The following is a 60,948-nucleotide window of genomic DNA, read 5'->3' as shown; positions in this document are numbered from 1 at the left end:
TAGCTGACCTTCAACTTGTAACAAAAACATATACCGTAATCACACAAAAAATTGTTCTGGTTTTCTAAAGTGGGGTCAACTGAATCTCTAGCATGTGATTGAAAACTAGCAAAGAAAACAATAGCCTATATGTCTGAATTAACAATCTTGTCTCATAATTACACATTGTATTATTAATTAATTGGTTAATTGTACACTAATATAAATTGGGCCAATAAATTGGCCAGTCTCTGAAAAACACTATCAGAGTCATCAGATGTTACAACTCCATTATCTGATGTGCAGTTTCCTGTTAAAGCAGACCACATAGTAACACACAAAAACAACACACAAAGTAACCCTTTACATTGTATCAGTTTTAATGAAAAGCCAACAGCAGTGTAGAGGAGTGTGGTTCCACTTTAATTTAATGCAAATATACAATGCAAACAGACCTACAAAGCCCAAAACTTACTTCATCTATACACGTCAAACCACTAAGGAGTTCTATATACACATACACATTAGTTAGATACAAACACAAGAGTTAAAAAAAAAAAAGTCTAACAGGGCTGTCAAACAACACTGTGTCTCTCCAGCACAGGAGTACCTATACAGTGTGCATCAGCACATGCAAATGGGAGAACGAATCATGCAAAAAGGTGAAAAATCAAAACAGGAGTTACAGAATTAAAAAATGTTCACGTTAAATATGTATTTCAAGTTGTGTGATTGTGTGTAGTAATGTTTTGGCTTCCAGTGTGTATCGAATCCTACTTCCTGTTTGACTTTTTACTTCATGCCTCCAGCATTTTATGGTTCCCCAAATACGTCTTTGTAAATTTGAGTCTGAGTTTATTTTCCTCAACACCAGCTTTTCACAACTTCCAAGCAACCCTGCATTCACGTCAAGGTTAATAAACTGAGGTTAGGAGTACATCGTCCTTCAAGTTTGATTTCCATCTACTTCATATTAGCTTAGTCTTCAGATTAGATGAAGTTCTGAAATCTGGAGCACTTGGTTAAAAAAAGGTCAGAAATGCCAATACTTCATTTTCATTTTCACATTAGTTGTAACAAGAAAAAATAAATACAGCCCTAAAATGCCACTTCACGTTGATGACCACACAAAAGGAGATCAATGAAGACGATAAAAGACGGAAAAAATAAAATAAAACCAAAGAAGGTAAGGAAACGTCTTTGCTTTGGGATCATACAAATAATTTCAGAACAAAAATTTTCTTCCTTTTGAAAAGATATCACATAAGAATATATAGTTCATAAATATTAATTTATGTTCATCATATTTGTTATACACATCCAACGCTGATCTTCATCCTTACGCCACTGAAAGATTTTAATTACTGTACCGGGTCAGCAGAGTTCTGTTATCAGAGCACGTTTTTCCCACAAGGCAGCACATTCATATGAATCAACCCAGAATGCCCATCGGTGGCAGCGGGAGATTGGCATCATATACATGGATACATTGAACTATTTACAGCTGTGACAAGCAAGCTAGAGGTATACCCCTGGTAGTTCTAGAGAATTGTAACACATCTTTAGTTGTGTTTCCAATGTTGCCATGCAGATTTACTTTAACCAGAAGTTTGAAAAGGGAGCGATACATTTGGGGAAACAGACAGAGGGGAAAATTCCTCGCACTAACTTCTTCGCTTCAGGCAAAGCTGGTTTGCATCATTATTAAGTGCCACAGATAGCTTCCTCACCGCTCTTTTCCTGATTAATCTCTGCAGCAAGGCGAGGCAGAGCGCCAAGCACTCACAGGATCACACGTTTGTATGTGCCATGCACACAGTATGTGTCGTGCCAAAGTGGAAATTGGGAGGTGGGTAACGTCGACATAATGTAGCGTCTGTGTGAGTAGAAGCAGAGGACAGTTAGAGCAAGCAGAGCAGTCGAAATGAGGAAAAGACAGATCATCGCATTCTGTCAATAATGGCAACAACTGTATTCGATAAAGTGTCCCTCTCAGCTGAATATTATGACCGGCTCTAACTCCTCCACAGCCTTCTACCTGTTAAAAAAACACTTTGCATATGGTTTGAGAGGATGTAAAGAGTAAAAGCATGGGAAAAGTAAAAGGAGTGAGCGATCAAGGGAATGTTAGCAACATTTCACAATAGGGGGAGGTCGTCTCTGGCTCCCTGCTGTTCTCTTTTAGGTGCAGCCTCATTCGCGGGAGCGGCCCACAATAGCCAGGATGTAGAGGAAGATGTTGATGATGTCAGTGTAGAGGTTGAGGGCAGCGAAAATGTACTCTTCTGGACTCAGGGCCAGCTTCTTGTTACCCAGGAGAAGCTGAGTGTCCACAGCCAAAAACTGCAGAGAAGAACAAGAACGGCATAAGTCATTTGAAAGATATGTTTACAATTACAACGTAAACAATGTGACTATATATATGTAGATACTACAGGAGGAGGCAGAGACCAGTGGTTAGTTTTGGTTTCTGTTTAAATCTAATGGCTGATTGAATAAATTAGTTTTGAAATGATTCAGTGATTTCTGGCAACATGTCAGAGTCCGTGGACCAGATGGTTTTTGGGGAGGTGGTACAGATCATTGTCGAGTCCTTCTGACCTCAGTTTGTTTTGATATTACATGTTTTACCTGGTTTCGCTGTGTCCACTGCTATCCTTCGCCACACTGAGGGAGGTTTGTTTTGCCACACAGGCCGAATGAAAGGGGTGTGTCCCAGGGGAACGTGACGTACATGCATACCCTCTATTTGTACTTTGATTATTTTAATTTTACACTGTTTTTTTTAATTTCTACTCCACTACATCTCTGGCATATCTGACAGCTATAGTTAAAGATAAGACACACACATAATGTGTATAACAGATACTGTATTTTCAGAGACTTGACCAGTTGTTTCAAACCTTTTACTGGGTTGTTTTGTCATGTTTTAAATGTCTAAGTTGTTAGAAACATTGCCCTCATAAAAATCTCAGAGGTTTTTATACAAAAACTGTTTAAGGCCAAAGAGGATCCAGAAAGATTAGGGACATATTCACAAACTGAAATTAGATTTTTAGATTTTTTATAATTTTAACATCTAAGGTCTGAGTTCTTCTTGTTGACATTGATTTAACAGATGTTTTTGGCTGAGTTTGGCTCTCACAATGCATGATCATAAATGCAGAATTTAATAACAAAGTTTGTGTGCCACTTTCCTCTTGCTAAGCATGAATCCTTTTCTAGTTCAGTTTCTGCTTTCCTCCTCTAACATTCTGCAGATGTAATTATCCCTTATGAGCAGAATAAACTTCACTAGAAGGTGGAAAACTATCATTATGCCAATGATGACTGTCTACTAACTGTATCCAGACGACTGGATGCCATTACCACACAAATATCAAGTTACTGGAGACCGGAGGATCAGCTCATAGGTTACAAGTTTAAGGAACTCATCTGCCCTCGCTCAAGTAATGACGACTAAATGGTCACTACGGTGGTGCTAAAACACATTTACCAATATTTCAGGTTGACACTATGAATGTGAAACTTACGCAGGTGAAGAGCAGAGCCCCCAGTGAGGCGTAGACGATGTGCAGGATCCTGTGGCGGATGAAGATGCAGAGGATGGAGAAGAGCAACAGCACGATCAGGCAAACGAACAGCACGCCCCGACAGGAGGTGAAGTCATATTTGCTCTGTGGTAGAAAAAACAAAACAAGAGAAAAACACCTGTGATTAAACACTCCACTTTACATGACTAACAGCAATATTCAAATGCAGCCTTGATTATTCATGACGCTTAAAACTTGAGGTTTGAATATTTAATGTTTGACACCATTAACAAGCAGCAAGAGTTAGATACGCAAGATAAAGATACGCTTGGGTGTGTTCACACTTCGAACTGAACTTGTGATCAGATCAGCTGACACACATCTGAACAGAGCCTGTGGACAGTGTGTGTGATTGACAAGGTTGAGCATCGCCCTTACAACTCAAATAACGTACGACCAGAGGGGTTTGTTTGTGTGTGTGTGTGTACTGACCTGTAGTGAGAAGAGGACAACAGTGAAGCAGACCACTGCAGTGATGCCCACAGCCATGATGACGGTCTCTGTGTCGTAGAAGCTGGCGATCATTCCCACCATGTAGGAGAGGCTCAGGGTCAGGATGGACTGCAAGACACAGTAAGCACAAACAGCCAAATTAGTCATTACACACTTGCAATATCAACATTAATATCATTAAAATATGAAGGATAATATAATATGAATGTATGCATAGTGCATTAGAAATGTCACTGACTGTTGTGCAACATGGGGAAAAGACTCTTTTCTCACTTGTATAGCGTCACAGCTGCTGATTAACAACTTAATGTAGTGGGAATACAGGTTAAGAACTAACTTGATTCTGGGAGGCATCACTCCCTTATCATTGTACATTGACCCTCGCAGACTAAATGTGTGTACGTGCCACAAGTGATGACTCCCTTTATTTATCACGTAAACAAACTTTTACAACAGGTACTTTACCAGTGCGACCAAGTTCCAGGGGTGCTTGCGACGGAAGTCTCCACAGCAACTGAGGACGATTAGTGAGACGAAGAAGACTGCGTAGGACACGTAGTATGTCCACGGATTGCGTCGCACAAAGTTCTTGGCATCATCAACAAAGGTGAAGACGGCGACGAATGAAAAAGTGACCAGCAACTGCACTGTGAGAACCAAGAACACCTGACGGGAAAGAAAAACAAGGTGATTTTTAGAAATGAAGAATTTTGTTTTCTTGTTAGTCATAACTTCAAACCAGATATGCTTCTTTATTAGAAGCTATTTAATTTATTGGGCACAGTAGTGGACCTACTTTTCTGATAAAGGCTTGTCGGATGCTCTTATCTTCAAAGCCAGAGTTGGTGAACTCCTCATTATCGTAGTAAGATGGGGGCACATCACCATGGTAGCCAGGACTGCCGGCTGGCGCTGAAAACATAACAACAGCAAGGAATTCGATGTTAAAAACAATCAACTGGCAAAAAACTAGGATTGACAAATAGATGTGTGTCTGATGCACTCTGTGTGTCCTGTCGTATTGACCATCGCATTGATTGCCCTATTCATCTGTGTTAACGTTGATGTAAAGTGGAGTCAGCAATGTTGATTCTTGTTTGTTTGGATGAATTTGTGCCAGCATAGTTCCTCCAGCTTTCACATATCTTCAATGTCTAAATCCATTTACAGAGAATTTTTCCAGCCAGCCGCCCACTTTCAGATGGAAAACTGAGACGGCTCAACTGAGACGGGAGCGGAGAGGAGAAAGCTTTGGAAAAGTAATGAATGAACGCGACTTTAGCTGAGCGCATTGGATTTTTCTCCAACTAGTTAATGAAAATAAGGCACAAGGACACACAAGCCCCACTATTTGGCCAATTCACACTTTTTCACTTATGTGACACATTCAGGTGTCTATGGTGACTTAAAAAGATCAAAGTTTACTCTTTAACTGCCTAAACCTTTAGTTTAAATACTGACCTATGGGGTCTCCGGGAAAGCCTGGCTGTGGGGCTCCCTGCTGGTAAGGCCCCGGAGCATAGGCCCCCTGTGGATAGGGCATCTGAGGGTAAGGCATCTGAGGGTACGGACCAGGGGCGAAACCTTGGCCTGCTGGAGGGAAGCCCGGCTGCCCATAGCCAGCTGCAGGTGGGTACGGTCCCCCAGGGGCCTGGCTGTAGTTGGGAGGGGGCACGCCGAATCCTGGCTGAGGGGGCCCATAAACGTTGTTATGGAGTGGGTTGGTCTCACCCATACCAGGGTATCCACTCTTATCCTGGGACATGGTGTGAGGGAAGTCTCACTCTGGTGCAAGAAAAAACCTGTGAAAGGAAGAGAACCAGAATTATAAATAGTATTTTTTATATTAATGCAACATCCACATGTTTAAAAGGAAGTGGGATCTGTATTCGTATACATACAACTTCAATGTATTTATTGAGTTTCGAAAGTCTAAGAAAGAAGCAGGGCCAAAGCAATGACAGTACAACATTCAAGCCAAACTGGCACAAGACACAAACACTACATCTGCTTGATTAAAAAGGTGACAGGCAATCAAATAATGCAGCAGGAAGAGAAGACAGAGAGATGAAGTAGTGCTACATCACGTTGCCTTTCAGTTTGACAAGTTAAATTCAAGCTATATCGTAATTTTATGCTCTTCTTGATTCTGACAAAATAGGCTACATGTTTAATTCAAAGAAACACCCCAAAATGGGCAGTCTAGAAAACAAGGTGCCACCACAAGTATTCACGTCAAAAATTGTGAGAACAGAAATAAATGAACAAACCGTTCTGAGTTTTGAGTGCGTCTGATATCGACCGTCAATTTGGTTGATTATTGTGAAGTAATTGACTGTTAAATAATGTAATGTGTTGATTGAGTGAAAGACTGAGAAACAGCTGTATTGATCAACATCACAAAGCTGAGTATAGCCCTGAGCCTGCACATGTGAAAGAGAAATTCCTATTCTGATCTAATTACAAACAACCTCATTGCAACCTCAAATGGAACATTTGTGTTGTAGAAAGAAGAACAAAGAAGCTAATATCAAAACAGGAACCATAAGTTAAAGTCTAATAATGAATCTTTTGTATATCTTTTTGAAGATATGTTTTGTTTGTTTTTGAGTATCCTTGCTTTTTGGTGTCACATTGAACAAAACAATATGGTCAAACTGTGTCTATGCTACTAGAAACTTGCATCGAGGAGTCATGATGGAGAGGAAGAAATGATCCATACCATGGCTTCAATTAAAGAAAGATGATATAATGGTATAGCTGTAATGTCTTTAAATATCTTTCAACACAACATGGGTTTAAAATCTAGGAATAACATGGATTTGATACTCAAGTGCACAAGTGCCACTGCTTCCCAACACAGCAGCAGCACGTCTGTCACCAATATCAACAACATCAGGCAGGGCCACACAGGCCGGCTCAGCTGATTTTATTTTTTTCACTAAGAAAACCTAAAACAATGGTTATAAAGTGAGTTGTTTCCACACTTAAATCACATGTGTCTCTTTTTTCTTTAGAAATGATCTTATCGTTATGAAACTCTCCCAATATAAAAGGCTCAGCTCCAGGCCTCCAGGAGACATAGTGCAGTAATAATAACTGTGGATCCTTGTGAATTAGCCTGATGTCGGACTCGGAGGAAACCTACACAAGAAATCGCAGCCTACGTTCACACCGACATAAAACTGTCAGTCCCACACACCGTATGGCTGCACGGACTTAGCTAGCAGGAAACACGAAGCCGAGTCGGATGGCGCGAGAGAAACGAGGAGAGGGCAAACACACTGATGGTGCCGACAGTGTTACCATGGACGCAGGTGGTGCCTTGGTAACCGAATGTATTATTAATCTGCTTTGCTTCAGGAGGAGACCTGACATACTGGCCATTTACTGCAGTGAGTGTCCATCCCCCCTCCCGCCTCCCCCCACCACCAGGCCCCTGCAGAGCCCTGGTCAACAGGTCCCTGTGTGATTTACATTGCATTTATATCTATGATGCTAATGAGGCAGCAACATGCAAGACACAGGAGCTTCACACATGAAGACACGAATTCCTCTGCCTCAGATTTACAAGGTTGTTTACTGGGTTCAAAAGTGCCGTTTAGGTTTCAAACAAAGGCCTCCATTTCCCAGAGGAAGACTTTTGCTGAGCAGGACGGAAGCCAAAAGCCATTTCTCTAATTGCTGACTTCAGATGAAGAGATAGTGTGTGTGTGTGTGAGCATCGGAGTGGCTTTATAGTGCTGCATAGGTCTGTGCTATTCTTTTTCTACTACTAGATACAAGCAAAACACACTCTAAGGCTTCATAATGTTTCGTTCATAAAACACGGGCCGCTCAGAAAACAAACCATGTTTACATGCTCGCACTCACTCCATCCTTCTCTTTGCCTGTTTCCAGGCCACACTGAATTAACAGTGAGCGTTACGCAACACTGCTCCAGTTCTCCCTGGCAAACACATCCAGATTTCAGCATGCATTGCTCATGATCCCTGTCTATCCATCACTAGGACAGTGTAGTAGTGACGGACTGCAGACAAACATGGCGAGTGCTGGCTCTGCTCCGTACTGACAGTCTCCATTAAGATCATAACAGATTACAATCATTATCTGAGGAGCCAAATCCCTCACAGATTTCTGGATAACAATGGAGCAGGGCGGGTATACAGCGCACTCTTTTACTGAATTACTTGACAAATCCAACAATCTGTCAGTCAACCTTTGCACTGTGGCCATTATTGGTTTATCTAAAAGGAAATGATTCTCTTCAGCTGAACAGACAGTTAACACTCTCAGTCAACACTACTCAATAACTATAGGTTAGGTCAGACATGATGTCTGTCAAGAGGTGAAACTGAGTAGCCCAGCCCCCTGAACTAATCATGTGAAACACAGTCAAAGCATGTGATCCACCCCATGTCCAATGTCCAATGTCCATGTAAAGCGTTTAGGATGGAGCTCCAGCCTTGAAAGAATTAATCATCCGTGTTAGGACTGGGTGGGCTGACATCACATGTAACATGTAGGAAACAATAAACTGCTCTGGGTCAGCATGAATTCGCTGTTTGTCCATGTCCTAACCATAACCCTACAATGAAGATGAGCTCATTGCAGCTACACTCAGTTTATGATTGAAAAAAGACAGAGAGACAGAGAAAAGAAACTAATTCTGACATTTGAGAAGTTGTTGTAAGCTCATTATATATCTGAGATTTTGCTTATGAGAAATAAATAAAACAATTATAAGAATAGTAGCAGGTTATTTTTCTGCTGATTAGTCATTTCAGCTCTACTGTGCTCCCCTGTTATGTGCAAACTCTTTAAAACAAAAACTTCTTCAATAACTAATATTGTGAATTTTACATTTCAGGTTGCTCATTTTAAATTCAGTGTTTATAGCCTTTTGTTTGTGTTTCCAGTCAACAGGATGGGACACTAATGTCAGAAGTATGCATGAAATCAAACGACCACGGTTCAATTCAGTCCAGCGGTCGGGTCAGTACAGACGGCTTCTCTAGTCTGACAACACACTTCCTGGTGTGTTTTGAGACACCAACACATTTAGTTGCGAGAACTTGACTAAACTGTTGATTTGATCATGTCAGAATGAAACTGTTAAAAAAAAGAAAAAGCTTTACATAAAGACACACGGTAGAGAAAAAAAGACAGACATGTGAGAGAGGACATGTGGATGCGGTCAATTCAACAACCACAAATTTTTTTTTTTAGTGAGGAGTCAGTTTGAGGCACTCTTTGTGCAGCTTTACAAGCATTACATGGGAGATTTCAAATCCTCTTAGGAGAGACTAGGGGTGTAAGAAAATATCGATACGGCACAATATCGCGATATTTTGAACGGCGATACTGTATCGATACAAGGACGCCAAGTATCGATATTTTATTATATAAATTGAGATGAAAAAAAAAGGTGAAATTTATTTTTTTTGGTACTAAAGTTGTAGTTGCTTGTTCAGCCCAGTAGATGGCGTTGTTGGAGGCATCAGAGGAAGAGATCAGGAAAGCCCCATCATTGTTTAAATCAAACATAATGCACATGTTTTATAAAGTGTAGAATGTGCCACAGTGCGACCGACACCGACTGATACTCGTCCGTAGCAAAGCAAACCCCAGTGCAGTGTGCTGGATGAGCTCGGCTTTCTACGCCGTGGAGGACCAGGAGAGACCGGGGCTGCACCTGGTGCAACCCCGCCGAGGCATCACCTCAGGCGGCTTGTCAGATCACCTAAACGGGGCAAGCCAGGCTGCGTCTGTGCCGAGCTACATGCTAATCCACACACGCTAACAGCGCCTGCACTCATGCCACCAAGCGTCCGCTCCCTCGTCAACAACACGGATTACTGCAGACTGTTCACAGCTTCTCAGCGTAGCGGAGGAGCCGCTGTGTTCACGTTGTCACGGAAACCAGGTAGAACCGGAGCACCGCGAGGCTGCAGCCCAGCTGGAGGAGCTAATGCTACATGAGCTGACCATAGACTGTAGAGCCGACAGGCTCCGCTAGCCGCTAAGCTAACGGGAGCTGGTGTTGTTGTGGTGCGAGATGCCGCGGTAGGTTCCGCTCACTGCTCAGCACACGTGGAAATCCACAGCTGTTTGTTGTGTTTGTGTGACGGACGAGTGTCTCTCACTGCCAGTGTCTGTGTGTGACTGCAGTCTGTGTGACTGCAGCCTTTATTGCCAGACAGGACGTGGAAGCGCAGGAGTGTAAATATACAGCAGGTTATGTCAGTCTCAGATAATAAGGTTATTTCATTTTCAATTTAACATTTTTATTTAAATGTAAAACTACATATTTAATTTTATTTTTACTTGTAGGAGTGCAGCAATCTACATGTTTGTATTTAATTAATTTGAACTAGTATGAAATACAAACAATTTGTCAGATGCATATATTTGCCCATTTTGCATCAATACAAAAGATTGAAGTGAGGTAAACAGACTGAGAAGTTTGTCTTATTAGAAAACACAGATGTTAACAAAGTTTTCATTTGGTGATGAATTACTACTATCATTTAATGTAAATATAGGCCTACAACTCGAATTTTTAAAATGCATAATACATTCTTAGTTTTTCAGCGAACTATGTAATATCGCAATATATCGCACAATTTGGATATCGCAATATATCGCAATATATCGTATCGTGACCCAAGTATCGTGATACGTATCGTATCGTGAAGTCCTTGCCAATACACACCCCTAGGAGAGACGCCCCGACGCTGAGGATAAAGACAGTGCCACTATCCCCGGCTTGTGCTGATAGCTATCGCTGGGGGAATTAGGTTAAAGGGAGGGATTCAGTGGGCTCGCCAGAGAGCCACGTTAACACAATTAGGCAAGAACAATACCTCCAAAAACCCATATACAACATGCTACTTGCATGCCTGAGCAACACCAGGAAACACAGCGACAAAACAGGGAACAGCCACACAAAGCTGTGGGGCCTATAGAGAGGAGGCGGGTTACAGTACTGTATGTCTGGCAAAAACAAAAGTGAGAAATGTTGATCTTTAATGGCAGATGAAATAGAAAATCCCCACTTGTTTTGAAGATACAACTTTTTCTACAGAAAAAAACAACATCGAGCAGGACTTCACTAAGTGATATCGAAAATAAAATGCTGTTTCACAATGACGTGGACGACTCTGTTGGGCCAGATGTTTTGCATGCTTGTTGCCAGCTTCGATAACATCTTCAGTGCTTTTGTGAAGTTTTCACTCGCACCACCTGGCAGACATTAGATCCCACACTATGTTGTTGCTGTCAGCGCGGCTGCCAGCTAATGCAGCAGTCTGGAAAAGATATTTGTCACCGTGACACGGCGCATGAGTGGCAGCTCTGGCTTTGTCAAACCTGCAGACACCTAACGTTGTGACAGACGGGTGCAATTTGTGTAAGTTAGTATAGTGAGTCGACATACACCCCCCATCTGTGCAATTCTTTCCTATGCCTTACAACTACCAATACTGTATATAATGTTATTATATTCTTGTAAATAACTATATATATCTCTACAAATATTTTTAACTTCAAGAGCACCCCGCAATACCTGGAGTCACCTTTGTATCCACCACGAGCACTCGTATCCCCCCCCCCCCCTCCCCCCGCTTTTGAAAACTGTATATATTTACTGAAACATTTTGGTACATAACTATATGTTTGTCTTACATCGTTTTTATATTTATATATTTGCATATTCTTCTACTTTTTTTTTTACCGTGTATGTTACAAATGTTATTTCTCTCAGTGACAGAACAGGAGTAGTGCTTACACCAGCTTTAGTCCCTCATTAAAAGAACAAAATTAAATAAGTTTTCTCCTCCTCACCTTCTTGATCACTAGCTCAGAGATGGAATAATAGACTAATCACTCCTTATACTGTGTAAGCAGTTGGCAAATACCAAGAGATGGTGTTGGCAAGACAGCTTGGCTTTATTGCTCTTGTCTGGATAGTACAAGCCTACTGATCCTTGAAAATCCAAATCTTCCCAAACAGCACTGGTGTCAGCTAAACAGACTTATCCAAAGCGTCGTCAACTGTCGCCCCGACCCCGCTCCAATATTCCATCAACATTAAAACGTAATCAGCACACGGATGCTTTCTGCAGGATGAGGCAGTTATTTCCATGGTGGCGGTCAAGATGTGGGAGTTCTGGACTTTGATCATCAGGTCTATTTCACAGCCAGATGGTGACATAAAATTTGCTTACAATGGTTTTGCTATTACTTTCAAGATTAACAAACGATTGTTCATTCAAAAGCCCACACTCAACAAATCGATAAACTGCAACCACTAAATGTATAGGTAATCATGTCGATGTAAAGAGATACGATAAAGTGAATCACTTTGCTCCATCTGTCAGGGGAGAATATATGAATTTATGAACATCCTGCTCAGCTTTACTCCAGCCCAATTTACACCAATAACACTCAATACGTTTACATGCACAGCTTAATCCAGCTATGCTCAAAATTAATTTTGGCGTCTAATCTGACTTTTGTCATTGTCGAATAACTGACGGTGTCTTCCTCCTCAGGCGGCAATATGCGTCGGTTAATACGGCCCCCTGTCCTGTTGACTTTTTTGTCACCGAGTAAAAAACTGAATATAAACAACTTAATAAGATAATAAATTCTCAACTACAGTCCCCAAACAGACCCGCTGGTCTGGGCCAGGTTCGGGCTGAGAAAAGGATACAAATGACGGTCCACAGGCTTCCTTTCTCTCTCTCTCTCTCTCTCTCTCTCTCTTTTTTTTCATAAAATCCTCTCCCTAGTCGTGAAATCCACTGAATCAGCGATGACACCGTTTTTTCCCCTTTACTTGGCTGGGGTTGAGCATGTGCACATGCATTGTCCAGTTTCAGTCCGATTAAGGCGTATACATGCTGAAGAAAATTGATTTCCAATCGCATTATCTGGCTGTCTTAATCAGAGTTGGAGAACTCCAATATTAGTTGGACTAACGCGTTTACATGAACTTCAGTTGTCCAGTTATAGTTGGATTAAGACAATAATTCGTTTTTTCAAGTGTAATGTAAACGTACTGACTGTTGACCAGTGAATATAAACTTTTATAGGAGTGCTAAAGAAGGAGGTACGGGAATCTAGACTATAAATAGCAAGGGGCAGTTTTTGGCTAATGAAGACTGTGTGTGTGTGTGTGTGTGTGTGTGTGTGTGTGTGTGTGTGTGTGTGTGTGTGTGTGTGTGTGTGTGTGTGTGTGTGTGTGTGTGTGTGTGGATTATTCATGGAGATGCCCTCATGCTGTGATAGCAACAACACAAACATAGAAAAAGGGGTTCTGGTAATACAACTAGCATTTACATTGTTATTATACTATGATTAAAGTGTAATGATTTCCTGTGTTGTTGGCTGACAATAAACTAGTTTTGGTACTACAGAAAATTTCTGATTTTCTGATCAAATCAATATGGCTGATATGGTTTGGTGATGCAATGATTTTAAGTCTGAGTCGACAACAACTTGACCATTTGTGTCATGGTAGGTGTCACTACACCAGAGCTTTAGGCCAATGTGATGCCATATTGCAAGCAATGAGCAGTACTGCTTCAGGGCAACACTGTATGTTTATATGTCTTTTACGTCCACTTACATCTATCTGTCTAGTATGACAAAAACACGTGTTTCCTGTTTATTTTATCCACAAGCTGACAAAATAAAAACAATGTAGATTCAACTAATGATCACTTTTCTTCTGATTAGTTTCAAATGATTGGGTCGATAAAATGTTTCAGTGTTCAAACAGAGAAGCAGCAAATATCTATTCTAATACAGACACGAACAAGGTTAAAGCTATAATTAATTGTAAAATAAAATAAATAAAAATAAAATGCTATGTGCAGGATGAGGCAGTTATTAATCAATAATCTAATTTATCTTCAATCTAGTTGCAATTAAAGAAGTGAATCAATCAGATACAAGTTCGAGCTATCTTGATCAATTTCATGGGACAAGACCATGATAAAGGGTTTCACCTACATCACCAAGTTAAGAACATGAAAGTAGAAGTGAAACCAACCTACTAACTTACACCACCAAAATACACACTTCTGATATTTCCAACAGCATCCCCCCCGCTTAAATAGACCTCCCACTGAGAAAGCATCACGCGTTTTGATCATATATGTATTATTTTAATAAGATTATAGGTTATTTCACGGTTATAACAGGCGATAGGACACCAAAACAGAAGCATGAATGCACTATAATAAGTCTTTTTCAGGGCTGTACCTGCAGCGGGCGCACCTCCAGCTAGGCCTCACCACAGCGTTTATATCTATCGCTCTCTGGGCCTCAGCAGCAGCAGCAGCAGCGCAGATAAATGCGACACTGCGATGATCCGTTACATCAAACCAAACTCACAAAATATCACCCCACAAAGTCCCGAGCAAACCAAGGCCGACATTACAGCAGCATTTGGATAAAGCGGCGGTAAACAGGGCTCACATTTAAATTATAAATGTATATATATCCACAGCAGCTAGCTAGTCGCCATGATGGATCCCCCTCTGTGGGCTATTTGTTTTCTGTTTTTTTTTTTCTCTTTTTTCTTTTTGGGACGGGGACCATCACGCCGCACCCCCCAGTCCACACAGTGCTGAGCTGTCAGCTCCTTTCACAGCTCGACTACTTTCCTTTGTGCTTCACAGTGTCTGGATGTGAGCAGACGCGTGAACTCCGTCTGTTTTCTATGGTTTTCGCCCATTCATCCCTTTTATTTATTTTATTTTATAACGAGACGTGACAGTTGACTGAGACACAGGTGCTGCCGTTGGCCGTTGGCCGTTGCTAGCCAAGCGGAGCTCGTTGGCCGCGCAACCAGCTACATCTCAATTCATTGACTATAGTAAAAAAAAATATCTATACCAAGCAAAATGCACACACACACGCACGATTAACATCTTCCCAACAAGCTGTAACAGCCTTACCTGTAATATGTATTTAGAGAGAGGCTGCCGCCGACATAAAGTCTCCCTCCTCCTCCTCCGTGTGCTCAGAGCTGCTGGACAACTGGGTTGTTGCGAGCCGCTGACGTCACCACACGACGGGGGTCACGTGATTGGTGGGAATCTCCGGCCGTTACAAAATGACACAGTTCGTTGAAATAATGATGCAGTATTTTTTTTTCTCTTCTCTTTTCGTCCAACCGCTCTGAACGGGCCACGGAGGCGTGTAAGTAAATTCGCAGTGGAGATATTCAGATGAACCAGGAGAGTTCTGCGTGATGCAACTGTCACAGTCATGTGGTTTATTATCAGTGGTGTAAAGTACATTTATCTCAATGCTGTGCTAAAGAACGGTTTGAGATAGGCCTATTTACGACTTTAAGAGTTTGCTTTAACTTATTCTTTAATTTAAATATTATGCTATTGAAGACCAGCATTGTATAAATGATACAAATACCCTTCATCTCTTCTGAGTTCTGAAAAATCTTAAAAAGTTTGACAAATTAAGACACAGTGGTGAAGCAGACCTTTCCCTACCCCCAATCATCTCTCAGAGGAAGATTAGATAACTCCACCATGACAGTAAATATATAATTGCATCAGCATTAACAGTTTAAAAACATGTAATATACTATTAAAAAATACATAAACAGGATTTTTAAAATCTAATAGAAAACATTTTATTGTTGTATTAGTAGATTAAGAATCTGAGACTCTTACCCCTCTGTTTATTATTCAACTTGATGGTAGTTTGCTGCTACAGTTATCTGGTAGACATTATAAACTGGGTACACAAAACACTAATTTTTTCTTTCTGTACACATTAGAAGAACAAGTGGACTTATTGCTGCTGCAAAGACAGATCCTTGTTGCATAATAATCAATTCAAACAACTATCGGTATACTTAGTTATTCTGTGCCCACTTGAATTCCACTGGCTTAATGTACATAAATCATTAAGCCCATGGAAAATAAGTCACATGTCAATGTATGGCCACTTATGCCCCCCCCTGCCTACCCACTGTTTGTGATACTTGGGTAAACACATTTTGGAATATTTGGCATGTGGATTTTGACACATGGCCTCATTTACAGACATCTAGATAAGACAACATTTCAGTTAATGTGCTGACGTGAGGCACATTCCCAAAGAAATATGTGTCAATCAAATTATCACAAACAAAATGAAACTCAATAAAAACAGTGTCCTTCAGAGTCCTTGAACGTCTCAGGCTCCAGGGCAGCTGGCTGATGATCCAGCCTTGTTAGAAGTGAAGATAAGTAAAACTTCTTGAGTTTGACATGTGCATCTTTGCATGAATTGCTGGTACAGCTTGACAAATGTAATATGAAGTCACACTTAATTTTACAATTACATATTCACTGTCACAGACAGTGAATGAAAATCCATGTCTCCATGGTTATAGTCTACACAATACACAAGTGATGTTTGACCTAACAGCCATAACAGTTTCTTTTAACAAGCTCTCTTTCAGTGTGCCACATGCCTATGATCGTATCACAAGGCAAACCATGTTGTATATTTAAACACAGCTGACACCGAGCCCCTATGTAGCAGTTACTGGTTGGATGAACGACTTTGAAGCAGATTGTCCAGTTGAGTCTTGTTGATTGTACCATAGGCCTGGGAGTAACTGCCGAGTTTGGCCCGAGGGTCACCTGCAGCTCCTACATTACAGTTATTCTGAAATACTTTTTTGCTGAATCGTGGAGGCGGACGGGCCTCGCGGACCTGAGGGTTGGAGCGTTGGTTCTGAAGGGGATAAAAAGAAAGTTGGACATGTTAAGACAGCCAGTCCATCTATAGCTTTTAAATATTTATATGTTGTTGTTTTAAAAAAAATAAATTCTATGTTTAAAATCAATATTTCATCATGCATGTAAGGGCTGAAATGACATCCTGATACTGAGTCATATTTTCCATGCTGTGGACTGACCAGGCGTGCAGATGTGACATGTAGCCCTGAAGACAAGGATGCCTCTTCTTTGCGAACTAGTGGGTTGTTCTGCGTTTGATTTAAAGTCAGGGAGAAGGACCGGGAATAGGTTGAAGGAGCTGAGCGACCGCGCTGGAGAATGTCGTCCATGGACTAATGAATGGAAGGAAAGACGATAAAATCAAAGTGAGCGACAGAGTGAGAGCATGAGTAGCGTAGAAGGCATGTAGCAAAAAGTACCTAACAGCAAAATAAAGCAGAGAGAGGAGGGTGAGTGAGCAGCAACCTGGTTGCTTACTGTATTCGCAGCAGTGCCCTCTGTTGGTGATGTAGTTGCATTTCCATTGCTAGTCTGCCCCACTAGTTTCCTACTGCCTGCAGTAGAGTGGTAGTAATGCGGAGGACCACCTGGACTCCGAGCAAAACCATCTGAATGAAAAGAAGAAGAGTTGGAGTTTTCTATCCCAGGGACTTTGTCATTATTCATGCACCGATACGAAAACAAAACTTTTTCACTGCATTATCTGGAGAAATAAAATGTTAATAATCAAAATACACCGCAAAACTGTTGAAAAAAAGTTTTGATTCAAAGTAAGAACTATTTGATGAAAAATATATGTACATATAGTATTTATTAAGTCTAGAAAAGTCTAGAAATACCACATATGTCCAAACAATGATCACAAGCTTTTAGTATTGCCAGCTTTCGGTACACATTCAAATCCAAAAAGGTTCGATACCCAGCCCTGTGTGTGTAGAACATACTTGGGGCGTGAGTGATGGGGTTATATGTGAGTTTCTCCACACGATGGCTGGTTGACGGACTCGTCCTCTCCACAGCAGCCTCGGTGGATACATTTGCAGGCTCAGGTTTGGTGACGCCTGCATGTGAGGGCATGTGGTTTTTCTCATCAGTCTTTTCATGTTGTGGTTTCTCCTCATGGCTGACATCACCATCCCCAACCCCGGCCACTGGACCCTTCTCTCCACTATCCTTCACACCGGGCCTCTCCCTGCCACTGACACAGCCTGGGTCCTTAGACTGGATCAGTCTTAGCAGCCCCTGGTTTGTTCTCCTCTCAAGTATCATCTGTAAGTAAAGAGGAGGAAAATATACAAAGTATCAGATCAACATCCTCAATGTGTTCTGACAAACGGGTTTCACAGCAGTGCACCTTATGTAATGTAGTTGAATATTACATAATAAACATTTATGATTATTCCGTACCTCATAAAGTTTGTTGCGGTACTGAACCACAGATAATTGAACATCATCATCCACTGGCAGCACTACATCATAGTTCAGAGCTGGCTCCTTGGCCGTATTATGGAACCTCAAGGGACAGAAAACAATCATGGATTTATGACAGCACTTAATGATACTAAATACTGATCTTTATGAGTTTGACACAAGCAGCATAGCAAACAAACAATGACTAACTGCTCACAAAAGAAAATTAAAGAAGGATATCTTTACAATACTGGAAAACCTGACCACAGTCACTAATCCATGAATCAATATGACCACATGCTCCTTAATACCTGGCTACATATGGGTGTTGGAGAGCTTGCTCAGCAGTCAACCGCTTGTCTGGGTTGAACACAAGCAGACCCCTCAGCAGGTCCAGAGCATCGGGAGGCACAGACAGCTGGAGAAGATCCTCCAGAGGCACCTGTGGTCTGGTGAGCGAGAGAGAGGTGAGATTTAAACACAGAAAAACCAAGGGGAGGAAGAGGAATGTGGATGTTGAAAGAAAAAAAAAGAAGAAAATATCAGGACAAACTTGTGTTTTGCTAGAAAGATAACTAATAAAACTCTTCCTTTTAAGGCACAGGTATATATTTACAAGACTCTGCTGATTAAAATATTCCCACTTTATGCTACATTTATCAAAAATGACCCCTTGCAGCAGTGGTCTTTCTTAAGGTACTACACTGCTCGGTTTATGATTGTGCTTTGTCATTGCTACGTCACTGGATCTCCGCATTAATCATTGTTCTTGTCACCCAGGCATGTAATGAGCCTCGTCTCAACCTGCAGGCTGTGAAAATAGTCTTCCCAGCGGAGGGGAGGAAATTTGTTATCGTCACTCCTGTAACTCCCCTTGCGCCACGGGCGACAATACATGTGTAAATTATGCATGTCCTGTGCACCATGAATCAAAAAAGGAAATATTTTCTTACTTCAGTAACATTCTCTGGATGACAGAGGAGCCATATTCAGACTTGATTGCAAGAATATCTGAAAATGAAAACGTATTTAATCAATTTATAGTAAACGCAAAGTATTAAGCATTTGAATGAATTTAACCTGGACTTTAATTATTCACCTTCTGGGCTCGGGTGTGGTATGGCACTCATGATCTTCTCTATTTGGTTGATGGTGGATGTCCCAGGGAACAGGGCTTTTCCCAGCAGCATCTCTCCCAGGATACAGCCAAGGCTCCACATGTCGACACCTTTTGTGTACCTTTGGACAAGATGTACTCCTTTGACAATCTGGTATGTTCAAAACAGTTTTGTCATGTTCCCTAGTAAGCATTGTGTCCCTAAAATTAAAATACCATGCTACGATCTTCATTGTTATTAAATCAACTGTTCATGAGGCACAAGTAGAAGAAGGGTTTAGTGACAACAGATGCTCATCACAGTTGATACCTTGCAGATCCCAGCAGGATCTCAGGAGCTCGGTACCACCGCGTCGCCACATACTCCGTCAGTGCGGGATTCCCACTGTCCTCTTGGATCTGGTTGAGTGATCTGGCCAGGCCAAAATCACACAGCTTGACTACACAGTCTGTGTCCAGCAGCACGTTGGATGGCTGTGAACAGAAACATTCATCACAAGGACAATAACAGTTTGAGCAACAGCACAGTACCCAGATTGGCCAAGATGTGACAAAAGAAATAATACAAGGAGGTAAAAGAGAAGACATTTAATATGAGAGAAGGTTGGGAAAAAAATCAAGTTTCCAGGAGGAAGGTCAGAGAGGTGCTGCAGGCATGTACATGTGCCACTTAACTGAATTACACAGTACTTTGAATATAATTAGAATACACTTTTAGTATAAAGAAAAATAAAGGTTTCATTCCAATTGTTATGACATATTTTTCAGATCAAAGGGTATACAAGCATAATGCATCTATGTCTTCCACAATTCTGAATAAAAGCCTTTAGCATGGTGTGATATTTCTTATTCTACATATATTCAATATTAGCATCATTACCTTTTGGTCCCTGTGAATAACATTTCCAGAATGCAGGTATTTGATGGCTTTGAGGAGCTGGTACATCACATAGCGTTTATGGATGTCCTTCAGTAGGGTTCCTTTCTTAATCACTGCATGAAGGTCAGTATCTGGGTCAAAGCAGAGAGCAGGTGTTGTTTATAATATAGGAATCACAATAAAATCAACCAGTGATCAGACTGGAAATCATCCTCAGTGAATCATGTTTTTTTGTTTTTTTGTTTGGCACATGCTGCCCTAGAATCACATATGCAATGATTTCAACCAAAAGGGAAACTGAAAAATGAAACAGGCAGTCTGTGCTGTGATGCTGATGCACAGTCACTGATGAGACTGCAGAGAGGGAGGGAGGGAGGGAGGGAGGGGCGATATGTGGACTCAGCAGTAGGGAAAAGCAGGCAGCCAAGGGAGGCAGAAGCCTTTCCACACATAGACCTCACACCTTTTCCAGTGCCAAGTTGAACTGCAAAGAAACAATGCAGCCCGCCCAATCAATGATGATTATTTGTTGTTCAGTGTTGTTTTACTGTGTCACAGCTGAGCAGCTCTGCACCACTCACCCATATATTCAAAAATGAGGTAAATGTCCTTATCATTCTGTGCTCGGATGACATTCAGAAGTTTGACAATATTGGGATGATCTCCAAACTCCTGCATAAAGAAGAAAGATTTATTTTAGGAACCCCAAAAAAATACACCCAAATACAGAAAGCACACTGTGGCTACTGTTTGACCCGTAATAACTGGCTCGTATTGTGTCAAGGTTGTGTAAACAACAGGGGCAGTTTCAACAGAGGTTACATAATGGTCATTAAACCCCAGCTACAGCACCAGAGTTTTAGTGGAAGATGACAACAGCTGATTGGGGAGCAGTGGCACAGCAGAGGTTCACATGTATGTAGGTCAGCAGATTAAGAGTGGAACAGGAATATGCAACACAAGGATATTAATTACAGTGAGACGGCTACATTCTTGTTACTCACTGTCACCATTCATTTAGGATAAAAATAAAAGCACCAATAACTTATAAACACTTCTGCAGACTAAGAACACCCTCACATATCATTCTTTGCGCAAGGTTTTCCATATTAGACATTATTAATAGAGCTCTTACTCTATGATTTTTTTTTGCAGCACTGTGAAAATGTACTATGCTGCACAAACAGAAGTCCATAGGCAATGCCATTAATAAATAGGGTAGTTTTTGCACAGAAAATTGACTTTCTATTTTACTGTATAGCATTTGAATATGAGGAATGAGTAGACAGCACTGTTAACACTTGGTACATTAAACACAATCAGAAAGAGACTGTGGAAAGAAAAAATATGGAAAATGTAGAGAACAAGACATGAGAGAATAAGAGTATATTCATCTTTCAGTCACAAATTAAGAAAATTATAGACTGACAGCTGTCTCCTTGATTTAAGTCAAACATATTCTTACCTGAAGGAACATGATTTCTCTGAACGTCCGCTGCAAAAGAGAAAAGAACAGTTAATAGACAGACAAGAGTTTCTTGTTCCATTTAATCTGACAAGCCAAACAAATCTTTCAAAGTTAACAAAATAATTACAATAATAACTTAATTTCACTGACTGCAGATCAGGCAGTACAAACCTGGGCATCTGTCCTGTTTCTGAAGGCATCAAAGATCTTTTTCACTGCCACAATCTCCCCAGTCTGTCTGTCAACTGCCTTCCACACGATGCCATAGGCCTGTGACACACACAAAACACAGACAACATTACATTAGCTCACTTCCTCTTTAAAAAGATTGAAATTCATCAATGAAAATCATTTCAAAATAGTTGCATGTCTCGTCATTTTTCTTCATAATTATCTTAAAACTGTTTTCTATGATACTCTCTCTTCTGTCAGGAATGGTGGCCAAGGACAGTGATTCATTTACATGAATCTTTATTTTCTTTTTATTAAAAGGCACTATGAATAACTTTAGATTGAAAAAGGTAAACTGCACTTCTGACACTGTATTCTGAGCAACAAACCACAGGTAAGGACATGACCTCTGTGTCTAAAATCGCAGCTGAAGGAAGGTGCTGATATAGGCAGTGAAGTCAAGCATAACAGAGGCAGCAGTGAGGCAGAGCATCACAGTGCATTGTTACTGTAATGAGACAAGAAGCAGCACTGTCAGTGTTGTTGGAGGCAGTGGTGACTCTAAAGCTGTTGTTGTCTCAAAAAAAAAGAAAAAAAAAGAAAAGGTGAACTGGGTTTGTAACAAAACACAACGCTGTTCAGGATGACTTTCTAAAGCCATTTAGTGCCGTGCTGCTCACTGTTACTCAGTTCCCTCAAGCATCAGTGCACAGGATGCTCCCATCTTTCCCATTGGTCAGCTGTAAACAGGTTGAACAGCTGTGTAACCTGAGTCACATTCACCCCTCAGGTATGCCTAGTTATCCAATATGACGTGTCTACGTGGCAGCAATTTGTGAGTCTCTGTGGATTTTCTGTGGAAAGAAACCAGGCTGTTTTTGGTCCTGTGGCAACCGTACCGGGAGAGAGAGAAAAACAAAAGGGGTTGGACTCACAAGTGTCCTCACACATCAGCTGATCTGCAAGGAAAGAGTTTGTCCTGCCAAAGTAAATAAAACCCTTGCTTACAACACTGGTATTTTGCTGAGGACGTTAAGTCTGGAGAATTTCAGGAATTTATTTTAAGGCTAAAGTACAAAAGGGGATTAAAGATGTGGTAAACATTAAAGCACATGCAAAAAGGTTAATCTAAACAAGGGTTGCGCAACAATTGTTAGGCCAGCAAACTGAAATGGAAGTGAAACTTAAAAGACTTGTACTGTACAAGAGTGCAGTGTTTTAAATCTTGTGCAAACACTTCCTGATTTGAACAGACTATGATACAATTCAACATCCATTGCATTAAGAATGAACACTCAACTCACCCCCTTTCCAAGCCTCTTCTTGATCTCATACTTCAGAGAAATATGGTCCTCCACCTCAGACACATTTGTTGATCCATATTTTTTGCTCATCTTTTTTTTTTATGGCTCACTTCTGTGGCTCAAGTCCTCAGCATGCTCTTGGATTATTCCTGGAAGAGATCAATTATAGACCTTGAATGTCCGGATAACAGGTGCTAAAACGGCTGGAAACTATGAATGAAGTCTGTCGACCACACTGGAGCCAGTTCAGGGCTGAAGCAAACGATTCAACAGCTATTTCCAAAACAACAACAATACAGGTTCGAGTCAACACGTCTTATCTCTACGTGTGGCCGTACATAGCGTTGTTTAACTTACTGCTCAATCAATCAATTCATGAATAAATCTATCAATCAGTCAGTCGATAAACGTCGGCCGAGAAGTGGCAGGTTAGTAGTTCACCTCCATTGAACGGTTGTAAATTGAACCCGTTGACCCAGCCGTGTGAAGAATGCGTTGTTGTTTGTCCAGGTGATAGTCAAATGTCGCCGTAAGTTTGTGTACTCCCACACTGCTCCTGCAAACAGACCACTGACCAGCCGAGGAGTTTTGTCATTTTTCTGTCGCCCTGGTAACGAACACGCCGCTGCCTGCGTCTTAAAGGGGCCGCAGCACATTCCCAACGCCACGCTCACTCCCACAGGTGGACATTTGGTGCTGTCATGAAGATTACGATGGCTGTGTGGTGTGGGCAGGGGGGGGGGGGGGGGGGATGATAAGAAGACCACCACCACCCCTATAATCCCCCGGGAGGAGACTGACACATAAGGCGGCTTTTGGCTTTGTTCTGTGCAGCCTCAGTTTCAATTGTCCAAGTGACACAAAGTTCCCTGTTGAGTCATCATGGGTTTCGTTTTGCAGTAAAAACAAAACAAAACAGATACAACTCTGCCCACTGTCAGTGATCTGAGCTCTTCATGTTAAACTTTTACCTTTGGGAACAGTTTATGGTCTTGCAGCAAGAGTAAATAGATAGATAGATAATCTTTTATTACGGACTCAGGTCCATTATGAATGATTCACCTAGGGGTATAAAGCTACCACAGGTGCATAAGAGCAAAAAAGCAATCAAAACAGTTGAGATTATAGTAAATAAGAAGTAAAATCAAACAATCAGCACCTCAAAAATTATAAATATGTGTAGTCCAATACACAGCAGTGGGCAGGCAACTCACCAGCAACATATCCACAAGGCCCCAAGAGGACCTGGCTGATTCATGATTGGTTTTGTTAATGTGATTTATTTAATTTTAAATGTCAAAATTAAGTGCATTATTATCTAGTGTTGTGGCCACATCTCAGTCAAGCAGGTGCGTAAACATCTAGAAATCTTATTTTTCAAGTTTATCATTACTGTTAATTGGGTAGATGGTTCATGTTCCAATCTAAAGTTGATTATCTCATAAAGCAGCTAAATAAAGTATTATCATCATCATTAACTTGTGTTTTTTTTTTATGAATGAAATTATTATTATGAATGAAAAAGAAAATACATTTTCACACACGACAGACGCTAAGTTGGAGGTAGATTTTCAAACTTTATTTCTAAAAAGACGTTACATGCTTTTATTTAAAAATCAAAACTATTATTTACAATGATAAATCTTAATAAATATGTTCTCCCTAATGCTGTTCGAGGGTTGAAACATATCTAGTAAGCAAAACCAGGAGGGGATGTGACCACCTCTCTTTTGCCCACTTTATGTGGTCAAACCCTCACTTATAAAGAAAATATGGATTAAGCATGTTAACAGAAACCAAACTTAGACAAATAAACATGAACATACACCATTTCCTTCTAACATAACTTCAATATAATAATGAATTTGAAGTGCAGTCTAATTATCTTCCAAATCAATATTTCAGCGGCATTTGATCAGTTAATTGACAGACAAAGCAGATGTTATTTATGTCAATTGACAAACTCTGTTATAGGTTTCTACAGTAAAAACTTGTGTAATAGAAAACAATCATGGTACACAGAACAAAACGTCCCCAGGTGGCAGACAGTGGATACATTTAGGGTACCAAAAAGAAAAAAATATATATATTCATCTTTCCATTAATACAAAGGCTTTGGCTGTTGCAACCTTTTCTTCATGTGTAGAATTTGCCCAATATAATTGACTTATGCATCTCTGTTGGTGCTCTGCAAAACTTAAGTATAAAATTAGACATTTTCTTGAAATTACAGTACAAAGTTAGAAGTAAACTGTTTTGTCAAGATCAGAACAAACAGCCAGTGTTTAAGGATTTATCACACAAGTTTGGCTAGAAAACAGGCCAATGGAGCATCTCACAGCACAGGAAGGGCCCGGCGGGCGGGGCTGCAAGCAGCACGATGTACCACAAATGGTGGAGTATATTCTACAGGGTGGTGAAGTTTGAGTTGTACACAACATGGGTAAAGACACAGAGAACAGATGTAGACACAGAAAGGAGAAGCAGGAGAGAGAGAACCTGTCCCCAGACTTTAATCCAATCCACTTCCTACCAATTAACATAAGGATGGATCTATAATGGAGGGATGCTTTAAGAGGAGTGGAGGAAGCGGTTGAAGGCGTTGTAGGCCGACTCAAGGTCAAACAGCATCTGGCGCACCTGATTATCATCCAGTTCATCCGAGGCCGACATGCTGCTGAGGGTGGTCAACCTGATGAGGAAAGGTCAAGAAAGTGACAATTAATGCTAAACATATTCAGTGTTAACATAGACTGCTGAAAACTGCTGCAAAAAATAATGGGGGTTGGGCAGTGTTTTTTAAAAAGCACTCTCAATATCCAGTGGTGTAAGATTAGTGCTATTAGGAATCAGTGCAGTCACTTTACCCACTGTAATCTAGTCCAAATTACATGCCACAATCAAGGAAAGGTCAAGTTCCACTCCATATAAAACCTCTCTCAAAGGAAAGCTATTAATATGATAAAGCACTTAAATGGGTAGTTTTGATTGTTAGATGTGGGGGGGGGGGGGGGTATGAGGCAGTCATTTATAATCAGTGTGTTACCTGCAGTATAGAAAAATAGAGTAGAATAGAATAGAATCGACCACAGGGATGCTTTAACATTATCTATATTAAATGTCAGATTTCTAGAAGAAGAAAAAAAAGGACAAAGTAAGGCAAGAGGAATTTGCACTGTCTATAGTTCTTATTCCACATGTGGTCATTAGTCAAAGTGGTATTAGTTTGCTTTGTACCTCTCTGCAACCATACCCAGTATGTGTGTCACTGAAACTAAAAGCATCCTGCACTGAACTGACATAAGGCTAAAATACATGATCAGTGGGAGGCCCAGTGTAACTAACCAGAGGCTGACTTTGTCCTTTGCCTCAGAGTCTGGAGGCATGTTGCTCATTCTGTTCATGGTTTCCATCAGCTCCCTCAGGTCTGGCTGGATCTGGACCAAAAAGGGAAAAGTGTCAGGTCTCCACTTAAGCAAGCAGTGTGACAAGTCTGCCAACAGTCTGCACTTTTTTTTTTTATTTACCTCATCCATCGCCCTGATCTCCAGTCTCAGCTTGTCCATCACGGTGATGAAGAGCTGAGGTTAGAAAAGATGAAAGAAAGAGAAACACAATGAGACAATATTTAACTGATTGTCAAACTTGCTGAAGAACAAGAACAGAAAAAATATTTCTTTTTCTTTTACTGTCAACATCACAAACATGGCACTTATTCTTTGCTAGCATCACAGCATCCTTCTGCTGATTTTACGAGTTGAGTTAAAAGTTGGCTGTGGATACAGCTGGCAACACCCACTCACATTCTTCAATGGCTGACCGCAGGTTGAGCCAAATGAAGTGAAACAGCTTTAGCCCCTGAGTGCTTGAGCTGAACACACTCAATCATTTAATCAAAAATACGACAATAACAATTCTTATTCTGGCGCTCGCCCCAAAATCAGCCTCCAGTTTCAATGGACTGTTCAATATGAAGAAGGGGAGAGAGGACATACAGAAACAATATCGGCAATGCAGCGGTTCAGATTGCCCTTGTCATCCTTGATGGTGATTGGTCGATCCTCCTTAATCCTCTCCATGGCTAGTGGGCAGTCGAGCTAGTTATCAAAACAACAAGAGCAAAATCCTTACTAAGGCAGAAAAATCTAATTAAAATCTATAAAATAATTTTGTTCACATGGGTCAAAAAATGATCTGCACTCCAACTCAGGACTCACTCTGTACTTCCTGCAGAAGTCGTCAATGGAGCCCACGTCAGAGCCCTGCACCTGTTTGAAAGCAGCTTTATACTGAACCAACAATCTGGAACAGGAAGCAGTGTACCTAAAACAGAGTAAACCGCAAAATTAACAACAACATATAATCAAAGTCACAGGTTTGTTTACGACATGTGAACTTGCGTGTAACTCACTCATTAGGCGTGACACAGTCTTTGATGTAAGCCTTCTCCAGGGCTTGCAGTGTCTTGACCACAGCGAACAGCTCAGCCATGTTATCATACCTATAGAAACATGATTCAAATTAAGTGTTTAAAGCACTGGCAAGATTATGAATCACTTGGTTATAGCACATTCATGTTAGGCAGGTAATTAGAAATGTATCTGGCACTTACTTTTCTCGTTCCCTCGCATTTTTGTATAATTTCACTTCCTGGAAAGATATGATTTGTAGTGAAAAACTTACTCCGTCTAACAAGAAGAATCTCACATATATTTTATTGTACTCAATCATTTATTTCACTTAAATGTAGTGATTTCTTGTAGAGGTAACAACTATAAAACGGTAGGTGTGGTTTTCTTACAGATAAACTTCAATGAAAAACAAAACAGATAATTATAATTTCACTATTGGCTGCATTAAGCATAAAAATAGTAATATTTACCTCATATAACTCAGGTTTATTGGCTGGAGCTGAGGGAAAGAAATGACATGTTTTGAGTGACATTAACTGGCACTTACTGGATGATGCTAAATACCTAAATTGTGGATATTAGATCTATTTAAGTGTCTTACCTCCTCCTACCCCTCCCGTAACTGGTATCCCATGGAACATGTTGCTGAAGTATCACCACTTTATCTGCAGAAACATTTATGTTAAAAAAGAAATGTATGTAATAACTAATAGCCTACATTTTGACCAAAAACATGCAGCCAAATCTAACAATAACATATCACTTTGCAACTGCTACAGTCAAAGGTAATGAATAAATCTTTTTTTCCCTTAGTCTGCCCTGACTTACAGTGTTTCTCAAATGTGTGTGCATTCCTTTAAATAATACTGAATGGGCACTTACAGGGTTTTAGAAAGAATTTGGATTATCACTTCAGCTTTGAATATTGATAAGATATTAAGAGTAATAGTCTAAAAAAAAGTTAATGTGACCTCTGGCCATGCCACAGATGGTGTGCAAGATATTCAGTTTTCATGACACACTTGTTCCTAATAAAACAAACAATGGATACACCATAATAATAACAACAATAGATCATAACATCACAAGGTAGCAAAATCAAATAAGTTAGACAAGTTGATCAATGGAATTATGTTTGTATTCTCATAATCATTTCAGTCATTTATCAGGCAAAAAAAGAACACTTTCTTCAGCTATAGTTTGTCTTTTTTCCCGGCAATATTCATTGTGTTAGAAACATGGCATCGAAATATTAACATTATGTATTTTAGACAGTAGATGAGGGTATCACCTCGGGCTTGAGGGCTTTGTCATAGGCATTTTTTTAATTTTTTATTTATTTCCTGACAGTTTGATTACCTTTGAAAACATTATTCGATTAATTGAGACAATCAGGATAATCGATAATGAATTAACTGTGAGTTACAGCCCGATTCTCAACCCGTGTTTCTTTTGTGTCCAGCCTCTGGGCGACTGAACTACTGAGATAATATACAGACTGGTTACAGTGGCAATTCAACAGCTCGGCGTAAAAATTGTTTTCGCAACGCACTGACATTTACGCACAGAATCAGACCCACTGGGGATTAGAGGAAAATTACCCCGATGAAGAAAAAAATCATCTGTCTTCAATGTCTTGTTTTGTCCAGGTTTTGTCGAAACTAGCTAGCCTGAAGTTAGCTGCCGAGGCTAGCACGTCAGCACTTCCTTTATGGTTTTATCACAGCTAAGCTAAACTGCTGCTTCTCTGTGAGCACCCGGCTATGTGGCAGCGACTGTTGCTGTATTAAGAGCTAGGACAGCCGCATTGTGTCTTTGTTAGTTCAATGTCAGTGTTTAATTTACTAAAATTAAGAGACACTTTACTCACCCTCTCGGCTAACTGCTGTGACGTCGATGTAAACACACCCTCCTGCGAGGACCCGCATACGTCAAAATATTAGCTGTCCACCGCGCCTTATCAAAAATAAATACTTTTAAAGATTAAAACTAACGTAGTCCATCAAAAATAATACACAATTGGGGCTTTTGACATTTTCATTTCGATGGAGTTATTGTAGGAAATAAAAGCTTTAAATGTGTGATAATATTTGGTCGTTTTTACGTTGACGTCATACGTCATCAGCAGCGCATCAACAAGGCGCCAGACTCAAACAAACAGAGACGAGGAGAAAATACACTGGGCTACGTTATTTTGGTTAAGAGAAGCGCAAAGAAGAGCTGGAGACACTCCTGTGCAACTTTATGAGGTCGGTTTAAATGTGATACGATTGTTGTGTGCTGCATTACAAGTCGAAAGACCGTTATTATGATAAATAAACACCACCTAGCAGTTAGCGAAGTTAGCTAACTGTTGGCTAACACCAGTCATGTAACTGTTTAACTGTGATAGTGTGAATTAACCATGAATCTGACTGTTATATAAAGAACTACTGTAAGTTTATATAATACATCCATGGAATTAACGCTAGAAATGTCACAGACACCGTAAACTGCTGTAAGAAATAAATAGCTGCATTAAAAGTGTCACATTGTGAGTACATATAAATTGTGTTTGGAGAGGCATCCTCTAGTCAGACACACTCATCCAGATGTTGATCTAATTATGTTGTTTACACGAAATATATATTTATTTTATGTATTGCAGATATATTCTTAACTTTGCACCATGAAGACCTCCAAGCCAGCACAACAGCCCTCTGCTCAGGAGGAGTGTGGTGTTTGGCTGGACACAGTGGAGCTGAAAGGAAAAGCTAAACAGGTACATCTGCACTGCTGCTGTAAACCACTATTACTAAGTACCAAAGTCTTATCTGTTATTATGCGAGGATGGTGTTTCATTCTGCACATGGTCGTTGTGTTTCAGAAACGTGTTTCCCGTCCCATTTCTAAACTGCTGAACCCTTTTGCTGGTGGTGGAGGATACAATCTGGCTGTGGCTCTCAACTTCACTCAGACCAAACTAGAAATGCCAAAAACCAAACAGAGCTCTTTATCGGCCTTTTTCACACCTCAGCGCAGAGGTAAGTCGTTAAAACTCTGTCTTCAGGCAGCAAAGATGTGTGTTTCAGATTATTATTAAAATCAGAAGTTGGTATTGCTGCATGCAACCAGAATAAATTGCCACTGTCCAGATTAATGTTTTAATGTTTAATGTTTTAATGTTTTAACAAAACTATTGTTTATTCCTTCTGTCAAAAGTTCTCAATAAGATGTCTACTTCTGAAGACCCAAGCATGGATCCAGTGCTGTCCTCCTCCTCCTCCTCCTCCTCCTCCTCCTCCTCCTCCTCCTCCTCCTCCTCCTCCTCCTCCTCCTCCTCAGCATCTACCTCTACTGCATCTGCACCGGTCGCATCAGGGACAAAGCGAAGACGAGAGGGGAGTCTTGAGGAGTCTGACTCTGAGCCTGGTGTGGATTATAATTGGAAAAGTGAAACAGTGACTGAACCCGAGGCAACAATGTGGCAGGAGAAAGGCGAGGCAAGTGATGCACCTGCTCTAAACGCGTGTTTTGAGTCTGAGGAAGAGCAGTGTGAGGAGTTTAACCCACCACGGTGTAAGAGGAGGTGCGCTGATACCTCCTTACCAGTCGACAGTCAGCCCCCTCCACAGGCATGGAGTCAGGACCCACTGCTCACCTATAGCCAATACTCTGACAGTGAATTCTCCCAGACTGATGAGATAAACACCACAGAGAAAAACTGTGTCGACTCTGAGCCAAGTTTCCTAAACAGTCTACAGATCGAGGAAGTCTTTGGATTTCAGGCGGATCTAAAGGGGAGAACCTCGACTCAAAAATCCGTTCAGCACCTTCATTGTTCTCAGGTGGATGTTGACAAAGAAAACAGCAGCATTTTGTTTTCAAAGTCCCCAAGTAAGCGCTCATCTTTTGCTAATACTGAAAATCTTTCAAATCACAAATGGACAAAAACAAAAACTGCATCGCCTCGGAAACACGCCACTGATGAGCCGTGGAAGAAGGCTGATAAAGAGGAGAGCTGCATCTCACCGTTCAAATGGACAAAACCGAGCAGCTCTCCTTTTAAAACACGAGCGCCATCATCAGGGCAGCAAAGCAGAGAGGTTGATGAAGACAGTCTGGCCCTGTTGTTTACCCAGGACTCCTTGGGCTTCAGGGTGATCGCACACAGAGGTCCGCAAGTCAGGAGTCCACTCAAAGATCAGAGTAATGTAAACACCGGGGCTGTGAGAGGTAGTTTATACAAGCCTTATGTGGATGACGTGGAAGACGAAATGCTCTTTACTCAAGACTCCCAAGGAAATATGGTGATCAAACACTGAGAGGCTTTTGAAAATCTTGTTCTTTGTGGAAGGTTGATTGTGTTGTTGTTTCTGTATCAACCTGACTGACTCTTTAAAACTGACAATGATGATTGAATCTCCTCTCTGGTTGTCCCTTCTCCTCTCCTGTAGATAGTCAAGTCTGTATTTGTAATAATGCAAACAAGTCAGAATTGTGGGTTTCAATTTTATTTGAAAAATGATACACAATTACATCAAAGTGATTTTATGTAAATTAAACTTTATGAAAAGTATTAATAGTGGACACTTTCTTATCTCATATGCTGGTGCCATCTCACTACAAAATAGAGTGTACAAAGAAATAAAGAGACTGTGAAGTACTTTGAAGAACTTGATCAATTATTTTGATTTCACGCCTCCAGCAGAACATCAATCAATCAATACTGTGTGTATTATGCATGTGCAAGACAGACAATATGTGGTATTACGGGAAAATATACTGAACACTGTTAATAAACTTCACTCACTAAGTGAAAGGGTGCTACATGTCTACCATGCACTATACACGTTAAAAGAGGTAATTAAAGTCGACTTCATTAGATAGAGAAGTAGCAAATAGACCCACAACTGAGTTATTTTTGTCAGCTTGGCCACTGAAAGTTAAATGTGCATGTAATGTCTTCTTTAGGTTTTTTTTTAATTGAATGTAATTGCTACCACAGTCTAATTTGTGCTTTAGCTCTCATACCATGAAACAGTGCAATGGATGTGGATACAGTACAGTAATATTAACAGTAATTCAGAAACAATAGGAGAAACATATTTAACTCACAATGAGATTTTGATGATGAGAAGTTTGTTTATGGTTAATGCCTTTATTGCTATGGCACAGAAACGTAAGAGAGGTTAGAAAGACTGTGCTGTTTGATTTAAACTGGAAATATCAATTAAAAATCAACTTATTGAACAGTTTGTTACAATCAAAGGCTTCTAAGTGTTGTAGTTACATTTACAGCCCCAGAGACTGGATTATGTGTTACAGTGCCTGGGAAGAAAATCCCTTTTTTTTGTTGCTGAAATGCTTTAAAATCAGGGGGAAGGAAAGATGAAGACGATGAAGCGTCAGATCAGCCTGCGATCTCAGTGGGCTCTGTCACCAGTTTGGATCCGTCCCAAACTGTCTTGAACTGCTCCGGCACTGGAAACTCCCTCTGTGAAGCAACCAAGGAAATCACAGATGAGCCCCACACGAAGACTTTAGAACAAAAAATTTGGAGGTTTCCCACTCGGAGGTCAATAAAGAGTTTTTTATTTCCCTTAAACAGTCTGCATTTCTTACATAATCATCTCCTTGAGGTATCATGATGTTCATCTCGGAGCTCTTGGCACTGACAATGTCACAGTGCAGAGACTCCTGACTCAGGTAGACCTGGCAGCCTTCGGTCTTGTTGATGGACATGGTGGGAACTCTTCCCAACACCTGGGACAGAAAGATCACAGATCCAAGATTGATCCAGTGCTGTGTTACAACTAAACGAGGATATGAAACCTACATTCAAACTTACAAGACCACAAAGAAAACAGATTCATAGAGCCATTCGTACAGAAATTCCTACAATATGTAAATGATAAAACCTTTTAAGATCCATCTCTGATATGTAACATAACATTAAACTGGACATGTTTTCTGTTCAGTTTACAATTGAGACTTGCATTCAAAGCAGCTCAAATGGGTTCACTACTGTATATGTTACCCAGTATGAAAATTTTAAATATTTTAGAGCCATTACAATCACTCCTCATGGTCCATCCTTTGTTCGGTGACTTATTGTGTTTTTTGTTTACACTTTATTTACCTGTAACTGAATTGACTTGGAGTTGATGATCTCCACAATCCCGACCACATTCTCAAAAACCAAACCCAGCTTCTTGCAGTTGTCTGGGGGGAGCGAGCATGTGTTGAATTAGGAAAATGATAATGACAGATTAAAGATGGAATCACAAAAGTATTATTTTCAGTTAACTCACCTACGATGATGGAGTTGAGTTTGCCTTTAACCTGCAGAGTGGAGTTGTTGCAGTTGAAGACGTAGACCACTTGTTTCAGCTCTGTCTCGTCAATCACCAGGTCGTGTTTCTGCTCAAAGTTTTCCTGCAACAACAAAGGAACAGACACAATCAATAATCTGTGACATGATATTTGATTTATTAGTTTGACAACTGATTTCATCCTACATTATGGAATAATCCCTGAAAGGGCAAGTGAACATTTCACGTACCACCCTCCATTTCTTCCCCTCCAGCTCCAGCAGAGGGGGTCTTTTCTGGGCGGCTGCTTTCGTTGAGTTCACAGACCCCGAGGACTTGGTTTTGGTTTTGGTCTCTGCTGCCTGAGAGCGCAGATTTGGGTTCTTGTGGCTCTTCTTGTCATCTGACACATGCTTCAAACCTACAGACGCAGAGGCATTGTGGTTTGTTTTTGTGTGGGTATTTTTAAAAGTTAGATTTTGTCAGGTGTATCACTCTACATGATGGTAATCATTCCTGTGAAAAATAATACACTTATTTTGACTACATTCAATTTATTGTTTGGAAACAGTCTTAAAATTAATATTATTGAGGACCCTAACCCTAACCCGAATCATTTACGATGTTATGTAATTAATAATATATTATATGAAAGCATGGTATTATATTATATTATATTATATTATATTATATCTTGACAAATAATTATTGTATTATTGTTATTATTGTCTGTTCAGTGAAATGTTAAATTAAAGCCGTTACTTTCTACCAGATAAAGTTGGTTCACCTATACGTACATCACAGACATCAAAGGGAAGTGCACATGATGTTTTGTGATTGATAAGTGATTTCCTCTCCTCTGTCGCCGACTGAACCCACCTTTGGTGATGTCCATGCCCTGGTTGAGCTGAGCGAATAGTGCTGAATGTGCTGCACCGGTCGCCTTGGGCTGGGAGTCTTCGTCCGTGAAGACGGGAGGGGGGCCTGGTGGAGGAGGAGGAGGTGGAGGGCAGGGGGCACTGGGGGCGGTGGAGGGCTCAAACAGCGAGGCGGGAGCAATGGGGCCCTGAGGCGAAGGAGAAAGTCACATTGTAGATAGATACCAGTTTTCATGAGAGAAACCACAGGAGTTAACAGGTGTTTTTTGGATAACAACTGTAGTAATACAGATTTCCAGCAGGGGGAGTATTGCATAAGAAATATATCAAAGTTTTTGCCTAGTACTGATGTTTGGGTTTTACGCTAATAGGTGGGATGTGACAGATCATAGTTTGTGATGAAACAAATGGGGGAGATATTTTCACTTCCTTTTAAAGTCATTAAATCTCATCTTATTCCTGTTAGGCCTGAATATTTATTCTGTTTGTTTCACCCCCTTTCAACTCTATTGAAATTATATGACATGCTTACTGAGTGAAATAGACTTCTTTTTATTGTATGGCTGCACCAATTTAACAAATGGAAATACTTCTCTTGCTTAATTTCATACACATATTTCATAACCTGAGCTGCTTTATCAAACAAACACCAAGTATTACCTGGTTTCATATTTCTGATCTTCACTGTTACATCTGTAATGTATTGTAAATTGTATTAATGTGGACTGTTGATCATCAGATCCTTTTTTTTACTGCTCTAGTTTTGTACAGGCCACAATGATGTGTTCCTGAACGCCACCTTTGGTTTAACCGATGAGCCGTGTACAGTAAAAGTGAACAGTCATCTATTGACTGCTACAGTGAGCAGAAGCAGACACACACACACACACACACACACACACACACACACACACACACACACACACACACACACACACACACACACACACACACACACACACACACACACACACACATTTGCTGTCTGAAGGCCTTGCACAGCTGCCAGACACAGACACACACACCTATCACTGGGGTTCAGTGGGTTGAACCAACGCTTTACACACTTCTGATCACAGCTGAGACTGCTTGACCTTTGACACGAGGCGCATGTGTTGTACATATCACAGATGAACAATGCAGAGCTGTTACACTAGCTCGGCACATGCCACTGGATTAGTACAAGTGTGTGTGTGTGGCTGTAAAACTGTCTGACTGTTTCTCTGTCTCAAGACTGCTTATACGTGGTGTGTGTATGTGTGTGTGTGTGTGCACAAACATTCACAGAAAAATACTTTTTCGTTGAGTTGGTTTTTTTTCCTCTAGGTTTTAAAATGACACGTATTTTTTTCTTTTGTTTTTGTCGACAACAACTTGTGTCACTGAGATGTGCTTAATTTAAAATGCTCATTATAAGAGGAACAATCAAAAACAGCTTTGGCGCCTTCAGACTTGATTCTTGCTTCTCATACAATAAAATGAGTGTTTTTGGTTTTCAACCTAAACAAGCAATATGCAGACCTCAGCCAACTGTGAAAGACATTCTCATCCATTTCTGATATGGTAAATTCTAGATAAATAAATAATTGAAGGAATAAGTTAAAATAAATAATACGTTGTATACACTTAGACAGTGTGTAGAGTTGATTTGTGGCCAGTTCTGTTTTCCAGAAACCACTGATTGTCTGCAGGAGCCCATTAGGGACATCTGAAACAAATATTTGAATAGTGAAGAGCACAAACATTTTAATGAGGATAACCCAGATCAACAGAGCCCTTGTTTCTAATGACAGTGATGTTTGCGGGTCTCAGGAGCTAGTGTAATTCAGTAGTTTGTGTGTATAAAGCCACCTCACATATGTCGGCCTGAGCACGTCAGTGTATAAGTGTGTCACTAAAGCTCTGAGCAGCAGATGACGGCTGCGTCGAACTGGGGACCAGCCCTGCAGTTTAAGTTACGGTGTAGGCTGTGTGTGTACACAGGCCCTTTGTCGGGGTTCTTCTGTGAAGAAAACCTCCATTCAAGTAAACCCTGAGGACCACCTGTTAGCAGCATACACACACACACACACACACTTCAGCCCTGTCGTCTGACAGCAGGGACAACAGCTGAAACACACGCACAGCTACTGCAGGCTCTCAAGTTTCTGCATGTAGAAAACACACATGTGAGCACAGTTGTTGAGCTTTTTCTTTCAGTTTAGGCTTTAATCTAATCTTCTGACGTTTAAGGAACAGTTCAGCTTTTCGGGAAATACACATATTTGCTTTCCTGCCAAATTGGATTAGCTTAGCGTAAAGAACGCTAACAGAGGAAACTCTGATGGTAACGAAACTCACCGACCAGCACGTTTAAAGCTCATTACAGTAATTAACACTTTGTCTTTAGCTTTAACATACAAAAACTTAAGTGTAAATAGAAGATGCACATTTTATCTATCAAGAATAAATCACATTGTCACAATCACAGGTTAAAAGCTTAACCCCTTCAGACCCGCATTTTTTTGGCTGAGCAAAAAAAAATTTTTTTTATGTATTCTGACTCCTCTCAAACATAAAAACAAAGTGAAAAAAAAACATTTTTGCTAACTCATGTTTTTAATAGTATTTTTTCATGTCCATTCCAATGGACGCCAGGACTAAACGGCTGTAAAATGTCAGAAAAACTTAAGAAAAATAAGGTTGAGTTTTTCCACATAGTAATCAATCAGGTATGACCTAAACATTTGGAACTAGATATTTGCATGGTTCTGAGTTTGTGTACAGTTCTAAACATGTACATCAACTTGACAGAAGCCTGCAAGAAGAGAGGAGGATGTCGCACCTGTCACAAAAGATGTGTTTTTTCGTGTATAGTCTTGCATCTGGCCTCGTTGTTTTCATCATAATCTGGCATGTCAACCATGTCATACTGCACTTTAGGTAGAATATATATAGGTACAGTGGCAAGAAATAGTATGAACCCTTTGGAATTTCCTAGTTATCTGCATTAATTGCTTTGCTTTCCATTGCAGGCCTGACGTTTGCCACTCCACAACACTAATGGGAAAATGTTTCGTCGGCTGTTGAAACTAAGATTTAATTTTTTGTATTTATTTTTTAAAGTAAAAGTTTATCAAGACTTCCTACATGATAATGTCAGGGTGGCTGTCCACTAGCTGAATAGCGTGATGCAGCAGGACAATGAGCCTAAACATTGAAGTAAATCTACTACCTAGATAATCTAGAGTACCTTAAAAAAAAAGAAAATCCACCTTTGGGAATGGCCCAGTCAGAGCCCAGACCTGAATCCAATAGGGATTCACACCAGACATCCTAACATGGCTGAGCTGAAGCAGTTCTGTAAGGACCAATGGTGTTGTGCAGTTCTGATCTGCAGCAGGAAACGTTTGGTTGAGGTTTTTGCTGCCAAAGGAGGTTCAACCACTTATTAAATCCAAGGGTTCACTTACTTCTTCCACCTGCACTGTGAATGTTTATTGGACATGTTCAATGAAGACATGAACTATTATAATTGTTTGTGTTGAATTAAGTTAAGCACATTGTGTTTGTTTACTTGTGACTTAGATGTAGATCGGATCACATTAAATAGCTAATTAATGCAGAAAACTAAGAAATTCCAAAGGGTTCACATATTTTTTCTTGCCACTGTATACAGTATATTGTTTGAAGTATTCATAGGGTCTATGGGATGATCCTTATCAGTTGGAGGATTCCCAAAGGAAGGAATGGTTGTAGTGAATGGCCTGTGACGCCACTTGATTTCTTCCTTCCCTGCTACTGTCATCTCCTCCTGTCCTCCTCTTTCACTATACTGACTGTCTCCTCTATCTCAGTCTCATCTGCCACATAAGTTCTTCTGGCGTGCATGTACTATAACCTCTCTACTGTCCCTCTCTGAATCTAATAACAAAACAATCACATTTGAACTCATTTTATGTATTCTCACTCTCGAATACTTATCCATTCCATTTAGATAAGACATTAAATTGATGAAAACCACATACTAAGAATTAAAAACTGTCTTCATTTCTAAACTTAGGCCTACCACCTATCTCACTCCTGGTAACATCCTCCTCATTGCCTGAATTCAAGGAGTCAAGTTCAGATTTACGAGACGTTTAAGGGAGTCTTTGACACTCATAATTATGATTATGAGAACATTATAAACAAAAAATATATATTAAAAATGTTATAATCATGAATAAATAAACTGTTACACCATGCTTTACCTATGAAAAGCTTACAGGTATTTTGTTTCTTTATATACTGACACTAAGCTTGTGAGTGTTGGCTTACCTCGCCTAACTCCTGATGTCCACTGCAATGGACATTGGACTTTGAAAAATTCCTACAAATTAATGATATGATATTTGTATAAAATAACTTCAAATATTATGACTTGTAACAGTTAAAAGTATACTGACAGCAAATTGCTTTGGCCAGCATGAACATAAATTTATATTTTTGATTGAAAACAGGCGCTTCCTCCTCCCTCTCTGCAGTCGGTCCACCATGCTTGTCTTGTCCGATGTCTGTCACTCTCTCAGAGTGTGCTCAAAGTCATAACATGATTGTGGTTGGATAATCAGGATCCAATCAGTAACTAGCATTGCTGACATCATTCAATTACAGAGTATTTATTTGTTCAGAGACAAAAATATGTCATGTCCATTCCAATGGACGCAGGGTCTGAAGGGGTTAAAAAACCCAAACCTTAAAAAAGGTTTGGGTGAAGCCTGGCTCACTCTTTTCCCCTGTTTCTGGCTGTTACGCTAAGTAGAGCAAACCCAACCTGTAGCTGGCTGTAGATTCATATTAGACATGAGAGTGTTATCAATCTTCTTGTCTAAGTCTCAGCATGAGAGTGAATGAGCTTATTTCTGCGCAGGGTTTTACATGGAAAAATGCAACGCGAGTGAATAAATGAGAGAAATGAGATGAGAGAAATTCCCTGTAACCGATGTGAGACGGAGGTCAAGTGTGCGTTGAAGGATTTGTTTTCAAGCCATTGTAATCTTTGGGATCTAGTGAGTGTCAGCGCAGAGAAGTCCCCGAGCAGACATCCATAAACAGAAGTGAGTGTGGGAGTGACAGGGGTTTGGGGAGCTCTGTGGAGAACCACAAGGGAGCAGCCACTGAGGAGAAACTCATTCATTCATTCATGCTCTCTGCTGCGGTTTATGTAACCCGTCGCTCCATAACTAAAAATGGAAGTGTACGCAAAAAGTAGGAGTTAATTTGGGCTCTGATGTAAAAATATCAAGGCCTGTGAATGGAAACTAGATGAAACACAGCTAAGATAATAAACAAGTCGTTACAGGAGTGATTTCTTGTTTTCAGGCAAACGTGTTGTTAACTTTGTGATAAGAAGAGGAGGATGATGGTGGCCAGAGGAGCAAGTGCAAACGTACTTCTTGTTGTTACAAGAGAATAGTGTGAGTAGTGTGGTGTTGCAGAAACAAGTGGCCATAATAAGAACTTTTCATATCAAAGCTATTACATTTGAAGTATTTGACACGAAAAGCATGACTCAACAGATACTCACACTCTTGCTCCACACCAGCCCGGTGGTGTGGTGCTGCTTGATAAAGGACTGCACCTCGGTCCAGATTGACAGGTAGGAGCGCACCCAGTCCACGTGGCGCCTGTCGCTGGCGGAGCGCAGAGCGATGGGCGGGAAGGAGACGAAGATATGATGGTCAGATGAAAGTAGGGAGGAGGGTGATGCAGTGAAGCAGTTGATCGTCTATGACGCAGCATTTTCCAGCTCATTCATGACCGTTCTTTTAATAAAACACTGATAAGGGTAATACATTTTGTTTAGTGCTTTATCGGGTTCACGTAAGCCTGATTTGTTGGACCTGCAGCTACTTTAACCTTAAGTTCAGTAAAACATGTATCATCTTTGTTAGAGTTGTCCTTATAAACACAATATATTGCTGTGGGGCAGTTTTTCCACGGTTAATAAAACAAACTTTTGACAAATTTTGTCAGAATATTGACGACTCTGATTTGTCTAGTTCCTAGACTCCGAAAAAACCCAAAAATGATCATATTCTTATGACATGTGCATTATCGTGCTTGTATTTACGTTTCCTTGTAGTCCTTCAGCACTCTGTTGGTGTAGAAGGTGGCTGCATCATTCATCTCCTTGACATAAGGACCCGGCTTCTGATTCTAAGAGAGATGAAAGTTAATTTAGAAACTTTTTTTTTTAAATCTCGCATCCAATGCAACATCAGCAGTGAGATCAAAACAGTCTCTTCCAGAGCTTTGGGAAAATAAATGTATCTATCAGCAGATTTGAGCGCTAAAAGTCAGGGTGACATCTTCTACTAAAAGGTCTGAGTTGGACATGTTTGATAAGCCCTCCTGTCAGGAACGTACACTGACCAGAGCCAGAGTCAAAGCCTTTTATTTAAGAACTCAAGAGGAGGAATTTTGATCCTAAACTGAATGATAATCATCCCAAAACTCAGGGGAAGAGATTTTGTACTAATGGGAAACAGAGACTGATGAGAAGCAGGGACACGCATGGTCTGCTGAGTTATTTATAGCTCTCTCTGTCTACGTGCAACATTCATTTTTGCACCATGACACTTCAGGTTAAGTTTCAGATTACTGGTTATGTTGTCTGATAATTGGTAGTATGTTGTGACAGGGACATAGTTTATAGCAGTGCTGTTCTTGCTTCTGCAGCATCAAACATCAAACATGTAATAGTAACAGAGATCCCTGACCCTTAGATTTATTATTTTGAGATTTGCATATGTATAATTTTACTTCCAGGAACCTGAATGAGTCTAAGTTTTAGGTATTACACTTGAGTAAGCAGCTGCAGTCTTGCACACCCTTTATATCTCCCTTTATGATGGAGCATGATCTTATTCCTTACCACAGCGACCCAGCCCAGTGCGGGGATGCTCTCGCTGACAGCCGACAGGTGGTTGAAGAAGCTGCTGCCGCGGTTCCGCTCTCTGAAGCTCTGAATCTCCTGGATGTGATCGGAAATTGGCTTCAGCAGGTCCTGAAGCTCCATCTGCAGCAGGAGAAGAGAGAAATTAGGTACAGCAAAGGAGATACCAGAGGACGGAAAGAAGTGAGGGAGGGTGGATGGAGACTGAGGGTGTGATTGTGTAAACATGCCGCCCTCAGATCAAATCAAATAATCTTAATGGCCCCCACACCCGATAGCTTCTTTAGCTAAACATGAAACCTTTATTTACGAGCAGAATTTTCTTGAGGTACTTGAGATACGATTGATTCCCTGCTCTCCCTGCTCATCCATACCCCGCCTGCTCCCTGTGCCAGTCAGTTATTCCTAAACTAGGCTACAGGACAGTAACTAATTTTATTAGCTGGAGCCTTTTTCCATTGGATCTTCCAGATCTCAGCTACAGTATAGCTCAGCTCCCGGCTCCCAGCTCCCCTCCCCAGCGCTCTGCTCCTACAAACATTCCTCAGTTCATGGGGAGATCCCTCTGCCCTTGTAAGGCATACCGCTCCTCCAGTGTTTACAGTTTACCTATCACACATACGCCGAGCTGCACACACATCAATTCAGGAACACAATGTTTTATTGGTGAATTGTTGCCCCTGCTTTCTTGTTTTGATCCGCAGTGAACTGGATGCTATGTGAAACATTTGCTGGTAATGAGCTGTGACAAAATAGTTTCTTTATTGAAAAGGGAAGCTGAAGACTGAACTGCAGAACACTGCTCTAGCCTGAACACGGTGGCTCATTATATAAGCCAGTATGGTCTGTTTGATAAAATCTGGTTATATATTACATTACCTGGTGTAAAGTAATGTAGGTCTATCCAGAAACCCATGCTTCATTGGTGTTTGTATGTGAGTGCACATATACATCTGTTTTTACTTGTGTGTATTATTTGTATAATATACATACATGTAGATGTGAGGCAATGCTGTCAGTGAAGCTGCTCATAAGTGTGCTTCTGTAAATCCATGCTTGCGTGCAAAGGAGCAATAGAAACAGAAGTAAACTTTCTCCTTTTTTCCCCCAAACAAATTCTTCCCTCAATCAGACGCACATGATCTCCATAAGCTGAGATAGATGCTCCTTTCTCTGCTCCTCCAGCAGCTTTTATTCTCACTAAATCCAGCTAATATCTGTCTTTGAAGTAGTAGCCTACATCCAAAACAGATACCACACTCCAGCAAAGAGAGAGGTGTTGTGTTGCTGCCTGGGTAGGAATATTGGGGGGATTTTTAAGGTAATGAGCACAAGGAAAACCGACATACCGTAACACATCATTTTCTCATCACCTTCCTCATCCTACTTGAATTTGCAGCTTATTATTTCTATTTATAGAATTTATGCACTCACTCATTTCATTCCTCAAACCAATGATGCGTAGGCTAATGAAAAAATGTCTTGCATTTTTACTTGTAATCATATAGCCTACAAAGGTAGCAATAAATGTTCCTGTATCTGTATATCAAAATGTTTTCCTTTCAAAGTCTTCATTATCATTTCAAGGGCACAGGATTATTATTATTAAGCATTTATTATAGTTATGAACAGTATTTAAGTGAATGTTACTTTTCACCACTAAAACTGAGGTGAATATAACATATGAGAGACTGTATTCATTTGAGCTGTCTGGCTATCTGCGTCACAGAACAACAACAATGTCAACATGGCTGCCATTGAAAGTAGCCTATGATTTGTATTCAGTGAGTGTGGGTTTCCCCTCACTCAGTCAAGCTATACAATGAGGAAAGAGACAGAAATATGGGAGAGAATGACCGGAGGATGCAGAGAGGACTTTATCTAAAAAGGAAAACATGAGCCACAGTCCCATGTGCACCAAATGTTCAGGCCACTTTCAGAGAGATGGCATCAAGTCAGAGCAGAGCAGACGGTTTTCCATGTAGAGCCTTCAGCAACTTGGCAGCTCAGGAATTACTAACATTTCTGAAACTACACTCAGCAGCTGTCACACAGCAGAGTTTACGTGATTAGAAGCTGTGACTACCTCTAATTATATCAACCGCAAATTAAGCTCAAACAAGCACCCTGAAAATGTAAAATCTGAAATTCTGCATTAAAATGTCTTCTCATTTGACAAATGAGTGATTAGTTCCTCAAGCTCAACTGTAGTACTGAAGCAGCACCAATACAACCACTCGCTTGCAATTAGCTTTTAACCACAGACTGGAAACAGGAGAAACCTAAGCTAGCCCAGTTATGCTGGGAGCGTGTCTATGTTCCCTTAGCCTTAGGTTCCCACAGCCCTATGTTCCCTCAGCCCTTTGTTCCCACAGCCCTATGTTCCCTCAGCCTTAGGTTCCCACAGCCCTATGTTCCCTCAGCCCTTTGTTTCCACAGCCCTATGTTCCCTCAGCCTTAGGTTCCCACAGCCCTATGTTCCCTCAGCCTTAGGTTCCCACAGCCCTATGTTCCCTCAGCCTTAGGTTCCCACAGCCTTAGGTTCCCTCATTTCTAAGGTTTTTTTTTCTTTCCAAAATTAGGCCCTATGTTCCCACTTTTCCTTTATGATCAATTTGCATCAGATTTTATCCCCATTTCTCCCAAGTTGGTTGTCAATTACACCCAACCTATTATCCAGTAGCAGTTGACTACAGATGTAGCTTTTAGCTAAATCTGGGAACATAGGGCCCTGGGAACATAGGGCTGACCCCTTCCAACAACTCACCTCCATGAGTTAGTGCAAGACAACAAACTTCTACCGTAGTACAAATAGTGTTAGTAGTAGTAAACGAAGCATTAGAAAGTTTGTACAGTAAGTACACCAGAAATTCCGGACATTATTAGTGGGGTAATTTATGATAGCCACTTGGTAACGTTAGCACCATTCGGTTAGCGGTAACTCGACCACTGTTCGAGGTCATGGTGCAAAGGACCCTAGGTTGAAATTACTCTGAATCATCCCTTTAAATGCGGTATAAAAATAAAAATGACTTGACTTAGAGTTTCATTTTGAGAAAATGCTTAGAAATAAGAAAAATCTTAGAAATGAGGCAACATAGGGCTGAGGGAACATAGGGCCTAATTTTCAAAATTTTCAGTGAAAAAAAAATTCTTAGACATGAGGGAACATAAGGCTGTGGGATCATTGGGCTGTGGGAACATAGGGCTGACCCCGTTATATGCTTGACTCATGTACCCTTAGTTCACTACATGTTATTTGTTTGTGGGGGGGGGGGGGGGGGGGGGGGAGCTAACTTCAAAAGGCTATAGCAGCCAGCACATTGTTAGCACAAAGACAGAGCAAGTGTCATAAGTATAAAAGACTGAGCTAAAGTAGCTGCTAAAACTTGGTGTTAGGAAATGTGATTTACCTTCTGAGGTGCTTTTGAACGTGAGCTTGCCTATGTTCCCACAGCCTTATGTTCCCTCATTTCTATGGGGTTTTTTTTCTTTCCAAAATTAGGCCCTATGTTCCCACATTTCCTTTATCATCAATTTGCATCAGATTTTATCCCCATTTCTCCCAATTTGGTAGTCAATTACACCCAACCTATTATCCAGTAGCAGTTGACTAAATCTGGGAACATAGGGCTGACCCCTTCCAACACCGCTCTCCAACATAGGGTTGAGTGATGAACCCTTATACCGAAATTAAACTCACCTCCATGAGTTGCAATTTAGACAACAAACAACAAAGAAAAATCTTAGAAATGAGGCAACATAGGGCTGAGGGAACATAGGACTGTGGGAACATAAGACTGTGGGAACATAGGGCCTAATTTTCAAAATTTTCAGTGAAAAATTCTTAGAAATGAGGGAACATAGGGCTGTGGGATCATTGGGCTGTGGGAACACAGGACTGCAAGGTCAGTGATGAACTCTGAACTGAGCTGAATGTAACGATTGACACCAGTAAAGTATCCGCTGCAGCTCAGTCAGCTCAGCTATCTGTGAAATTCATATTCCTCTTAATGTAAATGTATGTATGGCTGCTGCAGTCTGTGGAAGTGGTGAGCACAGACAGAAAGAGCATGAGCCAACAAGAGGATCAAAAGCGTCGGTTCACATTATTTGATGGGCAGTGAATGAGTTCAGTGTGTTACAATAGCACAGTGTCTGAGGCCTTGACTTCCTATACAAGCACTGGATCAAAGGTAGAGAATGGAGGGCGACAATGGGAGAACAGCTGTAGGAGGGTTTTTAACACTGTAAAAGTCCACAGTGTGTGTGTGTGTGTATGTGTGTGTGAACTGCCAGAACCAGCAACTCACACTCACACACATTGAGATAACGGGCCAACCTGAGGTCACACGAGAGAGAGAGAGAGAGAGAGAGAGAGAGAGAGAGAGAGAGAGAGAGAGAGAGAGAGAGAGAGAGAGAGAGAGAGAGAGAGAGAGCGAGCATAAGAAAGTGTGTCTCTTTCTCTTTGTCTCACACACTTTCTAACTCTCTCTCTCTCCCTCCCTCTCTCTCCCTTTCTCTCACACACACACACACACACACACACACACACACACACACACACACACACACACACACACACACACACACACACACACACACACACACACACACACACACACACACACACACACACACACACACACACACACACACACGCACACACACACACACACACAACAGGCTCAAATATAGAACATGCCCATAAAAAGTCAGAGAGCACAACAGAGCTGCGCTGCAGAGAAAGGCCAGAAGTTTGTGAGCTCGGTGAGAGAGCGAGAGAGAGAGACAGAGAGAGAGAGGGAGTGTGTGTGTAGAAAGAGAGGTACTGGTAAGAGTCACACACACTTTTCTTCCTCTGCCTGATTTCTATTGAGGACCTCAGATATAGACATGAATGAGCGAGGACAACATATGTGTGCGTGTGTGCAGGAATTCAGTATGTGAGTATCGGTGTATTTAAAGGTTTGTGGGTCATGAAACCAGACGTCCTCAGTTAGCCTCAGTCCCTGTAGACGTTAGTTTTTCTCAGACTTTTTTTTATTTATTTGCATTTTAGAAAATATTCAACAGTACTGGAAAGAAACACACATAAAATGATCACGATTAGGCTTTATTAGACTTTTACAGTGCTACTGGGACAAATGCTGCATTCACTGTCACTGTGATTGTTACTATAATCAGAAGATCCGATTCGACAATAACATTGCCAGAAGAAAGATGAACAAAAATCGATGCCAACCACAGTTCATCCTCTCACAAGCTTAAAGCAAAACTGAATGGATATAGTGCGATATAGTCAACACACATTATATTGTTCTGTATAGAGTTTGAATTTTGTAACCATACAGCTGCACATCGTTTCTGTGGCATTGAAGCTCACACTATGAACATGAAAGGTTTTTGTATCTCATCATGAACATGGCATACAACCCATTGGATGGGTTTAATGTTTTCGGTGTCATTCATAAAATTAAGGGGTTTTTCAGGGTTTTGGAGTAGGTTAAAAGTTGATTTATGTTTTTAGAAAACACAGACTTATGTCTGATTCAAGTCAAGCAATCAGTTCTAAAAAAAAAAAGAAAGAAAGAAAGAAGCATATTACAGTAAGCCTTTGGTTTTTCAGAGCTTGTTGAGCTGATGCTCACCATTAAAACCAACTGTTGCTTTTGAACCAGGTCAGTAATGTTTTTGTTTCCACGGTTCAGACCATTCAATGCAAAGATTTAGCAATTACCTTACATTAAGGTCTGTGGCTCTTACAGGACGTTAAGAAATGAGATTCAGATGTTTTTGTTCTTAAATGTTTTGGGAGTGAATACTAAAACTTTTGCCGACCTTCATTTATTCTAAAATATATAGAGGAAAAAAAAACAGGATCATGTTTCAAATGCTCAAAGGAGAAATCAGTTCTGTATGGCATCAACATTGTTCGGACGGTCCAGGCTTGATTAAGGGACGGGACTTAATGTGAGTTCATTAAGTTCTTCCCCCCTCCCCTTTCCCATGTTTTGTTTTGGATTTACCCAGTTATGGCGAATTTCATCTCCACTACACTCACATCTCTCTCCTCTCTGTCACTCCACCCCTCTCCTGGGTCAGTCCCTCTCTCTCTGTAAAGCCCTCGCTCTTTCCTTGTTTGCATTTCTGACAATCACTGAACGCTCTTTTCACTGCCTCTCTACCAATGACCCGACAGATAGGGAGTAATCACTTCCTGGTAGGCTCTGTGGACCCTGTAACACCCTCACACACACATTTCGTGTGCACATACACAGACACACACAACACAAACAGAAGGCCAATGGGATGATATCATTATGGCTCTCAAACACATACACACAGCTTTCTCTCCCACCCCCTTCTCTCTATACGTGAACATGTTGGGAATGTGTTGTATTAGCGTTTTCTTAGTCAAAGAGCAGAGTAATCCCTCTTTGAACAGCCCGGCCTGCTGGGTAACACAGGGGGGGGCGGGGTGGGGGTGGTGGGGGCACAGACTGACACACAGGATTCTGATACTGTTCATTTTGTCGTCGGGCTGCGGTTAAATGTCAAACATCTGATGCACTTTGTATCTATTTTGCATTGTGGATCACACGCTGCAAAGCTTTAGTTTATTTAGCTGCAGCCAATCATAACATTGGCGTCAAGTCACCTGATACAGTTATTTCCATCATTTGATGCTAATAAAACCAACAACTGACAGACAAACATGATTTCCGTTGCTATTAGTCAACCGTTGAATAACTTTCAACTGTGGTTTGCATGCAACTTGAAACTAAGTTGGAACATGCTGCATGGCTTGTGCCCGTTTAGGAAAATCTACGATAGTAACTTGTTCGGAAATGAGAGGAGAGACAGATGGGGAGTGACACACAACAAAGGTCCTCGGCCAGACTGGGAACATGGATGCTGTAGTTCACGGTCACCTAGCCCTAGACCACAAGGGTGCCAACTCTATTGTTTCACAGTACAGGTTTTAGTGTTAAGCGTCAGGAGTAACTGGCACGTTGACGTCTAACTTGGAGTCCATGTGTCATTAAACATCTTTTCTTGGTCCCAAGTCGGATAGCCTATCTTTAGGATATACATTTAAGTTATAATTATCAAAAAACACAGACAATACAGAAGATGAGCTATTTGTAAGTTTTGCTATTGTTACCTAACCAACAACTGCTTATTTACCAGTCTCACCTGCGGTAGAGCATCAGCCACCGTTTCATCTACAATTTGAGAGGTTAGCTATAAGGGAGCGTGCCTATGTTCCCACAGCCCTATGTTCCCTCAGCCCTATGTTCCCTCTGGACTCTCTCTACCTATCTGGACTCTACCTATCTGGCCTGTCTAGCCTCTACCTGGTCTTTTTACTAAACTTAACCAACTCCTTTCTTCATTGCCTAAACCCAACCAATGGTGGGACCAAAGGGCTGAGGGAACATAGGGCCTAATTTTCAGTGACAACAAAAGTTAGAAATGAGGGAACATAGGGCTGAGGGAACATAGGGCTGTGGGAACATAGGAATGACCCCAGCTAAATAACGTGCCCTCTGAGGAGCACTTTGTCTTCACAACACGACTGGATGCTACAGTGACTTGGTATCGGAAAATGACAAGATGTGGTGGCTGACCATGAGCTAGCTGGTTAGCTTAAGTAGAAGAAAAGAAGAGAGATGATAGAAACATTGGTGTTGTTTTCCACTGCTGGATACTGGGATCAAGTTTGATGCTAAATTTGTAACATACTAGAAAGGAACATCCGTAAACATCCGTAAATGCAAACGTTGGTTATGTAGCTAAGTTACAAATAGCTCCTTAAAAATGTTTGCGTGGTAATTTTCTGCTGCCGTACCTGTGCAGGTTCCTGGTGTGTGGCGGCCATTTTGAGGAAACTTCTCTGAGTCTGCAGGGCGTTGTTCACCATCTCCGCCTGTCAACCACAAATAGTTAGAGTCTGATTGGTTAGGACATAATTTATATTTTATAGTGCATCCAGAGCAACGTGTTAGTGTAGTGGACACATTGAATGTAAACAATGTTGCAGCTCCCTGAAAGGAAAAAGACCTGCATGGTTTTCTCTCAGTGTTTTCATGCTTTGCCAGTTTATTCTCATTGAACTACGGCCAATAAATCTGTCTGTATTGCACATACAAAAGCTATACAAAACACACACACACACAGTTTGGGTTGGTCCCAGCCAGCCGTGTCCTGTGTGTATGTGTGTGTGTGTGTGTGTGTGTGTGTGTGTGTGTGTGTGTGTGTGTGTGTGTGTGTGTGTGTGTGTGTGTGTGTGTGTGTGTGTGTGTGTTTGAGACCTCCAGTTGCGGGCCAAGGGAACCACCAGGGAGGCTTTGTCCATAAAAGGAGCTCTACAAACTTAAAGAAACTACCTCTGGCTCTCACTCACACACACTCCCCCTCCTCAGCCGGTGCAGTGATGGGACACAGAGATAGAAAACTTCTTCCAATGTAGAGAGGGAGAGATACAAGATTTTTCTTTTAACCTATTCTCTGTAACAGCCCTCCCTGTTATTTTGGAGTTATTCCAAGGATATAACCCTGCTATTTTTGCCAGCTGGCACACAACAAAACACACATACAGTCCTTGTGGGAGTTCAGGTCATTACCAAATAGGAAAAGGTGCTCTGCTAGCAGATTGATAAATGACTGCAAGGTTAAAGTTCACTCTGTATCCTTGGCTTTGTAGACGAAAGGAAAAGTTTGCTACCATAAACACAAATGCACTCGCTGCCTTGTTTTTAATTTCATATCATGGATCTTCCATACAGACTCATTACTATCTCAACTGAGTTCTGCATAGCTAAGTAGGATTAAGGGTTTGTTTATAAAGCTAGATCTAATGAAATAAAGGTTGGCAGAGAGAGAAGCACTAGTCGCTGGTATCCATCTGCTCTCACTTTAGGGAAGGGAGAAATCTAAATATCATGCTTCATGTAAATGAAAGGATGTTCGTCCAATCTCAGCTCATTAAGTAATTAAAATATGTCAAAGTGATGAATTCACAAAATCAGGGGCAACATCTGGATTGCCTCAAGCTCATGTTTTGAAAGCTTGGAGTTGAATGGCTACTCCAGCGAATCATCAGATGTTTTTCTTTAATTCAAGGGGCTTTTTAAAATGAATAGTAAGTTAAACTGAACTTGAGGTGTAAAATCGGTGGGCTTCCCCTTTAAAACATGATTATAAGTTGCTCTGGCAAACAATAGTCTGACAAACTTGCCGCCCTGTAACCGCAGACCATTACGACAGCAGCTGTGGTGGCATCTGTCCCCAACAGCTGCAGCAGCATGTGCGTGTCTGCGTGCGTTTATGAAGTGTGCCTGGACAGGTGTGTGTCTACAAGTGATTCATGGTTCATCGGCCGACTTTTGTGTGGAAAGGGGAGATTTTATACACACTGGATATGTGTATGTGAACATTTGCAACAGTTGCAACACATGAAACCACTCACATGTTTCTCCACATCGCTCCCTATGGCTCGGCTGTTGTTCAGGTAGTCTGACACCGGGCCTCTCAGCAGCACATCGAAGGCCTCCACGCACGGAGACAGACCTACAAACACAGGGAGACACACAACAGCTTATTTGTTTGTTTTGTTGCTTAAATGTGTCTGTCTGTCTTTTTCGCTGAACAGCTGTTTTGCTCTGCCCCCCCCCCCCAAACCTCAGAGTAAAGCAGTTTCTTTTTAGGATGGACTCACCTCCATCAATCCCGTTGAGACAGCCTCCATTAGCCATGCCACTGGATGTCTGCATGGTGACGGACATCTGCTCCAGGCGAGTCACAGCTCGCTCCAGTCGCTCCATTAAACCTTCCATAGTGACAAACCTAGAAAACAAAAGTGGGAACTACAATTGTTATATCGTTTTACTGATCCTAAAAAACATAATGATTTGGAATAAGGGACATGATGCAAATTCAATATCTAACTTGGATGCTCAGCATCTTCGAGTTTCCAGAACACTGGAGCATGTCAGAGGCAAAGAGTGTCATGAACTAAATGTCTCCAATCTGCTGAGGTTTATATGAACACTGTCTCTGTTTGAGCTGCCTGGCCCTCGGCCACAGCCACAACTTCTGCCATGGACACATGAACGCATCACACAATTGGATTAAAGGAGGGGCAGAGGCTGGAGCCAGACTGAGAGGAGAGAGTGTGAGTTATTTAGTAGTACAGAAGATAAAAAAGAAAGTGATCTTTATTGGGCAGATGAGATACAAACAACAGCGTTTTCTCCGTAGATTAAATTAGATCAGGAGGAGTGAGAACAAAGATATGTTTTCCTCACATGAACCTGATCAGAGTTAGGACTGCAGTAGTGTAATGAAGTTATCTAACATATCTTCAGATGCAATTCACCTGTGATGGGAAAAGGTGACATCACACTGGACACAGGAGGTTCGCCTGATAGTGTTTCCACATGTTCACACTAACAACACCTGTTGAGACAAGACACTGAGGGACTGAGGGATGCAGACTGCAGCAGCATCTGTGTAACATCCACGATCACACAGACAGTATACCCCAGTGAAGCTGAAACGTTCAGAGACTATAGACAAGCCCGGCTTAGTTCCTATGTAAACAAATCTCCAACTGTAACCAAACGCTATTAGAATACATTGGAGGTAGCAGAGCGGAGCAGACTGTATCTCCTTCTTTAACACTGACCAGCTATATACCTCACGATGAGGCAATGCAGGCCTGTTCCCGATATGTATTAGTCAGCAGAGTGGAATTCGATTCCGCAACCCACCGCATGTTTACGCAAACTAGTGCTAAGTAACACACACTTCCTAATCTGACACCTGTTACCTGTGCATCCAACATACACATGACCCGGAGCTGCAGGCTGAATTATCTATAAAGAGAAACAGAAGGGGGCTCTGCATCAATATGGCAGCCATGCAGGCTTTACAGTATGAATTCTGGATTGTGTCTTCTGCCTGTAATCTTTGTGAATTATGCCTTGTAATTATGTGCTATGGGCAGCAAACACATCCTGATGGGCGTCATCGACTCATTTCTCCGGAGAAGTCGCTCTCTAGTGCCAGATGCCTGTCGCAGGACTCAGCTGCTATTTCTGCTCTCTGGGTCACAGCAGCTCTTAGGCAAGACCTGAAACCTGGAGAGCTGAACGAGGGGCGATAGCAAAGTGTGCAACGAGTCAGATATGAACCAACAGTGTTAACTCTGCTCCAGGAAATGTGTGCGGATGAAAGAGGCTTATTATTATTTCTTATTTTGGTAATTTATGAAGGATTTTTGGCTGAGTAGTTTTTAAATGATCTGTCATGTCATGTTAGGCCTGGTTAGAAGACATAAGAAATATACAAAGATACCTTCCAGTACCACAAAAGCAAAAGAAAAAAAAACACAACTGTTAAATATAAAACTACATCTAAACAAGCCTGAAGTTTATTATGATGGGTTCCTAAAACTGTTGCTTTATTAATGAACATGAATACAAACAACTACTGTCCATTGTTTATCATCCTTAGACATGATGGCACTTGCTTTGTTGTGATTTGCTTTCTGGAAAAGTGCTGCAGGACATCTGGAAAATACAACCTATCAAGTCATTACAGGAACATACACAGGTTACGTATAACTTCTGCTGTTAGAAAATGTAAAAAAACAAAAACAAATGCCTATCACACTTTACTAACATCATAACAGCAGACTGGGTGGCTTAAAGAAACCAGGATGCACAGTCGCAAATTTTTGAAACTTATATAGTCAGATTAATCTATAATGATCTATAAAGAACCATGGTTCCAGCTCTTACTCAATTACCAGGCTCAGACTTTGCAGACAGAACCAGCCAGAAACGGGCCTGATTGTATTGTAAAGCAGCCAAACTCTCCATGGCAATGCAAAGACGCAGCCAATGATGCTCTTTTAACTTTTCATATAGACTTCATTTATTCACCCCATCACAGAAACTGAATGGGAAACAGCTTAAGTCCTGTTTGTTGAATCAGAAAAACAAAATCTCAGAGAAACAAACACGTTGCTGCAGTCACATCCAGCACCTATTATTCATCTTCCTATTATTTTTCAGCAGTTGTACTAAGTCAACACCGTCGTCTCCACTATATGAACACATTCCTGCCTCTGTTTTTCCAGACAGGTGGGCCAGTGGCGTCTGCCACATAAAGACCCCGGACCTAAACCAACAGCTGATGAAGCGCACATGTTCCTGTAGTGGAAAGATATTACTGACTTCACCCCGACCTGCTTGTGTCTCCTGAACCCTCTGGCCTGGTATCTGATCTTTCGGGCTATATTGGGCCACAGCCTGGGGTTTGCTGCTAAAGGCCTATACTGTAAATTACTCTGATGTACTGTAGGTCTGTGCTGCACTCTAGGACTTTTGATTATGTAAATCTCTGTACATAAATGTTTGGTTGGAACAGTGTTTACTCTGTCGTTTGGCTCATGCAGCCACTTTTATCATCAAGCACTTTATCTTGTCGACACATAACTGATGCAGCATCTTAGTTTTGATTAAGAAAATACTAAAATGTATAATTTGTGTTGTTGATTTAGAGAACAGATTTAATTGCAAGCATGATTTAATTGAACTTTAACACAGGCTCAGTTATTTAAGACAGAGCATTTATTTTGGGGCATATGAGATGCCATTAATTATCAATAATATATTTAACAATCAAACATCACCAGTGTCAATTTAGTGGCTGTTTTGGGGACTTTTCATCATGATGAACAGTCCCTGTGGCCTGAAAAAGTTAAAACTTTTAGAGCCAACAAGGACAAGATGTGACAATGAAAGCTCCACAATAGATTGAATGGGCCTAAAGGTGCAGGTTGTTTTGTGATCCATTGTTTTTTTCCCTTCTTTCTTTCTTTCTTCTTTTTTTTTAAGTCAATAATTTATATAATCTATTTCTGACATAAAAGTCAGTGTTTGAAAGTGTTTGAAGCTCCTAATGTCTTATTGCAGGTGGCTCGTCCTCGCGGGCCAAAGAGGATCACACTCCATAAGAAAACATGACAGAGCGTTGGCACCGTGACAGCAGCTTCACCGCCCCTCAGACGTGATGCTTCATGGTCGGGACCACAGAGTCACCACCGTCACTTCACGAGGCATAAAAGAAGCAGAAACAAAGCTGCAGTGCACAAACCGCTGCTCTCACTCTGCGCCCGTGTGTTGCTTGAACTGCTGCACGAGCGCATGGCGCACGGGGGGAGCAGGTGAAGATGACTTTGTTTGGACATTTCTGCGCAGACTTCACACATCTCTGACACACACAAACACAAACACAAACACACACCCTCCGCCCCACCCACCCCGAAAACCAACTAAACTCTACTTTTCACACACACAAAAGTGACAGACAGCGGAGAGACAGCTTACCTCCGTCCTCTGATCCGCGGTCAGATGTTTTGTTGTGTGTGTGTGGGTGTGTGCGTGAATATCCCCGGGAAGGATTCGTGGCTGCGCGCTGTGTGTCGCCTGCTGCGCGGTCCCCTCCTGCCTCCCTGCCCCGTCACTCAGCTGCGCACAGCGACCGGCGGGACTCTTCTTCCGGGATGTCCTAATTAAGCCACACGGTGAACCTGAGAGCCACGCAGCAGCAGCAGTAGCAGCAGCAGCAGCAGCAGCAGCGCATGCAGGGACCGGGACCGTGAGGACCGTGACTCAGAGCTGCGGTATCTCCTCCTCTGGGGCGCTGGGGGAACATTTACCTCGCAGGCAACATGGCAGCCCCACAGTAGAGCTCCTGCTAAAAATAGGCTGTGGCACCGACGACTTGTGCATGATGGGTCCTTCAGGCTGTTACAGGCAGGGCAATCATCATCATCATCATCATCATCCTCATCCTCATCATCAGAGTCCATGGGAGTAAAATCAGGCCAGACTCAGACCCCCCAACTTGGAAGTCCCCCTACAGTATTTTTATCCACTGCTGATGCAGAGCTACAACATGGATGCTTCATAAGTCACTCAGCAGGTACACACCCCACCAGGTCTGATGCCTCCATTTAAACCACGTTTATTAAAGGGACACTTCACCGATTCAGTTTTAAACTTCAATAAAGTTGTGGGATTGAAGACAGGCCCGTTGTATAGAGGAGAAAGGTGATGATAATTCTAGGGGCCAGGGCCGGCCGCTGGCATAAACACTCTAGGGCCACAGCTGTTAGGTGGGGGGCCACATGATCAGAAAGGTACCGGGGTTCATTCAAGTCATTTAAACATCCTGAGGTCTGCACGCACGCTATGAGCTTTATATGTAATTTGAAGTCAATATTCAGCTTCTTTTATCTCACATTTGAGACATTTGGTGAAAATAGAATGGCAGAATGACAACATTTGTGCTCAAAAGCAATCTTACAAAATTTCATTTTAGACTTGTTTTCTACACTTATCTATTACTGTATTCATATCCTATTTCAAGCACCAAAACGGTTCATTCTCATGACTGAAGGAGTGTTTTCACAAGGGATTTGAAATTTTTCAAAAAGCAGACCTCAAATTTCCAGCATTGGCCTAAATTATTTCTTTATACAGTGTTCTAGGACAAACTGGCGTCAGAGTGCTTACAGCGGAGGTTCTAATATTTAGACATAAAACACTTGAGTATTGTTACATCTGCAAGTATCTTAAAAAGATAAATTTAAGAAAATATGTAAAAGTCAAGAAAATGGCCTCAAACCTCAGAGGGCATAAACATGTCTGTATTCAGTTTTAACCAGTGATTTGGTGTTTGCGCTTTGAGTGGGCCACAAACAAAATTCTTGTTTAGGGCCACCAAAATCCTAGGGCCGGCCCTGCTAGGGGCCCAGCGACCAGTAGGGCCCACAAAAAAACCCAGTAGTCTAATCTTGGTATGACTGAATTATTCTGCATAAGACCCTGACTAATACTCATAGTAATGCTGCTGCATTAGCATCAAAACAAAGTAGGCTAAATAAAAAATGATAATACATATGTAGTCTAAGAAAAAAAGTGGAAAAGTCAAGGGCCCACTTTAGTATTCTTTCAGGGGTCCCAGAATTCCTAACGGCCCTGATTGAAGATAAGAGTCCCTAAAACATAGCTCCTATACACTTCCCATGATGCAACTTGATTGCATCTTTTGTTCATCCATATACACCCATTTAGGCCTAATGTTGTGAGACCTCCTGTGAACCTGAGCCAGGAGTCTAACTGCATTATTTCAAGACGGTTGCTGCGAACCTTGTAGTCACCAATGAGAGGGCGCTCGTGTTGGTTCATCAACAAATTAAGCCAGATACAAACAAACAGAAACATATTATCATGAGTTATTATTCACTTTTTTAATAGGGGTGTATCATTACTGACAGAAATCCTTTGTATCTCCTGCTGGGAGGCTGAAGTCAGACACTGACATCAATATTTTGACTCGGTTACAGTCTGAGTGATAAAACCTGGACGGTGTTAGATCCCACACACTCTGTCTATGACCCAGCCTCCTTGATATAACTCTTGAAAAGGGCAGTTTCCCCTTTGAGAGTGACAGCACGTGACACATTACACACCTTTTTGATGTTGATCCCTGTGATGACTAAACAGATCATGTAAAATCGGTGAAATGTCCCTTCAATAAGTCATTAATAAGATAATTAATCCACCAGGTCTGTTGTGTAAGAAGGATTTATTTACAACCTGGCAACCCAGTGTTTGTTCTTATCATTCATGTCCAGGCCCATTGACAAACTGACTTTAGAGAGCACACACATTGAAGCCTGAACTGGACCGACTTCTTTAAAGTTTCAGCAGAAAACTCACAGGTTTACGTTACTGTTGTGATAAGAAACTGTTTTAATTTTCTTATGTCATGACTTTGGATATAGCTGCTGATTTCACCCATAAGGCCTTGCTGGATCCCTGCTGTGTCATGATCCCCCGCCTGTGTGCCAGTTTCATGTTTCACGACGACGCACCGACCAAAAATACTCCCCTGGAGCTAAGTAAAAAGTCAGTGTAACCACGGCAACAAACTCTTTTTTAACATGACTTATTGATTAGAGAGGAGATGAATGATTGATAGACTCCTGAGCCCTGAGAGACTTCACCATGTGTCATTCCTCTCCATGCAAACTGTCTGTGGGTGTGACTGTAATTTAAGTAACGGATTGTTTCACACAGAGGAGGATCGTTGCAGCAGCTGGCACGTGTGATGTGTTGCCACCACAGAAAAGTGGACAAACAAATACTGATACACAACACAGGCACAAAATAAAAGAATAAATAACATCCTTAGGTGTATGTACAGTATAGATGGAGGATGGGAAATGAAAGTATCCAGGAAGTGATCAAACAGCAGGAGGGTGTGTGTGTGTGTGTTGACTTCATTCAAAGAAATATCACCAAGATTTTTTTAAATATAGAACATTTTATTCCAATTTTGAGTAAATGGAGTTCAAATTCTGAAGTAAAGGTTTTAATACCAACAGGACCTTTGCATTTAAATAGTAACACTTTACATGCCTTCATCCAGTGACAATGAAAAGCTTGCTTAAAAAGTTTTTTTGTCATTTATTTTTCATATTTCCCTTGTAAGAAATAGTTCAAGTATAAAAATTCCCAACAGTGTAAAATAGCCCATCTGATGAATATTAAGCAAAAGAAGCACAGCTACTGAAACCTCGACGACGACTATACATTCTAGTGGAGAAAGCAGCATTTTTGCTTGTTTTTTTTGTTTTTTTGTCAAAATTATTATTATTATTTTTCCTTTCGTCTAAACACAGAAGAGGCAGAGTACAATCTGCATGCAAACAGGCCTGCATTTAAATAAAGTTCTTCCATACAAAAGGCATTAAGCTAATATTTAATGTCATGTTCTAAAGAATCAAAAAGATAAAAAATAAAAGTACAGTGCACATAACAGTATCTTAAATAAGTCCTACATCAACATTTTTGGTTGAGTATGTTAATAATAATAATTATAATAATAATATTATTACTAAAACTAATCAATAACTTATATATGCCTTGAGATGAGTACATAATAATATTATTAATACAGTACCGCCACTAAGTCTCTACTCTCAGAGCGTTAACATAGTCAACCCTCAAAAATAAATATCTTAAATAGTAGATTTCTCTCTTCTTTTTCAGTTTTTTCTATTAAATAGCAGTAAAAATGTAAGGCACACAGACCAACACAACGTCAAAGAGTAAAGCCCCGTCCTCTCCACCCACACCTGGTGTTCTTGACAGACATGAGGCAGGCCAGTTGTTGGGGTGGCTTTGGTGAAAGTGTGTGTTTGTGTGTGTGTGAGTGTGTGTGTTTGTGAGTGTGTACCTGACACTGACACCAGACTACAGCAGCAGCACAGAGGTGGAAGTGCTGACAGTGGCAGGGCTGAATTACTGCTGGGGAGGGGAGGGGGGGCTCTGCTGTGGGGCTCTGTGTTGGGTGGAGGGGTGTAAAGTTGGTTCCCAAATGGGCCCGGCCGGGGATTAAAATGTGACAGCTCAACAAACGAGCACAAGTGATGCGTTCTTTCCAGAGTGATCCGTCTGTGTGGCGCTGGAGCGGCTCTGTCCACCCCCACCACCACCAGCAGCTGCTGCTGCTGCTCTCTCTCCCTCTTTCTCTCTCTCTCTCTCTCTCTCTTTCTCTCTCTCTCTCCCTCCATCCCAGAGACAGAGAGAAACACGACTATGCTGCCTTTGTCTTTGACTGCTATGTGTGCAACTCTGGATGCATGTGTCGGTGTACGTGCGAGTGAAACATGTGGAAAAGCGACCGATTTAGTGTTTCTCATTGTCTGAAGCCATTTTCAACCTCTCTCCTGTTGTCAGTGCCTTTGTTTCGTTTGCCAAGTCCCTCTTTAGTCCAAGAGTCAAGTCAAAGTTGATGACATTTTCAGTTTTTTTGTTTCTTTTCTTTGTTTTTTTTTGTTTTTGTTCTTTTTTGTCTCCTGGTGATTTGTTTGCTTTGCATAGGTCAAGAGGTCGAGACACAGAGTAAAAAAAAAGGGACATTCAGCATCAGGAAGATAAAAAGGTAGTTCTTCAAATATGTGTGACACAACGAGTTACAACTCCTCGACTTCCTGACAGAGGTCACATAATAATAGCTAACACGTTGGAAACGGTTCCATTTCCCTGATTATCAGAAAATATTAACTCCAAAAAATGTACTTGAATAGACAAAAAGAACAAGGAGAGCCCTCAATGTGTCATAATAACAATAATAAATATAAATGTTATGAGGGCGTCAAATAACCGAAAGAGAACAGTTTCCTAAACTAACGTTAAAGACAGCAATAGGACTTAACGGCTTAGTTTAACACCTATACCAACCACAGGGATTAGTTCCTGCATTTCTCCTCTAGGAATAAGTACTCTACTACAATGATAATTGTAATGATAATAATAATAATAATCATAGTAATAACAACAACAATAATAGTAAATCACTTTCCATTATTTGTTCTGCAAATTTTTTTCATTTTCTTGTTTTTTGGTTGAAGCACAGCAAGTTGGAAAGTTACCGTCAAAAGTTCCCACCTCACCATCATCATCATCACTACCACCACCACCATCATCATCATCACCTTTTTAAAGCAACTCTGCCTCGGAGTCGCCGGCACGACGGCCGCCCTTAAAGCCACTCCCTCTTCCTTTTCCTTTGCTCCCTCTCCTGACCAATCAGCTGTGGCGTGGGGCGGGCCTCCTCTCTCTGCATGTCCAGTGGTTGCAGTGGCTGCTATTGCATGCGGTCGGCTTGCAGCTGCTGAGGCTGGTACTGACCGAAGGCTGCGGCTGCGGCGGCGGCCGAGCCGGGGGCGGCGGTGGCTAAAGGCTGCTGGACTGCGTAGCCGTAGCCAGCGGTGGCCACGTAGCCTGCGGCCGCGGGGGACGCGGCGTAGGGGTACTGCTCGTACGCGGCGGCGGCGGCGCTGGCTGCGGCTGCAGAGTACTGCGCGTAGGCAGCTCCGGTGTAGTCGATGTACGGGGAGGAGGCGGTGGCAGGTGCAGCGGCTGCTGGCTGCACGTGAGGGATGACCACACTAGGCTGCACGAAGGCCTGAGGGTAGACGTAGTGGGCAGGAATGCTGTGGGACAGACACATACAATTACATTTTAATTTGATTCATCACCACACACCATATACCCACCAATAAGAGCCCCCCTCCCAACAAAAACCACCCTCAAACCCAACTCCATCACACTGCGGCCAAGCGCCCTCCCACCTCCCAGCCCCAGTCCAATCCACCAGTCAAGAACACCAAGGAAATGCCTGCTAGTAGGGATTAGAACAATATAGGGTTG

The 60,948-nt window shown here is 41.3% G+C and overlaps 6 protein-coding genes across 10 annotated transcripts in view; 1 reads left to right on the top strand and 5 right to left on the bottom strand.

Annotated features, from left to right (window-relative positions):
- Positions 1 to 357: 357 nt before the first annotated feature.
- On the bottom strand, positions 358 to 15,213 carry grinaa (glutamate receptor, ionotropic, N-methyl D-aspartate-associated protein 1a (glutamate binding)). The gene is made up of 7 exons (XM_083982241.1): positions 14,996 to 15,213; positions 5,487 to 5,827; positions 4,822 to 4,937; positions 4,491 to 4,691; positions 4,005 to 4,133; positions 3,513 to 3,656; positions 358 to 2,322 (listed from the first exon to the last, which is right to left on the bottom strand). Exons 2-7 carry the CDS (start codon positions 5,788 to 5,790, stop codon positions 2,173 to 2,175), a joined length of 1,044 nt encoding a protein of 347 aa, XP_083838367.1. The 5' UTR covers positions 5,791 to 5,827; positions 14,996 to 15,213; the 3' UTR covers positions 358 to 2,172.
- Positions 15,214 to 15,675: 462 nt separating this feature from the next.
- Positions 15,676 to 23,729, bottom strand: mapk15 (mitogen-activated protein kinase 15). 3 transcript variants are annotated; one of them, XM_083982082.1, is made up of 15 exons: positions 23,584 to 23,729; positions 23,143 to 23,291; positions 21,839 to 21,937; positions 21,665 to 21,694; positions 20,781 to 20,871; positions 20,200 to 20,330; positions 19,630 to 19,793; positions 19,302 to 19,441; positions 19,156 to 19,213; positions 18,514 to 18,651; positions 18,200 to 18,305; positions 17,737 to 18,061; positions 17,270 to 17,400; positions 16,972 to 17,124; positions 15,676 to 16,787 (listed from the first exon to the last, which is right to left on the bottom strand). In XM_083982082.1, exons 2-15 carry the CDS (start codon positions 23,230 to 23,232, stop codon positions 16,593 to 16,595), a joined length of 1,851 nt encoding a protein of 616 aa, XP_083838208.1. In that variant the 5' UTR covers positions 23,233 to 23,291; positions 23,584 to 23,729; the 3' UTR covers positions 15,676 to 16,592. The 3 variants fall into 3 exon arrangements, with proteins under 3 accessions (XP_083838208.1, XP_083838207.1, XP_083838209.1); XM_083982081.1 differs by having other exon boundaries at positions 23,500 to 23,693; XM_083982083.1 differs by lacking the exons at positions 23,143 to 23,291; positions 23,584 to 23,729 and adding an exon at positions 22,519 to 22,834.
- Positions 23,730 to 24,711: 982 nt separating this feature from the next.
- Positions 24,712 to 29,491, bottom strand: vps28 (VPS28 subunit of ESCRT-I). The gene is made up of 10 exons (XM_083981701.1): positions 29,425 to 29,491; positions 28,156 to 28,219; positions 28,025 to 28,053; positions 27,755 to 27,792; positions 27,554 to 27,643; positions 27,360 to 27,465; positions 27,138 to 27,239; positions 26,670 to 26,723; positions 26,488 to 26,579; positions 24,712 to 25,834 (listed from the first exon to the last, which is right to left on the bottom strand). Exons 2-10 carry the CDS (start codon positions 28,193 to 28,195, stop codon positions 25,714 to 25,716), a joined length of 672 nt encoding a protein of 223 aa, XP_083837827.1. The 5' UTR covers positions 28,196 to 28,219; positions 29,425 to 29,491; the 3' UTR covers positions 24,712 to 25,713.
- A 731-nt stretch (positions 29,492 to 30,222) lies between these two features.
- On the top strand, positions 30,223 to 31,858 carry aunip (aurora kinase A and ninein interacting protein; the record flags this gene model as incomplete). Its single annotated transcript, XM_083981528.1, has 4 exons — positions 30,223 to 30,315; positions 30,421 to 30,577; positions 30,756 to 30,788; positions 30,879 to 31,858. The coding sequence occupies 4 exons, from the start codon at positions 30,223 to 30,225 to the stop codon at positions 31,856 to 31,858; spliced, it is 1,263 nt and encodes a 420-aa protein (XP_083837654.1).
- A 641-nt stretch (positions 31,859 to 32,499) lies between these two features.
- On the bottom strand, positions 32,500 to 55,518 carry cap2 (cyclase associated actin cytoskeleton regulatory protein 2). 2 transcript variants are annotated; one of them, XM_083982230.1, is made up of 14 exons: positions 55,048 to 55,518; positions 52,029 to 52,108; positions 51,369 to 51,496; positions 51,120 to 51,220; positions 49,500 to 49,577; positions 41,624 to 41,767; positions 40,820 to 40,905; positions 40,274 to 40,379; positions 34,727 to 34,913; positions 34,099 to 34,268; positions 33,848 to 33,971; positions 33,676 to 33,758; positions 33,159 to 33,299; positions 32,500 to 33,030 (listed from the first exon to the last, which is right to left on the bottom strand). In XM_083982230.1, exons 3-14 carry the CDS (start codon positions 51,484 to 51,486, stop codon positions 32,947 to 32,949), a joined length of 1,422 nt encoding a protein of 473 aa, XP_083838356.1. In that variant the 5' UTR covers positions 51,487 to 51,496; positions 52,029 to 52,108; positions 55,048 to 55,518; the 3' UTR covers positions 32,500 to 32,946. The 2 variants fall into 2 exon arrangements, with proteins under 2 accessions (XP_083838356.1, XP_083838355.1); XM_083982229.1 differs by lacking the exon at positions 52,029 to 52,108.
- Positions 55,519 to 59,533: 4,015 nt separating this feature from the next.
- Positions 59,534 to 60,948, bottom strand: part of rbm24a (RNA binding motif protein 24a) — a 9,338-nt gene continuing 7,923 nt past the window's right edge. For both annotated transcript variants that reach the window (XM_083982231.1, XM_083982232.1), the window contains one exon: positions 59,534 to 60,731. In XM_083982231.1, the coding sequence (XP_083838357.1) occupies positions 60,383 to 60,731 (349 nt within the window). In that variant the 3' untranslated portion in view covers positions 59,534 to 60,382. The remainder of the gene's footprint in view (positions 60,732 to 60,948) is intronic.

This window comes from Trachurus trachurus, assembly GCF_905171665.1.
Source record: "Trachurus trachurus genome assembly, chromosome: 11".
Classification (NCBI taxonomy): domain Eukaryota; kingdom Metazoa; phylum Chordata; class Actinopteri; order Carangiformes; family Carangidae; genus Trachurus; species Trachurus trachurus.
This window is presented reverse-complemented; position numbering and strand designations above follow the sequence as displayed.

Bases quoted from the DNA above. Each gene is read 5' to 3' on its own strand.
- mapk15 (XM_083982082.1), bottom strand. From the start codon at position 23,232: ATGAGCAAAAAATATGGATCAACAAATGTGTCTGAGGTGGAGGACCAT. The intron at 21,695-21,838 runs GTTTGTACTGCC...TCTCTTTTGCAG, and splicing joins GAAACAGGACAGATGCCCAG to CGGACGTTCAGAGAAATCAT. The intron at 18,652-19,155 runs GTAAGAAAATAT...CTCGCTCACCAG, and splicing joins ATCCAGAGAATGTTACTGAA to ACCACAGGTGCCTCTGGAGG.
- vps28 (XM_083981701.1), bottom strand. From the start codon at position 28,195: ATGTTCCATGGGATACCAGTTACGGGAGGGGTAGGAGGAG. The intron at 27,466-27,553 runs GTGAGTTACACG...ACTCTGTTTTAG, and splicing joins GACTGTGTCACGCCTAATGA to GTACACTGCTTCCTGTTCCA. The intron at 27,240-27,359 runs GTGAGTCCTGAG...TTTGATAACTAG, and splicing joins ACTTCTGCAGGAAGTACAGA to CTCGACTGCCCACTAGCCAT.
- cap2 (XM_083982230.1), bottom strand. From the start codon at position 51,486: ATGGAAGGTTTAATGGAGCGACTGGAGCGAGCTGTGACTCGCCTGGAG. The intron at 40,380-40,819 runs GTAAATACAAGC...GCGCTCCGCCAG, and splicing joins CTGAAGGACTACAAGGAAAC to CGACAGGCGCCACGTGGACT. The intron at 34,914-40,273 runs GTGAGTATCTGT...CCTTCGCCTCAG, and splicing joins GGCTGGTGTGGAGCAAGAGT to GGCCCCATTGCTCCCGCCTC.
- grinaa (XM_083982241.1), bottom strand. From the start codon at position 5,790: ATGTCCCAGGATAAGAGTGGATACCCTGGTATGGGTGAGACCAACCCA. The intron at 4,692-4,821 runs GTAGGTCCACTA...CTTTCCCGTCAG, and splicing joins GACAAGCCTTTATCAGAAAA to GTGTTCTTGGTTCTCACAGT. The intron at 2,323-3,512 runs GTAAGTTTCACA...TCTTCTCTGCAG, and splicing joins GGGCTCTGCTCTTCACCTGC to TTTTTGGCTGTGGACACTCA.